General features: G+C 43.4%; 1 protein-coding gene across 1 annotated transcript; it reads left to right on the forward strand.

Moving 5' to 3' along the window:
• The first annotated feature begins 11,200 nt into the window (after positions 1-11,200).
• Positions 11,201-60,168, forward strand: SLC7A14 (solute carrier family 7 member 14). The gene is made up of 7 exons (XM_045863684.1): positions 11,201-11,504; positions 31,206-31,442; positions 33,116-33,333; positions 41,892-42,038; positions 44,603-44,811; positions 46,886-47,763; positions 59,846-60,168. The coding sequence occupies exons 1-7, from the start codon at positions 11,201-11,203 to the stop codon at positions 60,166-60,168; spliced, it is 2,316 nt and encodes a 771-aa protein (XP_045719640.1).
• The last annotated feature ends 11,921 nt before the right edge of the window (positions 60,169-72,089 follow it).

The following is a 72,089-nucleotide window of genomic DNA, read 5'->3' on the forward strand; positions in this document are numbered from 1 at the left end:
TCTACAAATATTTCTTGATTACCCGCTATGTGGCAGTCCCAGGTGTGGTCACTAGGGACTCACCAAAGAACAAGATGGACAAAATCCCTACCTTCAAGGAGTTTACAGTCTAGAGGGAGAATACAGACAATGAAAACAGAAACAAATAAATATCAAATAGGGATAAATTACTCAAAAATAGGTAGATAAAAGGACAGATGGATGGATAGATAGACAGAACGAACATGAGGGAAAGAGTACAAAAGACAGGGCTGCTTTTAGCATAGGTAGTTCAGGAGGGCCTCTGCCTGCAGGGCGACAACCCAGCTGAGACTGGAATCATGAGGACAGAGCCATGCAAAGACTTGGGGTAAGAGATCCCAGGTAGAGGAAGAAGTGTAACCCTTGAAATAATGGGCAGTTTGCTATGTTTCAAGAACAGAAAGGAGGACAGCATGGCTGCACCAAGGAGAAGGCTGGCAGGGATGAATTCAGGGGTGAGGTAGACACCAGACTGTGTAGGGCCCTGGAGGCCATTGTAAGGAATTTAGATTTCATTTTCTTTCAAAAATTGGAGGGTTTTAAGGAGACCCTAGTCCTCAAGTATATAACAATCTGTGCAAGGCATTGAAAAATACACGCTGACTTGGGGGCTCCATAGGAAATCAGAGAAGAGGAGTCCCAAGTGGTTAACACACATTTAATGGCAGATCGAGTATGAGCTGGGTTCCAAATGAACATGAAAATGTGGATGGCTGCGGGGGGAAAGGTGAGGAAAAACAGCAAAAAGAAAGGCTAAGAAGGGGCGCCTGGGTGGCTCAGTCATTAAGCGTCTGCCTTCGGCTCAGGTCATGATCCCAGGGTCCTGGGATCGAGCCCTGCATCAGGCTCCCTGCTCAGTGGGAAGCCTGTTTCTCCCTCTCCCACTCCCCCTGCTTGTGATCCCTCTCTTGCTGTGTCTCTCTCTGTCAAATAAATAAATAAAATCTTAAAAAAAAAAAAGGCTAAGAAGTAAAATCATTGTAATCAGTGAGGAGACATACTGTATCACACTAGATGGTCACTTACTTGGCAAGCCCACCCTCCTGGCCAACTCAGGAACTCTTGGAGGAATAGGGCCATCTTCTTCCTCCTTCTGTCCCTGCATCTTGCACACATGGTGCCAGACATTTACTACATGCTCTGAGCCCATTAAAGCAGATGGTGTGTATTGAGAACAGCACAAACAAAGAGTAGAGTGGGGCTGGGTGTGCAGAGTCAGGCTTTGTTAAGAGCTGGAAGTTCATGGAGCATGGAAAATGACCTACATTGATTAAAATTAAGATTCTGTCCACTTGACTGTTTATGGCTGTGTCACATAAAAATGGCCATTATCAAAACTTGAAGGGTCCACTTGAAATTATCTGACTTAAAATGCAGACTCTTTAGAAGAGTAGAAATTTCCTTTGGGAGCAGTGGAGGGAATCTCAAAGAGAGAGGTGACTGGCATCCAGAATAATGAATCCACAGTACAAAAGAGTCCTGGGTATCGGTTTAGACAAAGTGAATAGAGAAAACAAAACAGTTTCAAATATGAGCTCCACCCCCAAAGGCACAAAGTCAGTTTTATCCAGTTATTGATTTGTGTTTAGCTTCGCTGGTGAGAGTAACTGAAGGGATGTACCTACTGAACAATTTTCCTGAGCAACGCTGGGGAAGCCAGCTGGTTAATCATGTGAAGAACAGCATTTGGAAGACTCCTACAAGAGCCATGCTTCTCCAAACTGGGGTGAGGAAATGCCCACTGAGGTCAAGCCACCAGGAAGAGTTCTGAGGTACATTAAACACCCCTGTCCATTCCTTTAGCTCCTAGGAAAGAAAAATATATTTTAAAGGAACATTACCACATTAAAAAAATGGGCAAATGCCTTATTTTCCTTTGGGGATCATTCCAAGCCTGGCATGGGAGTGATATCATACAAAGAAAATGTAGGTAGCTCCATTCACTTTCTTTTTTTTTTTTTAATTTAAACTTAATTTTACTTAAATTCAATTAATTAACATATAGTGTATTATTAGTTTCTTAAATACAGAGCAGTAGGGAGGGCCCGGGGTAGAGGAAGGGAGACCCACATTACCACATTACCCCAGTGTGTGAGCTTGGATATGTCCCTTCAGTGCTCAGGCCCCGGAGCTGCTCATCTGAAAGTAGCTGAGTGAATTACTCTACCAAGGGTATTCTTGAAGAACAGTGGGCAAATGTAGTTCTGGTTAAGTTTTTGTTGGTAGTTAGGGATGGAACTTTGGAGGGAGGGTATGGAGAAAGGCTGAGCCAAGTATTTTCAGAAAAAGAAAGAGGTAGAAGTATGCCATAGTGTGGGACTATGAAGAGATATGTCTAAAGAGTATGAAAAAGGTTTGTGGGCTGAAGAATAACCCCTCCAAGGGTGCCCACATCCTAATCTCTAAAACCTGTGACTACGTTCCTTTACATTATAAAGGGGATCCTGTGGAGGTGATCAAATTAAGGATCTTGAGATGGGGATATTACCCCTGGATTAAATGAATGGGCTGATGTAATCACATGGGTCCTTATTAGAGGGGGTCAGGAGGACAGAGAGGAGAGATGATGGTGTGCGGCTGGCTTGGAAGATGGAGGCCGGGGGCCCAATTCCTGATATTCTCTGCCTTGTAGTAATTTCTCTTATGGCCACAACAGCTACCATTGAGTTAAGCACATAGTAGAAACTCATTAAATACTTTTGGCAATGATTAATTTAACGCAATTTCTTAAACCTTTTCTAATTGCATGGAAAAATTAACTGACTTTCTTGTGTAATTTGCCCCTTCCGAAAGAATTGTTCCCCCAATAAAATCTGATCAGTGCAGAGTTTTGCATTTCCCTGGGCTCTGGTTTTGTTCATATTGCCATATGTACAATGAATAACACAGGACCCCGCACAGAGACCAGAGCCCCTGGACCTGGGATCAGGGGGAGGAAAGAGTGGAAAGCGACATCAGGCTGTGATATCATCTATCACTGTGGTGTTGGAGGAGAGATGTGGTATCTCAGCGCTGAATAATCAGATCTCCGAACAAGCTTCTCCTCAATTCTCCCAATAAGTAGATGCCAGGCATTCCCCTGAGAGTGTTTTCACAACAGTTTCTGCCAAATATGTACACAGATAATATTCTCAACCCCTGAAGTGTTGACAAACAGAGAAGCAGAGTGGGAAACTTTTTTAAGCAGAAATGTCCCAGACCAGGTAAAAAAAAACTCAATTATCTTCATAAGGTTAAATATATGTATATATTTGTTTATTTCTAGCAAATGAGGTTAGAATGACTTTTTATTGTTTTGTTGTGCTTGGTGTCAAAAGCAGATGAATTTTGGATTTATACTAGTCATTAAAAGAAATCAATATTCATAACTTTACAGAATTAATTGTAGAAGTACAGGAATGAGCACATCAGAGTCTCTAAGTTTATATATCAGATGCACAGACTTCTGCCCATTCCAGAAAAAACAGCCTCAAAAGAAAATTATAATACAATTGCTTCGCCTAGTACATAGTAGTACATAGTGAGAGAAGTTATATTATTGTCACAGCTTTTCATATCCTCCTTTATATGCAACCTCACCCTTTGCCATGTGACTTACCTGTCTTCAATGAAAGGAATATACATCCCACTCCATTAACTTTGAGCTTGGTCATGTGCCTCACCAATAGAAAATCCGTGGAATTCCAGTTCCAACCAGAAGCAGAAGAAGCATCGTACATTTCCACCAGCCCCCTATTCCTAGCCTGTGCCACAAAAGAACAGCCTGTGTCAGGTAGGGATTGCTCCTTTAGCCTGAATCTCATGTCTGAGAAGACATGTGGAGACTCACCGTCCACACTGAGGAAAAACTTTGAAGCAAATCCACAGCCTGGAGTAGAGTCATAGCAGGAGATTAAATGTCATTGTTATAACATATTGAAACTTGATGTCATTTGTTACTGCAGCAAGAGCTGATTAATGCACTCGATAACATTTTAGAGACAGAAAAAGAAACAAGATTTGAAAAGGAAGCTGAATTGGAACAACCTTTTTGCTTAGCTACTCAATTGTAATAGATCTAGACTCCCCTTTAAAAACATTCCAAGCAAAACAAAACCAGCTGTGCCTCAGATTCTGCATACAATATAAATGAGGTAGCGTTGTTAAGTAATATGGTAGGTGGTCACAAGATACTTGAAGTGGGTTCGATCAACCTGACATTGCACGAAGACTAACTAGGAAGATTAGCAATCTAAAAGTCAGGAGCCCTACTTTTGAGGTCGACAATATCTCTGAGTCAATTTGTCAGGAACCAGCATTGTATGATTTAGGACACACACACACACAGAGCCTAGACTGATCAAAAACATCTTCCTTACTGCTTTGTCATGGTCCCAAAATGTCAACAATGATAAACTGCAGCCTGCCCAAGAAGTATAAATCAAAATGTGATTGATCTAGAAGCTGTACCATGTGAGACGCTGCTGATCACTGAAGAAATTGAAGATGTATAGTCCGGGGATGCTAAAACTCCCAAGAGTTATGTCAGTTGTCTTCGAAAGCCTGAAGACTTTTCCTGTAAGCAGATTAACCCTAATCTGTATAGATACAGAAAACAAAACTGGGGATGACAGGAGGAAGCTACCAGGACATAGCTCTCAATTCCATTTACTAGGATGTTCTGTTAGGGTGGGGCAGACCCTGGGACTCAGACACCCAGCATACAGTTATAGTGACTGGCAGGCAAGCCTATGCACAGTCAGGACACAAACACAGAGCCATATCTGGCAAGCTTGGAAGGAAAAGAAGAGCAACAGAAGCAAGGACCTCAGCAGAAATTCCACCATCGAAGACTCTGGCTGAGAGAGCCGCAGTAAAGCGACGGGTATAAAGGTCAGAAGTGGAGCATGTTTTCAGGGATAGGGTGATGACTGCAGATGAACGCACCATGTCCTAGCGACCTCATGGTGTGTGTGCATCTTGTGGAGAAAGTCAATGGCATAAAAGAATGAGAAGAGGTGAAACACCCAAAGGCCCAAGCAAATCTGTTAAGAAGCCCGTTTAGATAATGAAACATAGGAAAGGAGGAAGCCATTCTCTACAAGCATGAGAAAGGTAAGCACAAATCCTTGGAAGGAAAGTACCAGGACACACAGTTGGCAGCCAGAAGAAACCCAAGGGAGTTTCAGCAGAGAAAAGCTATGGGTGAGGACTGGGCAGCAGGCCAAGGGTCCTCTGAAAACTGCCTAGGGAGGCGGAAGCGGTGGGAGGGGGTGTCAGCAGTGGGGAACAAGAAGACCTGGTCAGGGAGCAGGGTGATGCCAGCTAGCGTTCCCATGGCCCTCACACTGTGCCAGGCACTGTGCTAAAAGTTTCACACTTGTTAACTCCTCTGCTCCTCGCCACAACCCTATGAGGTGGTACCATTATTATTCCATTTTATAGATGGCAAAACTGAAGCACAGAAAGGCTCCACCCAATGTCACTTAGTTAGTAAAGGCAGAGCCAGAATTTGAACCCAGAGAACTCAACTCCTGAATTACGTTCTTAACCAGGAGCCAGAAGCTCAGCCAAGAGGAGAAGTAGGAGGCTAGTGGGGAGGAGGGTTGGCACTGGACCCCAGGATACTGGAGTGGGGCAGGCCTCAGAAGGCTCCTCCAGATCCTGCAGTCACCAGGTGGGGCTCATCAAGCCAGGCACCTTTTAGTCGAACTATAACCTCATTTTGCCAGGGGACATTGATTAGAAGAATCTTGTAGCAGTCCTAACTGTCCACCTCTGTGAAGGGGCTGCTTCTATCAGCCCATGTTCCCTTCTGCTCCAGATGTTCCAGCTATTCTCGGGGGATGTCAAAGAGGGATTTTTGTAATCCCTTGGTATATTTGCAAAATCAAGCCGGAATGATTTTTGCTGTTTACTGTTCTGTTAGCCTTAATTTCCTTCCTCTCCTCACCTCCAAAGGCAGGCTCCAACCTAATTCGATAATCCTACCTATTCAGTGAACTTCTAAGCCATGATTATTTTCATCCTGACACAAACCTGCTTTTACCATCATACTTGGAGTCTGCTGAACCCTCAAGCACACTGGCAACCACCACATGATGACTCTTCCCTCCCAGAGGCCCTGTAAGCCTTTCTTAGTTATAGCTGTGAAGTATTTTGAGAAACTTGAATTAAAGTGCTAGAGAAAGCACAACACACATTTATTGCTCATCTTGGAAAGACAACAGCAAAGAGCATCCAAAACTATCTTTGATTAACATAATCCGAGGGTAATGAATATGGATATTGTCAATAGTCACTTAGAAGCATGTTTTCTCGTACATTTTGTTCTCTCCAGTAAATTTCCAATCAAGAAAGAAAATGCCCCAAGTCCCTGTTTGCATCAATAAAGCAAACACTCAGAGGAATTACACAGAGGGAATAGAGCCAGGAAGGAGCGCTCACCGCCCTCAACCTGTGTTCCAATTGGTTCTCTATGTTTTCACCACGCTTCTGATTACCTATCAAATAAAGCCATCACCCCCCCTAACAAGCCTGATTCATTTCTCAGCATCCTTGTGACAGTTTCTGATGAAGGCTGATCAGACAAGTATCCCAGAGGGTGTTTCCAGACCACACAGCATCTGTAGTCACTGTTTGGAAGAGACAGCTGCCTTGACGCCCAGCTACCTGTCCAAAAAGAGAAATAGGAGGTACCTGTCAAACTTGTGGCCCCATGTGGGAAATGACAATGTATTAGGGTTCTCCAGAGAAACAGAACTAATAGGACATCTACAGATACATATGAAGATCCGGATTAATTATAGGAATTGGCTCCCATGTTCTGGAGGCCAAGAAGTCCCATAGGCTGTCTTCTAGTTGGAGACCCAGGTGTAATGAAATCTGAGTCTGAAGGCCCAAGAGTCAGGGTGGAGGGGCCAATTGTATAAATCCCAGTCTGTGTCCAAAAGCTCAAGAACCAGGCGCACCAATGTGCGAGAATCGAAGATGGGTGTCAGCTCCAGCAAAGACAGTGAATTCACCGTTGCTCTCCCTTTCTGTTCTATTCGGGCCCTCCAGGGATCAGAAGACACCCACCCACGTAAGGGAGGATGATCTTCTTTCCTCTACAGATTCAAATGCTAATCTCCTCCAGAAACACCCTCACAGACACACCCAGAAATAATGCTTCACCAGCTCTCTGGGCATCCCTTAGCCCAGTCAAGTTAACACATAAAATTAATTATCACAGGAAATTATCACAGCGTTTTTCCACACCCAGCACTTTAGTCTTCCCTGGTGGCATGTGGACCCAACTGCGCCTTGCTAGAACTATCATTAAAGAATCCCTATCTCTAGGCCACACCTCAAGCCAATTAAACTGGAATTTCTGGGGTGGGGGCCAGGCAGCAGTGTTTCTGGAAGAACCCTGGGCAATTTTAGTGTGCGGTCAAGATGGAGAACCACTGCAAACGGGTCAGGAGATCAGAAAACCCTGTGATCTTCCCTCAGAAAGCCGACATTAAGGCCGCTTGCATTTACCACTGCCCTGCCCTGACACGGGCCCACTCTCCTCATTTCTGACACAGGTGACCTGTGAGGCTCTCCCTGGCCCTCCTGACAGTTGTCCCCCTCCCCCCTGTGTCCCCTATCCTCGTGCACAGGCTGCTGTGTAACTGCTCTGGCAATGGTTCTCTGTTGGTTTGTCGTCTCCTCAGCGGCGGGGCCACACCTCATGCACCTTTCTACTCCATCCTGGAACTAACTCATCATTAGGACATGATTCTGCGGTTAACTTCATGGCAGCTAAAATGAGCTTTTTAAAACGTGAATCATACCATGTCACTCACTGTAATAAAACCCTCCAATGGCTTCTCACTGTGCTCAGAGAGACTCAAGCCCTGTCTTGGCTTGCAAGCCTTCTCAGGCTGACCCCGAGCACTTCAGGCAGGAGGGTCAGGAGGAAGGACATGAGCTCGCAAGCAGGTGTCCCAGAGCCAAGCGCTGGCGCTGTGGGCTCCTTGACTCTGGAGCAGTTACTGGACCTCTCCTGGCCTCATCTCTAAAGGCTGATCTGTTGTGAGGATTAGATTAGCTGGCACACGTAAAGCTCTGACAGGCACTGGAGTCCTCCTCCTCACCCCTTCCCAGCTTCATTCAGTCCCAGGAACCGGTCGCACCCGCTCTCCCATTGGGACCTCTGTGCAGGAACGCTCTCTCCTGACACCTGGCATGACTGACTCCCGGTCACTCGGGGCCAATGCCAATGCCATGGCCTCACAGACCCTCTCTCACCCTTCAGCACCCCATTCTGTAGCCTTCGTGACCGGTGTTAGTTTGCTAAGGCTGCTATAACAAAGCAGTATTGTCTCCCAGTGCCAGAGGCTGGAAGTCTGTGATGAAGGTGCAGCACGGTTGGTTCCATCTGTGAGGAAGATGTGTGCTCCGTGGCTCTCTCCCAGTTTCTGGTGGTTTGCCGGCAATCCTTGGTGTTCCTTGGCCTTTAGATGCATCACCCTGGCCTCTGCTTTCATCTTCACACTTCATTCTATCTGTGTCCAAATGTCCTCTTTTTATAAGGACACCGGTCGTATTAGATTAAGTGCCCACCTTATTCCAGAAGACCTCATCTTAACTAATTACATCTGTAACAACTATTTCCAAATGAGGGCACATTCTGAGACACTGGGGATTAAGACTTCAACATACGAATTTGGGGGGTGGACAAAATTCAACATCTAACATACCCCTCATCCCTCCCTGGAATGATCAGGTTTTATTTATCATCCTGTGTATTGTATTATATTCTTTCTTCACTGAACATCATTGTTTATGTTGTCTGATTTTTCTGCAGTAGACACAGTATGGCTTTATAATAAGAAAAACAATAAAAGATAAGCTTTTTTAAAGATTTTATTTATTTATTTGACAGAGAGAGAGAGTACAAGCAGGGGGAGCGGCAGGTAAAGGCAGAGGGAGAGGGAGAAGGAGGCTCCCCCTGAGCAGGGAGCCCGATGTGGGGCTCGATCCCAGGACCCTGGGATCATGACCTGAGCCAAAGGCAGACATTTAACTGACTGAGCCACCCAGTCAGTGGTGGCTTTTAAGGAAAAAAGCAAAACCAAACCTTATTCCTTGCATTGTGATTTAGGTGTTCATCATCTCCCATTCTAGACTGAAACCTCCATGCAAGCAGGTAACATGTCCTTGCACCCCCAAGCCTAAGACCATGCCTGGTACATAACAGATGCTCAGTATATGCTGGCTGAGTTGAAATTAAATAGATATGTACATTAATTTCTCACAAGAGCTCAAGAGCTCAAGCAAAGCAATTGTTCTTGCAGCCTCCCTGGTATATATGTGACACATTTTCTCAATCTAGAAATCTTTAAAAAAAAGAAAAGGAAAAAGACTGCTGACACTCTAGGCTTTTCAATAACTCTGCCATATACAATGGCACTATCCACCTGTACTGATATTTAAGGTGTTGTCGAGAAATAAAACACAGCATGAAGCAACACTGTCAAATCTAGGAGGAAATTAAACCAGTAGGTCCATCACCCAACCCCTGTGAACCAAACTGCCTCATTTCGCCTGATTCTTCTAATTAGGTTGTGTTTGCAAAGCCTTTAGAAGCACCCAAGTGTTATATTAAGTGCTAAGTAGTATTAATTAATAATATTTGTAGATTACATGGGCTGGTACTTCTTGTAAATGTAAACGTCCTAGGCTTGTCAGCACAGTAGTTTGAATCAACGTTCAGCTGTACTTTAGAAGGTCTTTATAGAATTGTATAAAGCTTCTGGTTTCCAAAGAAAGTAGCTTCATATAATCTTGGCATTCTCTAACTTGTCAAAACTTTGGAAATCGTCTAATATAATAGTTCTCAGCTCTATTAAGCCCAACGCCTCTTTTCTGTAATAAAGGTTTTATTAGATCCTGAAGCAAAATGCATGAATAACCTACCTGTATATAACATACTTGAGTATGTAAACACTCAGGTGAGCACACAGGGAGCTGTCAGATGCTTTCACTGTATAAAGAATCACCGTCAGTGTGCTGGTTCCAAATGGCAGGCGCTCGTAGGTGTGCTGCATGGGAGATGCTGTACCATGGGTGGCGTTGAAAGGGGACCTTGAGTTTCTGAAGCAGTGAAAAATTCCTTTTTGGTTCCAAACTAAAGAATTTACAGTCATCCTTCCATTTACTCTATAGTTGCATTCCTGGAAAAGTCGATGTACTTGTATATTAAAACCATCCCTGAAAATCCCATGTGTTTATACATAAAACAATTAGGTTTTAGGTTTAGATCATCATAAGAAGAATTTTCATCTACAGGAATGCCTGTGAGATCACTGAAAAATGGATGACACCATCCCACCCAGTTAGCATCTCTGGGGCTCACCCACCAAATGCCAGGAACACTTCCTCTTAATCTTTGAGAGCAAAAAAACACTCAAGACACTTTTCATTTTATTTAAGATCAAAGGTCCAAAACAACTCCATGGGGTGGGATTGTTCTTCTTAAAAGTCATAAATCTAATTTTGCATCTTTGTATTTAAAAAATGAGGGTGTTGTGTCCCCAAAGAATATGCCCAAAAGCCACAGACAAAGTCTTCCAAGAAGAAGAAGAAACCAGGTAAGTCTTGGCAGACCCAGGCCAGGTGAGCATTTTCCATGTGCCAGGCATTGCCTTAAGCTCTTTTTAGACACTAATCTAATCTTCACATCAACACCAGGCAAAAGACTTTATTAACCCCATTATGCAGTTGAAACTGAAGCACAGAGAAGTGGGATAACTTACCCAAGGTCCCACAGCAGTAAGTGGCAGAGCCCTGACTCAGACCATCTTCTTCAGAATGACTCAGGGACACAGTGCAAACAACAGATTGTTATTTAAGACTGGAGGTGACACAAAGGGGGAAATGCAACCCTCCTGCATTGTGAGTACACAAGATAGACCTGTTCAACCAGTTCATTATATTGACCTCCCACCATGCCTCCAAGTGATCGTTTGTTCCTGCTTGGTCTCATCGTCTTCTTTCTTGTGTTTTTCCTGCAGACATTCATGCCCAGGAGAAGGCTGCTTTGGGTCCCTTTGGACCTTTCCTAAAAAAGGAGATCCCTATTCACTAGATGAGTTCCAGAAGCATCCACTAAGGCTCCCATAGAACCTCTTCCATCAGTTGACCTTCACCGTAACCCCTATCACGCAGGATGAGTGGCTTTCTTGCCTCCCTGGACCCCCGGCGGGTGCAGTGGGGGGCCGCCTGGTATGCCATGCACTCCAGGATCTTGCGCACCAAACCAGTGGAGTCCATGCTGGAGGGAACTGGGGCCACCACAGCCCATGGCACCAAGCTAGCTCAGGTGCTCACCACCATGGACCTCATCTCACTTGGCGTTGGCAGCTGTGTGGGCACAGGGATGTACGTGGTGTCTGGTCTGGTGGCCAAGGAAATGGCAGGACCTGGTGTCATTGTGTCCTTCATCATTGCAGCCGTTGCGTCCATATTATCAGGTAAGTGTCTCAATACAGTCGAAGGCCTGTGGAAAGTCTGTTACTGCTCACCCGCTCCTCTAGAATATTTAGTGATGAAATATATGAAGTGTCAACAAAGGAGTCATCACACTCTTTTCTTGCCTTGACTGCCAGGGAGTTCAAGACTCAACTGTAGTAGCTTCCTTTTTCTTTTTTCTTTGGTTTTTCGATACAAATAATTATTCTGGTGTCTGACCACCTCCCACCTTCTCATTCCCTGTCATGTCTTAATGGCTCCATTTTTATCATAACTCTCCCTTTTAAATGGAAGATAGGTTAATCCCTTTGTGGGAATACATATAATACATATGTATAATATATAATATTATATTATATATATAATATAATACATAAAGGCTAGGCAGAGTAGCAAAATGACAAGTCACTAAATCTGATATAATTGGGATTTGATGAGCCAAAAACTGGCATTGTGACCCCCAAGCAGAAGGAAACCAAGCTAGGAAATGTAAAGCCATCGTGAGAATCACAAAGCACCATCTGCCATAAGCACTTCAACAGATTGTATTCTACAGGGGTAGTTCAACCAGTGCCGTCTCTCTCCTTGGGAAAGAAGCATAAAACTCATTTTATGAGTTTTCTATATATTATTATTGTATATATATATATTGATAATTTGTGAAACAACTCTCCTATTTTCCCTTTCCTCTTCCCTCGTTTTCTCTTGAGATGGGATCCACAGTATCTTCCCAGGAATAGGTCAATAGATAATAACTTGAAAAAGAAGGAAAAAGAACACATCCTGCTTCTTGAGCATTGTATTGCAAAAGGATGACATTTTGCTGGGTTTTTGGTGGCAGATCATGTGGGTCAGCTCGTGTCCTGACAGGGAACGTGATGGCTTCATCCAGTGCCTCAGAAGCAAGAATGCTAGCATATATCATATATCAGGATTCCTGTGTACGAATGCACACTATCACAAGAAGAGTCCTACATGAATATTGTCTATCCAGACTAGCCTTCTTCCACGGGGGATGCACAGCCTAGGAACACACAACCAGAAAGTGCACCAGTTTATATTTGACATCTTTTTAACTTAATGAGGGAAGTAATTCCAGACTGATTTTATTTATCTCTTGTCAAAGTTTACTTCCCTGTTGGTTGTACAACTATCCATTTTCCTGAAGTCATCTCTAAGATGCATGAATAGCCTAATAATTGAGGTTCCTTCAGAAAAGAGGACTCTTTTCTTACAGATGAAAATACATTATTCACATGGATGAATTCTGTGGATACTTCAAAAGCTGTTAACCCGATTGCAATCATTTTCATGCTTATTGGCAAAGAAACTATTTGGAGGGAAGTGCCAGATTCTTACTCACTATAAATTTATAGATCGAGAAGTGTTAGCATATAGAACAAATTAGTGATAGTAGGACAAAAGACAGACATATAACCAGGGGTCCCACCGAAGGTACAGGGCAGACGGCTGAGTCCTGCACAGTTAATGCAGATGGCCCAGTCTCCTCTGGATCCATTCTGTTATGGCCCTGTCCCCCTCTCCACAGTGAGTACTGCAAACAAATCACCCACATCTTATCCTTCACATTGCTACATTGTATCTAGAAAGCAGAACAAGGCTCAGTTGCATTCTGGGAAGCTGTCCCCCTGCCAAGGTGCTCATGGCACTATATAACCCAGACTTTTCTGCTGCTTATATGGAGGACCCAAGACTGACCCAGCCAGTGCTGTGCTGGGACCAGCTTGCACCAGCTGCCAAGAGCCCTAATTGTGCACACCTTTCCCCAACTTTCCTTTGTTACCTTGAAATTGGCTATGGTAAGAGTATTTACACCACAAAAAACGGCAAATGCTCCAAACAGAGTTTGGTGTGTTGGTTGGTTGGTTTCAGAGAGTCCGTCGTTAAGCATTTACCAGGACACCACTGGCCCAGCTCTACTTGAAGGTCCTGGAACTGCCCAGTAACTGGTGCTTTCACCACTGCGCCAGGCACCAAAAGAAAACCCTACCTCTCTCTCAGTCAGGGACACCCCCCTTCCACATGTGGCTTCATCCGTACACTTCTCTACACTCTGTGACTGAGGCCAGCCAGCATTCTCTGATAGCCCCCAGCCAGAGCCCAGGCCAAAGGTAGAGTATTTATAACAGAAGACTCCAACCAGGCCTCTCATTCTATGATCCTTTGTCACTGAATGAAGGGAAGGCCCCTCTGCTGTCTTTTTTCCACTCCCATATCATCATCCCTGTAATTGCATCTCCTCTGACCAAATTCCCTCCACTTCTCCATTTCTCCATATCACGATAATCGAACTCTCTTGTATCTTCAGACTTTTTAATACATGTTCCTCTCTCCTTCTGGCCTTACCAAAACCTGGCTCAACCCTGAAGACACCATTGAAAATACCAAGAAAGTGCACTAGGGGGATAGATGTGAAGCCAAAAAGCGGGATGTTTGAAATTAATGGAGATTTCAGAAGGGGTACTGTAATCAGCGATGTTAAGGTTAGACTTGGAACCTGGCTCTGCCACTCAACCTGTGGCTGTGAGACCTTGAGCAAATTCCATAACTTCTCTAAGCCTCAGTTTCTCCACCTTGAAAGTGGTCATAATGATATCTCCTTCACAGAGTTGCTGTGAAGATCAGAGATGCCTGGGAGTGCTGCTGTAATGCCCGGCACATAGCGCTACATAAGCGGTTATGATTACTGTGCGCCAAACCCTGTATTTGGAGCTTGTACGTTAGCACATTTAAGACTCGTAACATCTCTGCGCCACGCCTGGGTGGTGCAGTCGGTTGAGCATCAGACTCTTGGCTTTGGCTCAGGTCATGATCTCAGGGTCGTGAGATCAAGTCCCACGTCATGTCGGGCTCCACCCTCAATGCGGAGTCTGCCTGAGAGTCTCTCCCTCTCCCTCTGCCCTTCCCACTGGTCCACTCTCTCTCTAAAATAAATAGATAAATCTTTAAAACAAAAAAAAGATTCATAATATCTCTTCAAGGTAGGTTTTATTATCTCCAGTTGTACATATAAGAAAACTGAAGTTTTAATACCAGAACCTAGATTCAAATTTGTTATACCAACATCTGTCAACGCTGACTATGAATTTAAATTACTTGGGGAAGTTTTTTTTTCTAAAGAATGGTTTGGGGGAGAGAAGTCAGCTTTACTGAGTTATAATTACATACAGTAAAATGTATTCTTTTAAATATACAACTTTATGAGCTTGACCAACACATACAATTTATGTAACCTCCACCACAATCAAGATACAGAAGAGTCCCAACAGCCCCAAATAATTCCTTCATGATACCTTTTGCAATTCTCCTCACCTCCACCCCCACCCCCTGGCAACCACTAATCTGTGTTCTGTCCCTCTACTTTTGCCCTTTCCAGAATGTTATATACATGGAATCATTCAGTATATAATCTTTTGAGTTTGGTTTCTTTCACTTAGTATGATGCATTTAAGATTCATTCATATTGTATATATCAGTGGGTCGTTCCATTTTATTTTTGAGTAGTATCCCATTGCGTGGATATACTACAGTTTATTTATCCATTTAGTAGTTGAATGTTGAATTGAGTTGGTTCCAGCTTGGGGTCGTTATAAATAAAGCCATTACAAATATTTATATACAGGTTTTTGTGTGAACACAAGTTGTCAGTTCTCTTGAGCAAATACCTAGGAGTGGAATTGTCAGACTGTGTGGTAAGTGTAGGTTTAACTTTATAATAAACTGCTAAACTCTTTTCCAAAGTGACTGTATTATTTTTCATTCCCATCAGCCATACCTGAGAATTCCAGTTGTTCTGTTCCTTGCTAGCCCTCAGAATTGTCAGGTGTTGCTTTTTGTTGTTGCTTTGTTTGTTTGCCACTTTAAAAGGTGTACAATAATATTTCAATGTGGTTTTCACTGTCATTTCCCTAATTGCTAATATTTTGAGCATCTTTTTATGTGTTTATTTGCCATCATTTTCTTCGGTGAAGTGTTCAAATCTTTGCCCATTCTTTAATTGGGTTCTTCATTTTCTTATTATTAACTTTTAAGATTTTCTTATATATTCTGGATATAGTTCCATTATACATATGTGATTTTGTAAATATTTTCTCCCCTTTTGTGGCTCATCTTTTAGTTTTCTTTTAATTCCTGTATATTTCCTTTTTAAAATGTTGATGCCCAGGCCCTACCCCCAGAGATTCTCAGTTGGACTGGGGTCAAACCCAGGGAATGATATTTTTTTAAGAGCCTCAGAGGATTTGAGTGTGCAGCCAGGGTTAAGAACTACTCTATCATTGGGACCAAAACTTAACTCCTGCTTCAGCTATGACCTACAAAAAGAGAAAGCATATGTTAGGATATAAATTATTTGGCCAACAGATTCTTAAGAGATTTTCTTGGCCCTGTGGCATCATCCCCTATGCCAGGCAAACTCGCTTATACCATGAAACAAATCTAAGAGAGAGAGCCACTTCCTCTACAATTTGACAAGAGCCAAATTTACAGGAACCTCCCAAGCTCCTCCTACCAGTCATGTCCCAACACCATACCACCCACAGCCCTATTGCAGGTGGAGGGAAACTTATTAGAGGAAGCAGTTTGTGCTATAAGCTTTACCCTCTGGCCATAAGGTTTTATCTACTCTTTAATAGTTCAGCAGGCCACAACCAGACCCCATGCCCATACCAAACCTAAAAAACTCTTTGAATACACCAGATTAAATAAACGAGATAGGGGAAATTGTTTTCCTTCCTGGTTCCCACCTACCACCATGTTGAGAGACTGAGGAACGGAAGCAGAATGGCTTCCAGAGGTTGTCTAATTCTGTTGACTCAGGAAGAAACACAGAGCAAAGCCACCATGCCAGTGACATCTGGCCACTCAAAGCCCTAAGAGCCTCCTAGGAACTTGAGTGAGGATGCCTGCTTTGACTTTTTACCCTAAGTGTATTTCCAGTTCTCTTTTAATATTACCAAATTTGAACCTTAAATAGAATGTAGGTCTGAATGACTCCTAAGTTCATGCACACCCTACAATAACTCTTTAGGCCTGTATCTCAAATGGTTTTGGTAGGGATGAAGTGACAGTGTGCTTACAGGGCATCAGTCCCCAGTCTGATGCACAATACCAGTGAGTTTTATCATCTACTTACAAGAAATAGTTGACAAAAATCTAGTAAGAATCGGTTCAGTAAAGATGTATTGTATACCCACCATCTGCCAGTTCTGGGGCAGTACCAAAAACAAATAAGAAATTCTACTCTAAAGGACCCATTGCTTATGGATGGAGATGAATACCCAATCTGATGGGTAAGTGGGGCAACAATAGTAGTAATAACAGTAATAATAGCAGCAGCAGCTACCATTTATTGAGCACTTACTGTGTACCAAAAGTGTTCTAAGTGCTAACACATTGTTACTTAATCCTCACATCAACTCTATGCGATAAGTGGTGTCATTATCCTCACATTACAGATGAGAAAACAGAGGCTCGTGAAAAGTTTGGTAACTTGCTTAAGGTACCTGATTAAGAGGTGACAGAGCAGGGAATGGAGTGAAAGCAGTCTGACTCCAGAGTTCACATGGTAATCACTTCGCTCATCTGCTACTGTATTAACAGATTATGGTCAGATTCAATCCCACACAACAGAAAACCAAAAACAAGAGACAATTTCACTTCTTTCTTGTGTAGAAAGAATCTGGAGGGGGTTGCTATTGTGATTCTGCAGTTCTGGGGACTCAGCCCTTAGTCTTTGTGCTTGACCATGGAGGTTGCTCGGCTTCCCTCCTTAAGGTGACTTCAAGATCCAAGATGGCTGCTGGAGCTCCAGTCAGTGCATCTGAGTTCCAGAAGGCAAGAAAGAGAACAGAAAGTTGAGACAGGTCATTTCCCATATTTCTGTCCCCTTTTTAAGAAACTTTTTCATAAGTCCTTCTCTATAACTTACATGTAAGTTATCTCCGTAGGTCCTTCTCTATAACTTACACTGGTTGAAACTGGAACACTTGGCCACAGCAAGTGAGGCTGTGAAGTGTAGTCTTCTGACTGGGTACATTGTCAACCCCAGTATTACAGAAGCTCTGCTAATGGGAAAGAAAAGGAAAACTGCCTGTCACTGCCACATCTATAGTGGGTGTACAACCCCTAAGCCCTCCAGCTTGCTGAGATCAAGTTGTTCTGACATATTTAATAAAATTGGTTCTGATTCCCCATAATGTATAATTGGAAAATCTAGAGTCCCCCTCAATAACAATAGGGAATTGTGAGGCTTACCTTTTCCTAGTTCTGCCAACTCTGAGTCTCTGCTCCCATGGAGTCTCTGTCTCTATCTCTCTACAATGTCATCCCAGGCATTCTCCAAAGATATTGTCCCCTAACTAAAATGGTCCAACATGATCATTCACTAAACAAAGTGGGTTCTTAGAGGAGGGACTTGGGGACTAAACAGAAAGTCCTGCCCAAGAGGACAGGCCAAGAGATCAAGAGACACAGTCAGATCCGTACTGTAGTAACACGGTGGGAAGAAAGTAGAGGTGGAGATACTGGTGTTGCACATACTGTACAGAACAGACAAGAGATTATGAGCGGAGATCAGAAGGAAGCTTAGGATGGAGAGGGTGTGGGCAAGGGCGAGGGAGGATGTGGCAGAGGGATAAATGCCCTCTCTAACTGAGAAAAGACAGAACAAATGAAAGTGTTTTTGAAATAATGTCATTAGAATAACGGATTTACAACACAGTTCTGGTGACAGAAAGTGAAAGTAGAAGCAGAAAACCCTAGAAAAGTGGACCGCCACAGAACACCACCATGGACAATAAACAAATCCACGTGTGCAGAACACCACAGGGAGGCTCCCACATAGCCCCTCTTTCCTATCCTCACCCACACGGTGGAGAGAAGAGTGACTTGATTTCTTCCCTCAAAAGATAGTCAGTGGTTAAAGTAACTTCCTGGGAGGGAGGCAGACAGTGGCAGGGCCACAATTCTCACCTCAGAATGCAGGACTCCAAAGCTCACACTCTTCCATTTAAGCAAGCTGCCTCTGAGATCTTTGAAGCCAAGCATCTAAAAGGCAATATGGGCCATCAGGCCGAGTAGCATTTTTCTTGGCATTCTTAGTTTATGGTTTGGCACTAGGGTTTCTAATTTGTATTTCCTTCCATCTTCATTTGCCCTTTGGCATCTTCTAATCCATCATCAGGTGAGACCATGGGAGCTGAAACCCTGGGGATGTGGTGAGGGGAGCAGCACTCTGTCAAGCAGATGCCTTTCCCACAGGCGGGGCTCCCAAACCTCCTCCCTGGGCTGGATCTTCACAAAGCCTAAGCAGAATCTCCCCATTGCAGTATTCATCTCGGGTTGGATTTTCACGACCAAGGAAGATTTCTAAAGATTCTGTCTATTTAGAGAATCTGCTGAGTTCCCTTGTTTTGTTTTTCAGAACAGACCATTTTCCCCTCCTCAAACTGAAGCCAGACTAGAGAGATGGACACAGGAGGGTTGGCCTTTTTGCATCGCTGGTCATTCTCAGTGATCTAGGATCACTCATTCATTCCACAAGCTTGCATCTCTTTGTTGGCCCAAAGGTATCTGAGTGCTGCTCTTAACCATAATGGTGGTGGGAGAGGCAAAACACTGAAAGAGTACAGAGGAAATGCAAAGATGAACAGATGCATGCCAGTCTTCAAGCCTCTGGAAAACTGGCTCTCCAAAATATTGTCCAAGCTCACAGCTCTTTGTCGAAATATTAATAATGATAGCAGCTACCCTCGATGTTTGTAAAGTCTCTAAGACATAACTTAATAAGCACTTGGTAAATGTTAGTCATTATTATTATTGTTGTTTTTATTATTATTCATCCAATACTGTGCCTCAGGCACTGTGCATTTAATGCTCTCAACCTCCCTACTGGGTGACTATTAGTGTCCGCATTTCATTAATCATAACAGCTAAACCACTGGGGACTTCTGATGTGCCTGGCACTAGCTACACACAGCTGCATAATACTCCCAGCAAATCCTACAAAATAAGTGCCATTGTGTATTTATTTTGCAGATGACAAAACTCAGGGTCAGAGAAGTAAGGTGACTTATCCAGGCCCTTAAGGCAAGCAGTGGCCAAGGTTGAATCTAACGTTGATTCTGCCTGGCTCCAGAGGCTATTACCCCCAAACTGCCTCATGCAGACACATGCCTCCAAACTTAAGAACTTACCAAAGAGAATCACGCATATCAAGAAACGCTTCACTCTTATTGGGGTTTCAAAAGAGCAGGTAGCTCACCCTATTCTATTGATAAGTTGAGCACTTTTCTAGATCGTAACTTCTGTAACCCAGGTCATGAAAATGCTTTCTAAGCTCAGCGTCTTTCTGTCACCTGTCAGCAGTGAGAAGGGTGTTGTGAAGTTCATGTAAGTCTTCTATATAGAGCTGGATTGACAGCCCTGTAGGAAGGATGTCAGTTACCAGTTCGGAGAAGGTGAGCTCATTTTAATAAAACTTTACAAGTCACTTAAATTGCTGATTCTGAAATGAGCTTCCTCCAGCAAACCAAGGAGAACCTGGGCTCCTTTGACATCTTCTACAGCACCTGGTAGAGTGGACGGTTCATGCCAAGAGCAGCTAGTGTGGTGTGGGAGGGACCGGCTACCTGCTCTGGGCTCAGCATCATGGCAGATGTGCTGCAGAATGCAGGAAAGAACTCTGAACATCCGTGCAAAGAAACCAGACAGGCACATGTTGAAATCACCTTGAGCAGTGCAAGAGACCACAGGGCCTGGGACAGAAGTCAGGACACCTGAACCCTCGTTCCAGTTCTGTTCTTCAGCAGCTCAGGACACTTAGGCAAGTCACTCACCTCTTGACTTCAGTTTCCTTCTCTGCAAAATGAACAGTTCAGATTCGATTGCCTGTAGGAGGGTAAGAAAAGAACCCAGGGAGGGGAAAGATTTGTATAGAAAGGTCCAATGTCTCAACATTACACACGCGTGCGCACACACACACACACACACTTTCCAACCCCAGGTAGCATCCTGGCGCCAGATGGGGTTAGCCCTCTTGGAATGCATCCACCTCACTGCAAGCCCTGCTCTGCTATTTACAATGGTTATTGAGGGTATTGAGCCCTCGGCACAGCTGGGAGGTGGCAGAGGCCCCAGGCTATCACTGCCACCTGTGAGCAGCCTCGCCCCTGTGCATATTGCTCTCCTTCTCATAGCCATACAAACATGACCATTCTCTGGGTGTGTTCTGTCAAGTGGGAAAGATTGGGAAGTCCCAATAGCCTGTCTAGATCTTGGATTCATCGTCTGTAAATGGAAATAATAATAGTTTTGCATCATAAGCATCTCATGAAGAGTGTGTATGTCAAGTGCTTAGGATAGCCAGTGCACATGGCAAATGCTCAGTATCTTTTCCTCGTGTTCTTATCACCACTGCCATACAATTGGCCAGGTCTCCAACCTAAGGAGGCTCTATTTGTTCTTAATGCAAATGAGCTTCCATGTCTCAGATTCTAAAGCCCCTTGGTGCATACCTAGCGAAAGACCCAGCAGGCCTGCCTCCTATCCACCCTTTTGCCAGGTGAACTTTGCACAAAGAACATTCTTTTAGATCTGAAGGTATTTTCCCCAGGAGGAATTCTCATCTCTGCCAGGATAGCCCCCTTCAAAACGATTGTGCTTCAAAACGTGCAAGGAGGCTACACCTCAGAAAACAAGTAAATGAACACATATAACTACAAATATTGGTAAGTGCTGTAAGGAAATTAAACAGGCTCCCATGACAAAGTACTCCTTCTGAAGAAGTGATATTTAAGCAGCCTCAACTCTGTACACTGAAAAAAGTACTACTCAAAATGAGTAAGGCATGACCACCACGAGATAAAAGCCCTGAAGAGGAGTGACGCCAGGCATCAACCCTCGCCCTAGGGGAGCCTGGTATGAAGCCGACTTTGTGCGTGGAGGCTCAGGAGCTTTGCATGTGCCCAGCATCCGCTCTGAACACTCAGTGCCCCTCCTCATGGTGTCCTCCCTGCACATTGGCCCTGTTTGGGAAAAAGTTGAGATGGCACCCCTCTTTTATGAGGGGTGTCTCATGTCTCTAGGAAGGTCCTCCACCGAGAACAGATCCAGGCCCATGAGAGAGTCGCTGTGTCTCACGGTCCCGGGCATCTGCTGGGAAGGCAGCCCATCCCAGTGGAAACCAGACCCACCTGCTCATCAGATGGGCTGAGGAGCCACGTAAGGGCTGGAATGTGCTCTCTTAGCACTCACCTTTAACCCCAGCCACAAAATCCTCAGGGCAGGGAGGGATGGCTTGGTCCCCTCACAGAAGCTTCTTAGGTCTGTCCTTGTTGGCACCCCTTTCGTCGGCTTTAGAAATGGGGGCACTGCCTCCTCCTAGAGAGGGGTGAGCTGAAAAATATATGGGTGCACGAGAATGGCCAGCTGTCACTTTACTCCTGTTCTGTCCACTCTGCACAAAGCCTTCCTAGGCCAATTGTCAGAGTCATCTGAACGAGGGGCTGGAGGCCCCCTGAAGAAAGGTTGAGCAAGAAAATGGGAAATTTCTCTCCATCCTCACAATTTCTAACTGGACCTGCAGAAGAGAACATATGTTTCCAGATTAAAGATTTAAAACCTAAGAAGGAACTTTTCCAGGTTCTGATTTAGAAGTGAATTGGGCACACATAGGGTTTGGTCTAGACTCCAGATGATTTCTGATATCCCTGCCAATGCTGAGCATCTAAAACCATCTGCCAACAATTCTTGCTTCCAACCCCTTTGGTCCCACCCGCAAGGCAGAGGCTCCTGCATAAACACTCGGGAGGCTACTGCTAAGAAAATCTGTGGGATTCCCTTTCTTCCTCTGTACTAATCACCATGGCTCCCGCTGGAGGAGTGCCCACTGCATGCCAGAACATGCGTTCCTTTACAGACCCGTAGCAACCTCCCTGTAGGGATCACTATCGCCACTTTCCAGATGGGGAAACTAACACTCAGTTAACTGGATGCCTTACTCAAGGCCATAGTTAGTACTAATTGTAGTTGTCATTTAGTAAATACTTGCTGTGTGCCAGGCACTGGGCAAAGTGATCTGTGTGCAATATCTCAGTTAGTTGTCACGACCACACTCTAGACCTCTCTCCAGAGGCTGGGTGGCTCCTATAACACTCACTGCTTCTCCTAAAGCAGAGACGGGCTGCTGATGGTGGCCTCAGCATCTGCAAACAGCTGACCTGAGCATGAGATGAGAAACCACGTACAATGGGCCTAGCATAGGTGGATGCCAAAAAAAAGGCGCTTTTCTCTTTTGTAACATCTTTGTCCTTCCGAGACTGTCTTTGACATTGACCTGAGGTCGCCTACATACAAATGTTAGGAGCAGAGAAAAGGGCAGCCCCCGCCCACCTGCCACCACAGCAATGAAGAGGGACCAATCCAGGTCAAATAGGCTCCGGGAACAACTAACCCTGTGGGTCATTTAGTTGAAAGCAACCGCATGAGCATTATTATTATTGCCATCTTCATCCTCTGATAAAGCAATAAAATAAACTAGCGTACACTATTGATGATATTAACGATAGCATGACCAAATGACATAATACTCTAATTCATCATGCTGTGGACATTGTACCTCCGACAAGCTCTAAACTATTTTCACAGAAGGAGATCTAGAGAAGAAAGTAAACAGATAGTCTGGTCACGTTTAATCAGTAAATTATTAAACTTCCTTGACCTGTCTCAAGGTCAGTTCTCTGACTATAAGAACATCTTCCTTCCTTCCCATGTATGTGTTGATAAATCAGTGTTCTGGTTTGGGGACCTTGCAAGCTCTCTGTTCCCTACTCAAATTTAATTGGAGTCCCGTCAGGTTTAGTAACGAATAGTGTCACACACACACCCTGATTGTTGATGCTGCCCATCCCCTAAACACAGGCTCTTACTCTCCACCTGGGGCCTGCTTTGGCAGAAAAATTATAAGTCTCTTCTTAGATGCAAAGAAACGGGCGTTGTCAGACAAATTGCTTTTCTTCCAGACGCATTTATTAAAACTGCCTAGGCTTCACTGACATGTGATGGAGTGACAAAGGTTACTCAGGTAGATGAGACAGGAGCAGGGAAGGGAGAGGGAGAGAGAGCCTGATGGATTCCTCCTGGGGAAAGAAATGCACAATTTTCTTGGCTAATCAAGAACATTGGGAAGGGCGCCTGGGTGGCTCAGTTGGTTAAGCGACTGCCTTCGGCTCAGGTCATGATCCTGGAGTCCCGGGATCGAGTCCCGCATCGGGCTCCCTGCTCGGCGGGAGTCTGCTTCTCCCTCTGACCCTCCCCCCTCTCATGTGCTCGCTCTCATTCTCTCTCTCTCAAATAAATAAATAAAATCTTTAAAAAAAAAAAAAAAGAACATTGGGAAGAGGACATGGGTGCAAGATGGCAGGTTCCCACATGCCAGGGGGCTGAATAGAGGTTTCTGAGCAGTTATTTTGAACATACTGTATCTATCAGTGATTCTCAGTCATGAAGTCAGTTAGTCCTGAGAGCCAATTACCTGCCATCTCCCAGATACAGGATGGAATCAGCCATTGGACTGAACCAGTGTCCCACCAAACAAGTCTCTAAGAAAGTCCTCACCAAACAGCATTTTGTTGAGATGGTTGTTACTATTTCCTTCTCATTTTGTTAGTTTTCTTTTTTTTTTTTTAAGATTTTATTTATTTATATGACAGAGAGAGACAGCGAGAACAGGAACACAAGCAGGGGGAGTGGGTGAGGGAGAAGCAGGCTTCCCACTGAGCAGGGAGCCCGATGTGGGACCCGATCCCAGGACCCTGGGATCATGACCTGAGCTGAAGGCAGACGCTTAATGACTGAGCCACCCAGGCGCCCTTTGTTAGTTTTCTTAAAACATCTTTTTTCTGTTTATAAATTAAAATTAAAAGTGATTCTGCATTCCTTGGCTAACCATCAAGTGACTGGAGAGGGAGAGATATATTGATTCCAAAAGTATAACTGCATAGCTGGAGAAAATCAATATGAAGTGCAATGTTGGGGTACAGATGGCCATCATGAGTGACTGCCTGCTGCAGACCATCGGGTGGAAGCTTCCCAATGTAGTTGTTCAGAGATGGCAAGTCCAGATCTGAGAAGGATTTCTCCACTCAAGAAGTATATTCCCCGGGCACCTGGGTGGCTCAGTCGTTAAGCGTCTGCCTTCAGCTCAGGTCATGATACAAGGGTCTTCAGATTGAACCCCGCATCAGGCTCCTGTTCAGCAGGAAGCCTGCTTCTCCCTCTCCCACTCCCACCACACTTGCATTCTCTCTCTCTCTAAAATAAAATAAAATCTTAAAAAAAAAAAAAACTGGTGTCACTTAAAAGAAATTAGGAAGTCAGGAGTTATTGTAGAAAGTTGGTATGTTAGTTGATAGATAGATTAGGAAATTAGTCAGTAAGTTAAACTACATGTTAATGGAAAAACCTCTATTTAAGTAGAGTAATTGGCATTCAAGTGTGAATAACCTCTAGATTTACTCTTTCCAGGTGAAAGTACACTTTTAAAAAGTACTTGTATATCTAATGGCTTTCTTTAGTGGAATGTGAAGGGAAATATTTTGCTTTTGCTTTTTCTTTAAAGATTTTATTTATTTATTTGACAGAGAGAGACACAGAGAGAGAGGGAACACAAGCAAGGGGAATGGGAGAGGGAGAAGCAGGCTTCCCGTGGAGCAAAGAGCCCGATGCGGGCTCAATCCGAAGACCCTTGTATCATGCCCTGAGCTGAAGGCAGACGCTTAACAACTGAGTCACCCAGGTGCCCGGGAAATATATTTCTTGAGTGGAGAAATCCTTCTCTTTCACCTACTTCCAGGTGGATCTTTCTCTTTTACATCTCTTAGGATGGAGGAGATGGTTCTAAGAGAGTAAAAGAGAGCCAGAGCAGGCTGTGAGTGGTGGTACGCACAAATAGTGATTATTTTGACTATCAGAGGAACCATACTGGGCACAGTTTGGAAAGTTCAACATCATATATGGGCTCTCTGCGAGTAGTTAATGTAAGGCTGGCTGATTATACCTATTTGTGATAGAACCACAGACTCTCTGAGTTCAGGAAAGAAATTCACAGTGAAAAGGACCAAATTTCTCTGAACTCCAAATCATACTTCATTTAGGGTATGCAAGAGGAGATCATTAGGGAATATTTCAAATATGGAATCCCCTTGGTATCTTATCCCAACCCGCTTTTCAATGTGTAAATCCTAAGTTTGACTGCTCTTTAGGCTGGCAGTTTGTCAATTTAACCAAAAACAGTCCTGGGTATAAAATAAAACAAAACACTAGGGATGTGACAAAATGAAAAGAAAGGTATGTTTACAATATACTTAAAGAGTGGAAAATTTGAAAAGGATATCTGACTTGCAGGCTATGAGAAATCACTCTATTCCCTCTTGTTCTGCTCAAATGAATCCTCTGTATTTGCCGAGGATCTGGACTTGCCATCTCTGAACAGCTACATTGGGAAACTTCCACCCGATGGTCTGCAGCAGGCAGTCACTCATGATGGCCATCTGTACCCCAACATTGCACTTCATATTGATTTTCTCCAGCTATGCAGTTATACTTTTGGAATCAATATATCTCTCCCTCTCCAGTCACTTGATGGTTAGCCAAGGAATGCAGAATCACTTTGATAATAGCATAAGGCAAATATGAGTAGAAAGATAACCCCAGGGGAAGAAATTTTTTAATGCATTACTAACTTGAATAGAGAACATTTATAAATTTTTCTCTCATTTAGAATAGTGATTCTCCACCCTAGTACACCGAATCAACTTTAGGTAATAAATACTTTGAAATTCTTCCTTTGCTACCCTAAAATGCAAACTAGAGATAATGCTATCTTCCTACACAGTTAATTTTCTTTTTTTTATAGTTATTAAAATTATATTTTATTTTTTTAAGTTTTTATTTAAATTCCAGTTAGTTAACATACAGTGTAGGGGCACCTGGGTGGCTCAGTCAGTTAAGCATCTGCCTTAGGCTCAGGTCATGATCCTGGGGTCCTGGGATCGAGGCCCACATCAGGCTCCCTGCTCAGCAGGGAGTCTGCTTCTCCCTCTCCCACTTGCCTGCCTCTCCCCCAGCTTGTTCATTCTCTCTCTCTCTCTGTCAAATAAATAAATAAAATCCTTAAAAAAAAAAACATACAGTGTAATATTAGTTTCACGTATACAACATAGTAATTCAACACTTCCATAAAACACCCAGTGCTCATCACAGCAAGTGTACTCCTTAATACCCATCACCTATTTAACCCAACCCTCCATCCAACTCCCCTCTGCTAACCCTCAGTTTATTTTCTATAGAAAATATGGTTTGCCTCTCTTTTTTTTTTCCCTTTGCTGATTTGTTTTGTTTCTTGAATTCCACATGTGAGTGAAATCATATGGTATTTGTCTTTCTCTAACTGACTTATTTTGCTTAGCATCATACTCTCTAGCTCCATCTATGTCATTGCAAAAGGTAAGATTTCATTCTTTTTTATGACTGAGAAATATTCTTCCTTGTCCATTCATCAGTCAGTGGACTCTTGGACTGTTTCCACAATGTGGCTATTGTAGATAATGCTGCTATAAACATTAGGTTGCATGTATCCCTTTGAATTAGTATTCTTGCATTCTTTGAGTAAATACCTAGCAGTGCAATTGCTGGATCATAGGGTAGTTCTATTTTTAACTTTTTGAGGAAACCTCTACTGTCTTCCAGAGCTACACACTTAATTTTTTAAAAGTCAATATGCCCTGAGTATGGAAGATAAAAAGAAAAGTCACTTCTAGTAAAAATAATATTTCAATGTGTGGAAGCCGGGGCATAAGAACAATAAGAGAGGTAATGAAGTCCTCAGAAGTCTGCTGTCATTTACAGAATCACTATAAATGCAAACTCACACAGGTGTGCTGTTTGATGTTCAGAGACCATGAGTCATGTTGCTCTTGATGATATGGTTTTCCAAAATAATGGTCAAATCTTGGTAAATTCCAAACAAAACAAATTACAACTGTCCCTCAATTTACCCAGTTGTTGCAGCCCTAGAAAATTCAATGTATATGAAATCATGAAAAAAATGTGTTAATATATAAAATGGGGATAGATTCAGGATCAGAAATTATAAACAGGTTTTTATAATTTATAAACCTGTTTTTATAAACACGTCCATTTTGACCCATAGGAGTTATGGAACACACAGGACAATGCCTCATTCTGTGGGCCAGTCCCACACTGTAGAATGTCTAACAGCTCACAGGTTCCTACCCACTTAATGCTTCAGGTGCCCACAATCCTCATGAGAACAATGGACACCCTCACAGATTTCCGAAATTCCCCCTAGGCAGCAGTACCACTTTTGCTGAGAACTACTGGTTTGCAGTATTTTCTCCAGGGCTGCCCCCACTGACTCAAATGACTGAAAGTTGATTCTGTGAAACCAAAGAATGATAGCACTAGAAGGGACCCTAAAGTTTATCTATCTGGCCCCCTCCCTTTACCCATGTTAGGAAAGTAACTTGCCCTTAGACACTCAATTATTACATGACCTAGAATAAAAACCATGGTTTCCCTTTCTTTGGTTTTTATTTCTTTTTTTTTTTAAAGATTTTATTTATTTATTTGAGAGAGAGAATGAGCGAGAGAGAGAGCATGAGGGGGGGAGGGTCAGAGGGAGAAGCAGGCTCCCTGCCGAGCAGGGAGCCCGATGCGGGACTCGATCCTGGGACTCCAGAATCATGACCTGAGCCGAAGGCAGTCGCTTAACCAACTGAGCCACCCAGGCACCCTGGTTTTTATTTCTTATTGAAATTAGAAAGATACCTTTGAATATGTCTCTCTTACACACCAGATATTTGAAAAGTTGAGTGCTTGACAACATTTTCTGGTTTTTTTCAGGACATTTGGGGTTGAAATCACTCTTCACCACTGAGCTTCAGTGCCAGGGTGGATACTCTCTAGTGCCCACTAAAAGCCTGGATTCTTGCATGCAAATAAATCAGAAAGATGCAAAAATAAAATCCTTTACAAAGTGTCCAAAAGAATGGTCTCTAGGAGCAGAAATTGTCTTACCCGGTTAGTGTCTAATTGATTTTCCCACTATTCTTCCCAAACTCCAGCTATCAGCATCCAAGCAGGACCTTGGGAACTAAATGACTGACTTCATATGCTCCTGCACCGTGCCCAGCTCAGAGCCTCTGTCTCTGCCTCAGGACAGCAATGCACTTGTTCCTTCACAAGACCTAAGGAAGACTTGGCTATTTGCCAATTACCCTTGGCAAGTGGGTTCTGATGCTGAATTGGGTATTTTTATATCTAATTTGGCAGATCAAATATTAAGGAGAGAACCACTGATTGCCCAAACTTCATAATACTGGCTCTCCAAATTAAATTTACAATCAAATTTAATGTCAATTTCAAAAGCATTGGTAGAGAAACTTCAATTTACAAGACTTGTGCATTATTAGGAGTAAAGAAGGTGAAGAGAAGAAACTCATAGGATATAAGAATTATTGGGTAAAGCTGTGGATCCTACACCAAAGAGTAGAATTAGGATTGCCTCCTAATCCCTTCCTCACACCATACTAAAAGGGCAGCTTAATGTGTATCTGCAAACCCAACTCTCTTCAGGAGATGAGAGCACAAAAGTCCTTCAAGCATTCAAGAAAACACTATCAGGTCCTCATACTCAGTGCTTATACACTCTATACTCTACTCATGGAAAAATTCTCCAGCCCTTCCTTCAAGAACAATTCCTCTTAATTTTAGATTCACTCTAACAATTTAAACATCACAGGTGGTCTGCCTGCTCAAAGTCACCGCTGTATCAGCATCAAAAAAAAAAAAAAAAAACAACTGACAGTCTGACCCCCAGGAAGAAGGTGGAAAACTGTTTTACAAAGGGGTAGGGGGTGCCGACATAAGAACTCAAAATAAACGGTAGCCTAGGTTATTCAGTGCAGAGACTGATGGCTTTGCTAGCCCTGAGAATGTCTCCATATATAGAACAATATAGTAACTGATGTAAAAGAAAAGGAAACTATGCCCAATATATTTAACAGTAAAATCCGTAAAATTCAATGAAACAGGTAGAATCCTAGAGTGTCAGAAGAGGAAGACCCTTAAAAGAGCATCCCTGTCTAATTCCTTTATTTTACAAAGAAGGAAACTGAATATAAAGGAATGAACAGGGTCAAGGCAGATTTGAGACAAGAGCACAGCCCCACTTGTCCAGTGCTCCTTCCACATGGATGGACTGAGAACTGACAGCACTAAGGGGTAGGAAAAGAGATATTGCATCACCTTTAATCATTCATTGTGTCCTGGCTTCTGACAACTGTTTTTGCTTCCTTGCATTGATTTTATTCCCTGATTTGTGATGAAAGAAACTTAGGGTTGGCCCTTAAAATTGTGACTGAAGGAAAAGTTTACTTTGAAATCCTTCCTACATCCCATTCCTGATGTGTTTCCTCCAAGCTGTCCTATGTTTGTCATCCAACTTGGCACCCCACCCACTGGCCTCACACCCAGAGTCCCCAGCATGACATAGGAAATGCTCCCAACTCCCAGAAGTTTGGCGTATTCCTAGTCTCTTTCTAATTTGATCTATAATTCCATCAAAGAATGAGGGAATATACTAGCGTTTTTCAATTATAAGTGGAGAGCTTGTGAAAATGCAGATTCCTGGTCCTCATCCCTGAAATTATGATTTAATAGATGATTCTTGTGGAAGTGGGTTTTGACCCACTCTGGAAAATACATGGCTTCTACTTACCTCTCCAGGCTCTCTGCCCCCAGTCCCCTCATGCACACTTCCCTCCACCCAAATACTTCAGACTGCCTACTCACCATGTCTTTGCTTCATGTTCCATCTTCTTTGCCCAGTTAATTCCTCCATATACCTCAAAACCAGCTGATGCACATGTCTCTCCCCTCTGTTTTCTCTGTTCCTATATATCTCTGCATTATTGAGTTTATGCAGCCTATGATGGACACTGATCTTTTGGTATATCTCCCCTTGAGGTCAGGGTCATGTCTCACTTGCCTTTTTTATTCCCAGCACTTAGCACCCTGCCAAGCACATAGCGGGCACTCTATAAGTGTTCATTAAATTATCTTTTCCACATATTAAATTTCCTTGTTAAAAACTTAGTCACTTATTTACATTTGCATGTTTTATCAACCCCACCTCCCATATATAGTACAAAATCTTCACAGATCGCTTAAACTCTCATTCTCAAATGAGGATCTCCATCCACAATATGTAAAAATGAAAGAGAAGAATGTTAATGTAATGTAGCCATTAAGTGTGGGGTTCATAATAACCTAGGCCCATGTTCATTCAGGATCTCTGACACCTAAGGAACATCACAGAGACATACACAACAAACAGGAATTTTTCTAAATAAAGAGCAGTTTCCAATAGTTTGTTAGAATCCATTTTGATTGCCTTCGCAGGAATTCAGGTTAAAAATTTTTCAGAACTGACATTGCAAGACGTTAGAATTGGCCTTGAATTTACTCATATATATAAAATTTTATGTGTTTGTTCTAAGATTGCAGAGATTCCCAGTATTTTGTACCCAAGACGGTTAAACATCTTAGTGAAGAGGTTCCTCTCCTGAAGTCCACCACCCATGTGTGCTTGTCCCATGCAGGTGTCTGCTACGCAGAGTTCGGAGTCCGCGTCCCCAAGACCACGGGGTCAGCCTACACCTACAGCTATGTCACTGTCGGGGAATTTGTGGCGTTTTTCATTGGCTGGAACCTGATCCTGGAGTACCTGATTGGCACTGCAGCTGGTGCCAGTGCTCTGAGCAGCATGTTCGACTCCTTAGCAAACCACACCATCAGCCACTGGATGGTGGACAGCGTGGGAACCCTCAATGGCCTGGGTGAGACTGCCATATCCTCTTACCCCAACAAATAAATGGGCTCCCCCTTCAGGATTCAATTTGACAAAATGTTATCAAAAGCCTTAAATATGTCTCTTTTTTTTTTGCAAAGTAGTTATCCTGTGAATCTATCCTAAAGAAATCATCCTAATTTCCATAAAAGCTTTATATGAAAAAATATTCATCACAGCCTTATTTATAAAAAAACAAAATTAGAAGCAGCCTAAGTATTCTACAGTGGAGCAAATGATTACGTAAATTGTGGAAGCATATTATGTAGCTTTAAAGCTTTAAAAGGATGATTGGGAAGACTGTTGTAATAACATGGAATTTGTTTTTGATGTAATGTCATGTGACAAAGGATACAAATTGTATATGCATCATGTTTATAACTATATAAAAATAAAACCAATGCAGGAAAAATAACTGTTATGAACTTCTCCAGTGGTTTCATCAGATTTTTTTAAATTTCCATAAATAAGCACGTGTTAATTTTTAAATGACAAAATATACTTTTAAAAGGGACAAAATGGATTCCAGTCTAGCAGAAGTCAAGGAGGGGTAATATAACTGGGTAAGTACTAAATAATCAGAACTTCGCGTCACAGATACCAGGAGCTCCATCCATCGCTTGCTCCTGCTTTCCATCCTGATGTCTGACTTTACCCTCTCATATTTATGGGCAGCCACACAATAGTTGAGGAAGCTTGGGGGTCTTGCGACAGAACTTCCAAGGACAGCTGCCATGGCTTTGTGCTACTCATGTGACTTTGGTGTCCCTATCTCAGAAGAATTAATAAAAATTGCTGAGCATCCAGATACCACGAGAAGATTAAAAAGTACGAAGACCACATCTCCACAGTATACTGATTTCACAAAGATTTTAGGTCCGAAAAGGCCTCCGAAATCGGGGAGTGCAAACCCTTCACTTTACAGATGAGGTCCAGGGACCTGAGGCATTTGCCCAAGGCCACACAGCTGATCATGGGCGAAAGTGCAGCTGAAATTCAGGAGCCTGACAGCTGAGGCAGTGCCTTTTCCCCTCTATAGAGGGCAGGAGTCCACTGGCCAACAGAACAGGCATTAACAGGTGGGGTGTGTTCACTGCTTCTTTTCTCTGCAACCACATACACATAAACGCAAAGAACATCCTTCTGCCAATAGCTTTCAGAGATACACATTTTAAAACTTTCTAAAAATGAAAAGACTGCTGGAATGGAATGGAAAATTTATGGACTATAAAGTGAACAACAGTGAAGATAAACCAGTTTTCAAATAACATGTTAAACCCATATATACACCAAGAATGTCTCAGGACAGATCTGACTTCAAGTGTTCTATGCCACAGTTCCATAGGCCGTGTTGTCATTGTCATGTCATGTCGCCCAATTTTGGGTCCAGGATATCAGGTCTTCTTACCTATATACCAAAACCTTCCCATTTGCAAATAGACACCTGTGGACCACAGTGTGGGCACACGTGCACACACATACACACACTTGCACACAAGCGCACATGTGGACACGCATGCCCGCACACACTTGCTTCTCCTCCCTCCATGACAAACTGATCACCCTTGCCAGAGCTGAGTGCAAATGCCTGACAGGATGCTAGGAGTTTGCATGGCCCTTTTTTCCCTCTAGACAATATTAACTCATATCTTTGCCCTCTAGGGAAAGGTGAAGAATCATACCCTGACCTTCTGGCTCTAGTAATTGCCATCATCGTCACCATTATTGTTGCGGTGGGGGTAAAGAATTCCGTGGGCTTCAACAACATCCTCAACGTGCTGAACCTGGCAGTATGGGTGTTCATCATGATCGCAGGCCTCTTCTTCATCAATGGGAAATACTGGGCCGAGGGCCAGTTCTTGCCCCATGGCTGGTCAGGGGTGAGTTCATCTCTAAAGCCTCGTAAGGCTATTGCACATTCTGCCTTCCACCCTGTGGCTAGTGTGAGACATACTTTCAAAAAATGCTGCTCTGTCCCATAATCTTCATGGCATCTTTTTCATCACTTTTTATCTGAATTTAATTGGAATGCTCTGAAAAAGAGGTTCCTATATCATTTTTTTTACTTGTTTCACAAACTTTTATTGAGACCCTATTTTATACAAGTAACCATAATAGATTTGATGTTTTGGTCATCTGAAATATGCCTAATCCTATGCGAAGTACTCTGCATGTAATACTTAAGTGACCTAATAACCTTGAAACGAAGATATTTTACATTCTGGTCTTACAGATGAAAAACTCACACTCAGAGAGGTCAGGGGACTCCCTATTAAGTGCACACTCTAAGTGGCAGAGTCAAGACCCAAAGCCAGGACTGTCTGACTCCAAAGCCTGTATTTGAAGAGCTTGGTCCTAGAGAATCCCTCTAGAGTATTTTCAGAAAGACAGATCACCTTAAACAGACAAGGCAGTAAAGGAGTCAGAAGAGAGGGTAGGTAGGTTAAGGGATGAGTGTTGCCTGGGTATAAAACTAGGGAAACAACAGTTTTTAAATTTAATCCCAATGTTTGACCCAATGTAGAGAGCCCCACTGAGGCTAGGTGCAGCTGAGAGGGCACAGTGAAGGCTGGCCATAAATCCCATTCTAGTGGCATGGTTCATGGCATCGAAGTCCACCTGGTGTGGTACCTGGGAGTTGGCCAAAGAGTAGGCTGGACTAAAAGAACATTTTCAGATCTCATCCCCCTGATCTGAGTGGTGAGGTTTACACTAAAAAAAAAATGGGAAGATCAGAGGGCAAAGTCTTTATACTGACAAGGAATTCTAAATTATGCCTGGATCCTTTTTCTGGTATGATGAAAAATACCTACTTGATGAATTCATTGGTAAAAGTCAACTACCTATTCCTTTCTTGAAAATAGTAGAACATAGATCAGAGAATTTTGAGCTGGAAGAGATCTTAGAAATCACCTGCTTCTACCCCTCATCTAGCAGGTGAAGAAACTGAGGTCAAGGGAGGCACGCCTGCCTAGCCCTGGTAGAGAGCAAGTCCGGGACACCACCAGATTTGCTTTTGTAAAAAGCTCTTGCTTAGACTGGTTTTCCTCCAAGATGTCCAGGGACCAGAAATCTCTCTTGGAGAACACTCAAAATAACTCCCGTCTATTCTGAGCCGTGCCATACTGTTCAATGCAAAGAAATAAGCAAGAGAGCAATTTAAGCCAAGATTTCTAGTCTTCTGCTTATCTGTAAGAATTCCACAGTACCGCAAAGTTCATCCCTCCTCCATCCCCCTTGAAATGCAAAAATCCTGAAACTGGTCAAAACCAGAAGAGACAAAGAAACACTGTTGACCCCATTCTGGGTCCCCAAGTCGACATTTTCTTACAATACAAATCGTTCCTTCCCTATCAAATAAAAGAAACAACAAATTACAAGAGTGGCAAAGAAAGAAGTGTTTTTCCGGAATTCAACTGCATTTTCATCCTAGCACACGAAAACGTTCTCACCATTTTTTTCACAGTCTAAGAAATTTTGGGGTCATGGACTTAGTGTTAAGACTTTGGCCAATAGCTAACTTCTGTGCTTTCAGATTTTCTCATTCTTCAACTGGGAAAATTAATTGCACCTAATGTTTGCCAAAAAGAATAACATCTTGGATGGTTTTTTGGTACGCATTGTGTGGTTAGCAATAGTGATACTTACAGGAGGGAGGAGTTAGAGTTTATCGACTGCCTGTTAGGTGCCTGGCATTGTGATCGACGAATATTATTTCACTCTTATAACAAAACCTTAAAGCAGGTGCGGCTGTGCCCAACTTAACAGATGGAGAATCCAAGGCTCAGAGAGGCTGGATTCATTTAGCTGGTCAGTGCCAGGACTGAAATTCCTAGTCGGGTCTATGTGACTCCAAAGCGTTTTCTATTGCATGGTCTACCTTGTGCATGATTGCCCCTTGTTTCTGAGCTTTCCTTAAAAATGTAATAAGATAACTAATCTAACATATTACATTCTCATTTCCTTTAAGCTTTCACAAAGTCGTAAGAGTCTTAGGGCTAGGAGGAGCATTAGGACATGGTCTAGCCTCTTTTCTTACCTTCAGATGGCCCTGTAAACCAGCCCAGGCCAAAGTACATTGTTTACTAAGACATCATAGCAAAACAATTTGAAAACATTTTGTAATTACTCAGTTCATGCCTAATTTTCAAAAATCTAAGAGCTCACCCACATGGCACACATTACAGTCTAGGCCCCATGTAAAGACTGGAAGCAGTTAATCTCTTCTGTGCAAATACCCTTTGCCCATGCTGAAGAAGATAAACCAATCTTTGAACCTGTCCTTCTGTCTTTGTTCTGGGGTCTTTATTCTCTCTGGGGGTCTCCTCTTCCCACTCAAGGGCCTCATATCCCTTTTCGAGATAGTCAGAAATCCACCCCATGGAGGAAGGAACTAATCAAGCCAGCCTCAGGGGTTCCCATTTATACACCCAAGTTCTCACTAGCTTTTGTAGCAAGAAAAGAAGATCAGAAGTCAGGCATAAAAAAAAGAAAGGAATGATTCCATTCTTAACTTACCATTTTCTTTGTGACACACTCTTTCATATGCACTTTTCATGTAATCTTCACAACAGGCCTGATCTCTACATCTACATCAAAATATCTTAAGTTGAGAAAATTTAAAGTTACAGATCTAGATTGTAATAGAGCTGAAATTCAATCCTAGTCCTGGTTGAGTCAAAGTCCTTATTTACTCCACTACCCCACCCCGACCTGGTTTTGGACATATGGGACCAAATGTCTCTTTTTGCACCTTTGGCCTCACCAACCCAACCTCACTCCAACCCAACCCTATGTCTTGAGTAGGTTTGTCACTGGCCGCCAGAAAGCTTTGGCTGGGATTTTGCATTTTTCACTGCAAATTCATTATCCCTGTAGGAAATTCAAATATGTGGTCTAGTGGCTGTGACTAAAAGCATCAGCTGAGCACAAAGGACAGCCCAGTTTGAGGATGGTGCTGATTCATCCTCTTTCCTATCTGCCTGGCCTTGGGTTTCTGCATAGTACATATCCTCCCTAGCAAACTGGCCTGGACCTGTTCTTTCCCAACTTTGTTTTCTGGTCACTTTTCCAGTCCAAAAGAACCTCTTTGTTTTTGGTTTGGTTTGGTTTGGTTTGGTTTGGTTTGGTTTGGTTTGGTTTGATTTTTAAGTAAGCTCTATGCCCAACATGGGGCTTGAACTCATGATCCCAAGATCAAGAGTTTCATGCTCTACCAACTGAGCCACCCAGGCACCCCTAGCAAGGCCACTTTGAATATGGATCCTAATTTTTAAGGTCTGACACCCTCTCATGAACATGTCATCCACCAAGTTAATAAACACACTCCCTACTCTCTTACCTAACAATTGTCAACAAAAGTGATTTGCCTACTTGGCAGCTGTATGGTCTTCTCCTTAGGGAAAACCTGATCCCTACCCCTGACAAGGGGCCTAGTTCAGAGTTCTAATCCACTTCAGGTAGGATGGGATGGAAAAGATCATTGTGTAGGAGATGGTTTATAAGGATACCATTACATGACTTGAAACACAATTCTCAAGTACTTTGAAGGGGTTAATAATGAACAATCTGTCCTCTGGCCATGGACCCTTCATAAACTTACTCTTTCCCTGCTCCAACCACATTGTTCCAAAGAAAATAGCTTAAGGAATGGTTTACTCACTTACAGGTTCTGGGTCAAATGCTTCTTTGGTCTTGAAGAGCTTAAGAACAACAAATATTTTTCTCTAGATCAAGTAACTGCTGGCCTTCAGCTGAACCCCTGCTTCCCTCTACAGTTCCTCGGCCCCTAAACATTGTTGGATGTGTATTCCCTGTATGTTATTTGTTCCTGATGCTATCTTATGGTTTTTCTTTAACCAAATAAGATACTCTACCTGCACAAATAGCTCCCAGGAAAATGGTCCATAACAAGGATTTGTGGGGAATGCTGACTGCCTCCAAACAAAGGGAAAGTTGTTTTTCATCTTCTCTATATTTTAATTCATTTGCTGGAACCTATTAGCACATTCTACTGTCACTGTGGACAGGCTGCTAATAGCTGTGGAGCATGAGGGTGGTAGAAAATGCTATTAAATTTGGAGTTTTGTCTTGTTACCTTGGGAGTGAATTATATAAAGTTGCCTAATTAGCTCCTAGGCATCTGGCAGACTGGCCAAGGAAGAATACGGAGAGCTGCCTCACGAATACCAATAAAACATAGGGGGCCACCTTTTAGGGACTCCACACTCTGAATAGCATGCCACTCATGACCTTGCTTTTGACAACTAAATAAGCTGCAGCCAGCCCTCCAGCAACTGAGGCACGTGCTGCTTCCCCACTAAAGCTCTATAGAGGGATGGGCTGATCTGGATCACCCACATGAGCAGCTACCCCAGGATTACTTTGCGAAACCATTTCTGCTTATGTCATCAAATTAAAAAGTCAATTTTTAAAGTTATGATAAAGTACCAATGAACCTAGAGACACACATATACACACACTTCACCCACCGATTTCATTTACCAATGCTCACTCCTAAGTACATACACATTCTTTCATACATGGAAGGGAATCCTAATCACAAATCCCTGTGGCCAAATCTGAGGTCTGGATAGAGCAAAGTGGAAAGTAGTTTTAGTGGTCATTAGGGCAGAGACACATGCATACACAGGTTCATTTCCTGGCTCTTTTGTGTTCATCAATCAGGTCCCTCATCAATCCTTGCTTGCAAGGAAGAAAAACTCATTCAAACTAACTTAAGTAAAAAGGTGACCTTATTTGCTAATTTTATTATCTTCTCTTCGATAATCTGTTTATTTGATCTATATCTTGTTAGATCAGGATCTGTTTGATCTTGGCAGGTATGCTGAGGTTTTTTTATTTGCCCCTACCCCCCAGATCCATTATCCACTCTCTGTTCTATGCTCCAGAAAGCCCCTCGCTGGTTGCTCCCTGTTGGATTTAGCTAGTAGGCTTCACTGAAATCATTTCATTTAAACCATCTGAGTTAAATTCTGTTTCCTACCTAATGCAGTGGAAACTCTAAATGTCCTACCTTTGATCTGTCCAGTCGTCCTTCAACCATAATGGCTTTCTAGTTCTACATAGCAAATTCAGGTTAACAGACATTCTCTTTGCAAACTTTTTGTCTCTATTCCCAACTTGACCATAGTCAATATTTTGATATCACATAATTATCAGTAATTGCCATCTATTTTTTAAGTTGTTTGGAAAATAGTAGCATTTGTGCCTTACAAATAATACAGACACCTATTAATCTTGTTCAGTTTATTACTACAGTCAAGGTTGTATTTTGGATCTTGCAATGTCCTTTAGACTCCAAGCCCCAGGGGGTTAAGCTCAGAATACTTTTGCTCATGACTGTATCCATATCACAAAGCACAGTGCCTGGCAGAAGGGAGCAGGTAATAAAATCTGTGTCTAGTTCTAAAAAAAGAAACAAGGAGGAGGAGGAACTTGTTTATGCCTTTGGGTTTCATCTGTTCTAGAAAACTTAAAATAGTAATAAAAAATACCACTGGTAAGAGCTAATATATATTAAGCACCTACTGTAGTCTATGACTGCAGTTCACTATATTATCTCATTTAATCCTTGTAATCACACTATGAATTAAATATTATTTTCATCTCCATTTAAGAAAATGAGTTTCCAAGAGGTTAGGAACTTGTTCTAGGTCACCAAGCCTGTATGTGACAAAACCACCCTAAGTTTGACAGTCTACAGAATCTGCTCTCCCAATCAAATCCAATGCTTGCCCCTCTTACCCCTGCCCTATGTATGGCTTTGCCATTCCCTCTGGAGCTCACAGTATACTTCTCCTCCAACTGCTTCATGGTCAGTACATCAAAATTGTGGAAGGTGTCTTCCATGTCTTCCGCTGAGTCTTCTTTTCTTCAAGTTACACATCCTTGGTCCCCAGTGATTCCTCACACAGCGTGACTTACAGACCTCTCATCTTGTTCTAGTGTAGATGTGCCCCAAAGTTCTTATTTAAGACACTTCCACCCCTCCCCCCTTCCTCAGCAGTGAGGGTTGGCTATATCTATGAACTTTCCATCCAGAACTCACCACACCAAACAGGCATAACACTGTCTTCCTGGGACACCCTAACTGGGAGTGATACATCATCAGACTGATTGTCGTAACAGATCCGTATGATTCACAGGAGTTGTGTGTGCATGCATGTGCGTGTATGTGTAAGGGAAGAAGGATGTTATAGGAAGAGAAAGCAGAACCTGTTTTCTGGAAGCTGTCTTAAAGCAAGGCTTTCCTTAATGGGGGAAGTTTAGGGAGTCTGCAATCCCAGCATCTATTCACCCTTAAAGACCAAAAACATGTTCTAGGCAACTGAAAACAAGCACGTTTCCAAACCTGTGAACCTCCATGCACAATGAAGTGAGATCTGTTTTCTCTCCTTGACTGGAGGCCCAAATATTTTCCATTCCCTGAAATGAAAGGACTTCACTGAAGTGAAATTGGGAGTTAACGCCCCTCCCAGAAAGTAGCCCTCCAACAACTGCTTGTTTGAGAAGTTCTTTCTCCCTGAGTTATTAAAATAGACCAGGAGTTCTTCTATTGTTTTGTGCTATGTGCTCCTTGGCAGTCTGGTGAAGACTCTGAAGCCCTTCTAAGAATCGTGTTTATAAATGAATAACCTAATTACATAGGAATTCAAAAGAAATCAAATATATTAAAATATAGTTATAAAATATTTTTAAATTGTGATACAATAATAATGTGTTTCTTTAATAGTGTTTTAAATATTGATATCTATGTCTAATAACTATTGTAATTTGGAAGTAGCAACAAGCACAAGTGATATTTCAACAACTCTGCAACAATCTATTATGGAAAAAATATCTGATCGCTATTGGTGACAGAGTCACAGGCACTGTTCATTACTTGCATTCGTTATTAAAAGAAATGCTAATGTTCAGTCAGAGGTTAGGAAAGATAAAGATGTAATCTCTTCCCAGCAAAATTCATAGACCCCCTGAGTTAAATGGACCCCAGGATGAGCTCCCTTAGGGAACTGAAACTTTAGAATCTTAATGGGAGAGACTGTAGAAATGACCAAGTCATCTTACAAGTGAGCAAAACTTGATTTGAGGTGTGAGATCTTCAGTTTTTAATGTACCTCATACATTCCAGTACTTAGTATTTTGTCTTTTACTTATTGAGAAACTAGTGGGAAAGTTTAGGAGTGAAAATTTGAGCACAGGTTATCTGCTTGGTACATGTATTGAATTTCATCATGTATAAGCTGTATGTGGAGAAAAGAGGGAAAATGGTCCATTCTACAATGGAGCTCATTCCTGGACCCCTGGCTAGAGCTTGCATACTGCCAAGGCCCCTCACCCTCTACATACAAGTCTAGAAAAAGTTCTCTCACCCTCTCCTAAAAGGACATTCCCCAAGCATTCGAAGAGGCACACTTTTTACTTTCAGCTGACACTGAAATGCTAAGGTGGGGAAACTTCAGTGGATTCTTTGGAAGAAAGTAACGCACTCCGCAAGGGAAGATTCTCACTGACATCTTGACTTACCACGTCCCAACCACTCTTGGAGCCATAGAAGCTCCTGTCCGACAGACATCCAGCAGGTGTCACTGGATACCACCTCCACAGCCCTACACTGCCTTGTACCACACATCTTCTCCTGCCTTGTAGCCCAACGAGGTCACTCAAGCCTCCAAAGGAGCAGAAAAATCCAACTGTCTCTACCTGTCTTCCCATGAAAGACAAGAGGATAATAGACAACTGAAAACAAGCATGTTTCCAAACCTGTGAACCTCCATTCCCTGAAATGAAGGACTTCACTGACGTGAAATTGGGAGTTCTGAAGATCTGAACATCTTTTATATCGTTTCAGATCTAGAAGTTACCACAGAGATGATCTATTAGGGGTACTAACGGTAATTTGGGCAGGACAACTTTTTGTGCAGAAGTATTTGAGCCCTGTACACTAAATGCTGAAAGCGCATGCCCCATGTCTCCGTGACCATCACAAGTAGCTCCTCAGATTTCCAAACAACCCCTAAGGGAGGTCAGACAGCCCCTGGTTGTGGATGAGAACCATTGAATGAAAATGAAGCACAGAAATGTTAATGAGTTCCCCCAAGACATAGAGATAGCCAACTTATTGATTTGCTTATAACCCCACTTATTTCCAAAAATGATTTGAATGTGTTGAACAACCCAGTTTTCATTTGGCCGAAATTCTCCTTATCTCCATTTTACACATGTGGGAATTGCCCAGCGTCACACAGCTAGAAAGTACTGGAGATCAGAACCAAACATTGAGCACAAGTTCCGCCATGTTCCTCCCTCTGCTGCTCAGGAATGTCGCCAGGCACTGGGCAGTTGTGGGTACCACATGTTAGGCCCTGGTGCTGCTCGGACACTCTGAGTCTGAGAAATGCCATTGTCCCACCAGGTGCTGCAAGGAGCAGCCACGTGTTTCTATGCTTTCATTGGCTTTGACATCATTGCCACCACTGGAGAGGAAGCCAAGAATCCAAACACGTCCATCCCTTATGCTATCACCGCCTCCCTGGTCATCTGCCTGACAGCATATGTATCTGTAAGTACTACATCCTTTCAGGACTGTCCTGATGGTCTTTTCGTATTTGGCCATAAAATGTAGCTCCGGTACTGGGTTACCTTCTGTCAGGAAGTGGTCCCTTCCTTGTGCTATCTTGGTGTCTGTATGCATGTGTCCATGCACCCTCTATCCCACCCACCCACGACAAGAAGAAAATCAGGACTTCAAACTGGAGATGGGAGCACCCCTCACTGCCTTCAGCCTTGGCCTCCGAGTCTCCATCCCCGTTCCTCCCCACACACAGACTCTGGGTGTCCACTGCTGCCCAGGGGATGGTGTACAGGGAGTGGGCTGCTGTCCAAGGAGCTCAGATCATAGGCTGGCAGTAACGGGTGGGTGTGCAAGCAGAGGCATTGTGGACCTCTGTGCACCCTCCTCAATGCTCTTCTGTCTTCTGGGAGCTTCCCGGCAGCGAGAGGCAAGGCTCTCCCAGAGTGGGGAAAGAGAGTACATCATCCTCTAGAGACACTCTTCCCCTTAAATCTCGGGGGAAATTTCTTTCTGTTGTTGCTCCCTCTTTTTATACCAGTCCAAGCATCTTTTTAAGGTTTTCCTACTGAAGGGAATCCTCAGAAGGAAGCCTTCAGGCTTGTCTGCTCAGGATCACCTCCCTGAGATGATCTTCACACTTACGATGTGTCATTTCTCAGGTCCCATCCCAGAATTTCTATCACAGAAATAGTTCACTCACAGCCAACATGCCCCCCCCCCGCCCCCACCGCCGCCGCCACTGCCCCAACCCAGCCCCTGGCAATGGAGAGAACCAGGTAACAAGCCAGTAGGTATGTTGTTACACAAATGCCCCAGGCCCTGAGAGTCCCACTCACTTCAGTTACCACAAATAGGAAAGAGCCAGCAGCTGGAGACATGCCCTATCAGCCCTGCCACCCTGGCTGCATAGCATAGGAAAAGAACCTCCTTCCCAAAAACTAAAACAAAACAAAAACATATTTAGCAACTAAGGAAGCCAGATCAGTGGCTGGCTTGATCATTAAGGCAAGCTGCAAAATAAGAGTGTCCTGGACACCAAAGGGAAACACAAGAGCAGCCTTGGATGTGGTTCATAGGAATTCAGCTGCTCCTCGAAATTGTTTTAGAAGTAGGTCAATTATCACCTTCCCCTATGCACACACAGGCAAGCAGTTTCATCTTATCCATACCCTGGTTATCCCTGCAGACAGGGTGTTCAGGGAGTAGGGGTGGTGTCAGGGGAGCAGGAGAGACACCCTGCTCTGCGTTTCCCCTCTATTCCTCCCTTACATACCTCCCCCTCCTTCAGGGGCCAACCCCTGCAGCACACACAATGAAGTTAATAATCACAATTCCTTCCTTAGAACAGCACTTTATAGACTGCAGAGTACTTCTATGCATCTATCAACTTTTTGCCCATCCTGACCTAACTTGAGCAGTAGACTCAATGCAAATTGCTGTAGGAATCAATCCCATTCTCCTCCAGCCTACCCCGAAAGGGGATGTTGCAAGGGGTGAAGTTGCTGGGAAAGATTCTCTTATAGAACACATGACACTTACCCATGCCTCCGGGGTTGTTTGGTGTTGTGCTGGTCAGCAGGCTGCCATTCCATGATCAGAAGAGCCAAATTGCTGGCCTGTGGTGGTCCATCCTCCTGTCTTCCCTAGCAGCCCATGGCTTCGCAGGAGGATTTTGGCTCCTGACGAATATGTGAAGGAGTGGTCTAGAAGTGCACCACCCTCTCCCTTTCAGGCTCTGAACTCCCTTCTTGATGCCAGCATTGGCCTCTGCAGGCCAGGGGAAGCCTGGCCTTATGACCAGTGGCTTCATTGCCCAGGGCCATGAGGAAGGGATGTTATGGCAGATTTATGACATACGAAGGAAGGTAGGTCCTGGGAGCCACGTGATTCCTGGCTAAGCAAAGCCACAATAGTCTTACAACCCCAGAGTAGAACTGGGTTCCATCCTGATGCCATAATTTGTTTGTTGGTCTGCCTGGCTCCTGGCACTGAACTACGGAGAAGAAATGGAAATATGAGTCCTTCCTTGGGTCCCATCTGTTAACTGGCTATGGCCCTCTGATCACTTATCTTCAGAGTTTCTATCTCTGGTCTTCAGGGTGAAAAGGAACATATAGTTAAGAGTGTATAAGACCCTGAAAGTATAAAAGAAATGAGAGTCTGGCTCATGTGGGCAGGGTGCCCATGGTCACTGCTAGGCCCTGGCTCCAGTGTCTTCGGCTGTCGTTCCTTCTACCTGATAGTATCTGCCTTTCATTGAACTGTCAATGTAGTTCTGCTGTTGTTGTGCTTAAATACCTGCATACTTATTCCTCAGCTATGAAAGGGCCAGAGAGAGATATTTAGGATCATCTGGCCAAGTCCACTAAATTCTAACGAGAAGAGAAAATACTGAGACCAAGAGCTCTGGAGCCCAAATGAGAGGTCTAAATTAAGGGCACATGCCAGGAAGTGGCAAATTCAACATCCAGGCTTCTTTGCTCTCCTGTGGGACATCCGTCCATGCTGACCGTCCTCTCTACCTCCAGCCATGTTTTCTCTTGTTTTAACAGGTGAGCATGATCTTAACTCTGATGGTGCCATACAATGCCATTGACACAGAATCCCCGCTCATGGAGATGTTTGTGGCTCATGGGTTCTATGCTGCAAAATTCATAGTGGCCATTGGGTCGGTTGCAGGACTGACGGTCAGCTTGCTGGGCTCCCTCTTCCCAATGCCAAGGGTCATTTATGCCATGGCTGGTGATGGGCTCCTTTTCAGGTAAGGGCTATGCTCCATGAAATGTATTCTATTCTGCCATGCCTGCCCAGGGAGAATGTCAGCCTGACTATAATTTTGATGTGAGTGTATGTCACATAGACAATGGAACTTGTCATATATCCTGACAAAGAGTTCGAGTGAAAGTAATGTAAGCCCTGAAATAGTCCCTCAGTTTGACTCTAGGTCCCCCCAGTCTAGCACAAACTGATATGTTCCCCTAACTGCCCCCACCCGTCCTGTTCAGCACTGTGTGTTCCTTTCTAAAGATTGTGGGTGTCCAACTGTCATGCTGGGTGGCTTCCAGAAGGAAAGACCCATCCCAGGAACATCTTAGGCCTGCCCTCATGTTGAGGCCTGGTACTGCCCATCTCTCCACAGTCCCTCTGAAGCTGAAAACATTCAAAGCTACCATTGCAGGGAGGATAAGACCATCTGAACAGAGCCTAATAACAGTAGCAACAATGGCTACCATTTATTGAACATTTGTGTATCCTGGGTGCTTTGTATACAGTATCCCAGTTAGTTGTCACAATAACCCTGTTCTGCAGATGAATATAGTAGATGAGTATACTCAGGTGAGAAAACTTGCCCCAACCCCCCAGCTGCTAAGTGGGGGGCCAGGATTTGTACTCATGACTGTCTGACTCCCAAGACCAGATTTTTAACCACACCAATGTATGGACTTTGAGCCCCCTACATTGGCCATAAAGCGGTCAATCTGCCCATGGGCACAAAGGGAACATGGCCCACCTCTTGGTTCCCAGTGCCCACCATATGAGGGCCTTGCAGCGAAGGCATTCTTCAAGTTCACAAAGCAAGGAGTAAAGCATAGAGGCCAAGGAGCTCTCAGGGGTATGGAGGGATCCCCTCAGGGACTTTCTCTCTGCCATGAGCTGTCATCTTCTGCTTCATTTCCTCCGCATAACCTCAAAGTCATCACCAGGTCAGAGCTGCCATGTTTGGGAGCTAGACAGTTGGAGAAGAGGCTGATTATCATGGAGATGAGACGCTTCACACATCCAAAAGATTTTTCTGCTGTCAAAGAAAACTAAGAGGAAAAAAACCCAAGCACAGCTGATAGTCATGTGTAAAACACAAAAATAAGGGAAGGGGACCTAGGTGGCTCAGTCAGTTAAACGGCTGACTCTCAATTTCAGCTCAGGTCATGATCTCAGGGTCGTGGGATTGAGCCCCACATCAGGCTCTGGGCATGGAATCTGCTTAAGATTCTCCCTCTCTCTCTCTCCCGCTGCCCCTGCCCCCACCTCTGCATATGCTCTCTCTTTCTCTCTCTCTCTAATAAAAAAAGAAAGAAAGAAAAAGAAAAGAAGGAAGAAATGGAAGAGCGGGAAAGAGGGAGGATTAGGAGGAGAGTGAGGTGGAGAGCAGGAACCTATTTAAGGCCCACAGGAACTGCTAAAGAAGCACCTGTCATTCATTCACCTTGGTAATTGGACAGACTTAGCCTGCATCTATGAACACATGTTCTGAATTATTGTGCTATTTTGCCAATTAAACCCCTGCACTTTCATTGTAGAGCAGTGTTTCTCAAGTTTTGGCATAAATCAGAATCCTCTGGAGTTTTTCTGAAGTATAATTTGCTAGGGTCCATGCCCAGAGATTCTGACAGAGTAAGTCTCTGGTGAAACCTGAAAATATGTATTTCTAATAAGCTCCAAGGTGATACTGATGCTGCTGATCCATGGATTGACCACGCTTTGGGTAACACAGGTATATACGCAAGTATATGAATTCTCCACCCATCACTTCTTCCCAGCAAAGCTTGCAATTCAATTCAGGTTTCTGACATACTTCCCAAATCCAATCAACCCTTCACATCACATAATGAAGTAGGAACTTTAATAAAGAAGTTTGCCTCAAAACCAAGGCATTAAAGTAAATTCTTTTTAAATTATATTCCAGAAACCAAATCCTGTGGTAGGAATAGCAGCTGTATTGAAAGCAGTGAATCCAGAAGTAAATTGGAGGAGCAGGACAAAGAGGAGTTAAACCATGTTAGAGTCAGTCACCATCTGTAGCTCACTGCTAAGCTTCTGCTTGCCCCTCCCTCCAGGTTCCTGGCTCATGTGAGCTCCTACACAGAGACACCAGTGGTGGCCTGCATTGTGTCGGGGTTCCTGGCAGCTCTCCTCTCGCTATTAGTCAGCCTGAGAGACCTAATAGAGATGATGTCCATTGGCACACTCCTTGCCTACACCTTGGTTTCTGTCTGCGTCTTGCTCCTTCGATACCAACCGGAGAGTGACATTGATGGTTTTGTCAAGTTCTTGTCCCAGGAGCACACAAAGAAGAAGGAGGGCATCCTGGCTGACTGTGAGAAGGAAGTTTGTTCTCCTGTGAGTGAAGGGGAAGAGTTTTCTGGCCCAGCCACCAACACATGTGGCGCCAAAAACCTACCATCTCTGGGAGACAATGAGATGCTTATAGGCAAATCAGACAAGTCAACCTACAACGTGAACCATCCCAACTATGGCACTGTGGACATGACCACAGGCATAGAAGCCGATGAATCTGAAAACATTTATCTCATCAAGTTAAAGAAGCTGATTGGGCCCCGTTACTACACCATGAGGATCCGGCTGGGCCTTCCAGGCAAAATGGACCGGCCCACAGCAGCTACAGGGCACACAGTGACCATCTGCGTGCTCCTGCTCTTCATCCTCATGTTCATCTTCTGCTCCTTCATCATCTTTGGCTCCGACTACATCTCAGAGCAGAGCTGGTGGGCCATCCTTCTGGTTGTTCTGATGGTGCTGCTGATCAGCGCCCTGGTGTTCGTGATCCTGCAGCAGCCAGAGAACCCCAAAAAGCTGCCCTATATGGCCCCCTGCCTTCCCTTCGTGCCTGCCTTTGCCATGCTGGTGAACATTTATCTCATGCTAAAGCTCTCCACCATCACATGGATCCGGTTTGCAGTCTGGTGCTTTGTGGGTAAGCAACTTCCTTTGGAGCCTTGAGAGTTCCCTCTCAAGGCCTTGAACAGGCTTATCCCAAAATTACCTCCTAGCTGGACTAGGCATCTCCATGCAAGAGGAATCTAGCTGGTTTTATGGACCCTTGCTTTCTGCATTAGAGTCCATAAAGCCAGTTGTGCCCTTTCTGCCTGTTATGGTCTTGGTCGTTGGTTCTGAAGAATGATGCTGATCAATCCATCACTTCATTGAATACTATTACTGGACATTCTTTTTATGGATAATTAATTCCATGAAAAATCCACTTCAAATGAATCCACATAATAAAGGAACAAAAATAGCACAGTAAAAGTGAGAGCAGAAAAGTTCAACTGGAATTCTATCTTAGAAACTAAAAATTATGAAACTAAAAGTTACGGAAAAAAGGATTTTTCTTACATTTGACAAAATTAAATTAAAATACCAATCATGCCCTAATTTTTTTAATCAGCAAAGTATAAATTAAGTGTGGATTTTTTGGCATAATTTTTCTGACTTAATTATACCATTTAACATCCCCACTTCATATTGACTTTTACAAAATATTAAAGACTTTTTCATTTTTTCCCAAGATTCTTTCTTCATCCTTCAATATTCCAATCATTCTCTTGGGAAGTACCCATCACGCCATCATTCTTACTGATTTTCTTTTCTTCTGTTGATAACTGAAATAACTCTGCCAGCTCCTCAACTGTCCACAGCTTTGGGTGTAAATCAGAGATGCTCTCTCTAAGTTCATGTTCATTGCCTTCAAAAAGTCTTGCACCTTTCCCAAGATTTTTAATTTTCCTTTGTGCTCGATTTGTATTATTATATGTTTCTCACACCCAACAAGCACTGATGTTCATGAGATGGCTGGGGATTGGTGCTCATGATCACTTGAGAGGGAGGTTTAAGTGAAGCCTAATTTTAAAGTTCCTCAGTCACTATCTTGATGGTCCCTATACAAATTGGTAGCCCCGAAGTCCCATCCACTCCTTGAGGTCAGGAATGTGGGCGTTCAACACAGCATCCTCTGTGCCTGGAACACAACTCATGCTTAATAAACACTTCTCTCTGACTACTGTTCAGATGAGAAAAAAGGAGTAGCTGGAAAGGAGCATGAGGAGGTGGAATTTAAATTGTAAGCCTATAAGATAAGATTTACATAGAGGGAAGTAGCGGAAAAACAGTGCTCAAGGGCGCATGGGTGGCTCAGTCAGTTAAGCGACTGCCTTCGGCTCAGGTCATGATCCCAGGGTCCTGGGATGGAACCCCACATGGGGCTCCCTGCTCTGTGGGGAGTCTGTTTCTCCCTCTGCCTCTCTCTCTCTGTCTCTCATGAACAAATAAATAAAATATTTAAAAAAAAAATAGTGCTCAAATGAAAGGGCCAGGGTCTTCCAGCAGATTCCTCACCACTGAAGGCTAGCCTGTGTCGTCTTATAAGCATCCCGTCTCAATTTTTCACGACTCTAGGTGTCATCCTTTGTTAGACTTTTGGGGGAGTTCTTGAGAGAACCCCAGTAACTCATCAAGGTTTTAACTACTTACCTGATTTATTCACAATCTCTCTTCTCCATTGAAACATGTTTCCCCTGGAACATGTAGCTAACCAACAGAAAGATTCGACTGAAGAAGGGAGAAATATTTCAGTCACATATTTGTCAAATGACTGAAGGCATAGATGCAAAGACACAGGCATTCATTCATTCATTCCTAGAGTAGTAAAGCTGGAAGGGACCTTCAATATCCAGTACAATGTTCCCCACAGAGTGGTGACCTTCCCATCGGTAGTATTTGGGCTGATTTTAGAGAGTCTAGGAATGAATTTTTTTTGAGCTTTTAAAAATATTGTATAGTTATTATACATTTTCACACATACTAGAAAAAATATATATACTCACATGAATCTGGTGATTATTTTGAAATTTAAAAAGTGAGTCAAATTAAAAGAAAAAACATCAGTCCTAGTGCTGGTGCCATGATTCATAGAAATAATTAACACTTAATATAGTTCTAGCACATACCAGCCATTATGCAAGTGCTTTCCTCACATTAACGTATGTAACCCTCACAATGACCTTCATTTTACAGATGAGGAAGCTGAGGCACTTGACTGAGATCTTGTAGTTAGAATTTGGTAGAGCCAAAATTAGAAGTCAAGTCGTGTGGGTCCAGGGATCGTGACCATAGCCACTATACATGGTATAGAAATAATGGAAGTCAGAGAAATACCGACATCGCCTACCCCTCCCCACTTCTCCCTCTCTCAGTTTTACAGATGACAAGACTGAGCCTCCGAAAGGTTCAATAACATGCTCTAGGTCAACAGGAATAATGGCAAGCTCTTCACAAGGCTATTATTAAAACCCAGTGTCTCCACGCTCAGCACTGCTGCTGGTACCTCCCCACCACGCTGTCCCTGAGCATCCTTCTCATTGGATCAGAATGTTTGCTATCTGTAGTTTGTGCAAATCAATGCCTGACATCAGGCCAGGCTCCACGGTGCAGAACCTCTGCAGTCACACAGGGCCCCACATTTGGTCTAATGCTCTGCTGCTGCTTCCTTGAATTCTTAACAACTTTTTTTTTCTTAACGACTTTTTAACAAGAGGCTCTACAGTTTCATTTTGCACTGGGGCCCACAAATTACACCACCAGTTCTGCATCACATCTGTGGTTTCTGGAGCACCAGAGGCATTTTACAAAAGCGGTAAGGTGGCGGGGATCCTTGCCTTTGAAGTCAAACAGCCCAGGTTCAAATCACAGCTCTGCCACCCCTGGGTCTTGTGACCTTGGGAAGTTCAATTACCTCCTTTGCATTTCAGTTTACTCATCTGTAAAAACGCAAATAATTCTACTAGTCTTGATCTGGTTGCCCTTTGGGGCTTAAATAAGAAAAAGGGCACCTGGGTGGCTCAGTTGGTTAAGCATCTGACTCTTGATTTCAGCTGAGGTCATGATCTCAAGGTTGTGAGATCAAGCCCAGCGCCAGGCTCCATGCTGGGCATGGAACCTGCTTGGGATTCTCTCCCTCGCCCTCTGCCCCTCCCCGCCAAAATTAATGAATTAATTAAAATTTAAAAAGAAAATATTGGGGAAAGTAATATGAATTCTTTCTCTCCTGCCTTTCTTTTTAAAATCTAAAATGACTCATTATTCCCCAGACTAGCTATCACATGCCAAAGTACAGCATGAACCTGTTCTGACTCAGGCTGCCCTCCCAGTTATCAGGCAGAAGAAAACTCCCAGAGAGCCTTTTGTAATCTTAGCGATAGCATAAACTTCAAACTCATTCCAGAAACGGATACTCCCTGACATGGGAGGATGTCACCCTGCAGCCTGGGGCTGGCCAGACAGAGGGCACAGGAGCTTGCTCCACAAGCACCCAGCTGCTAGCCACTACCTGCTTTAGCATCATGGTCTTTGAAGACCAGTACATGAGTAAGCTTTGCCTAGAACAGAAATTCTCTATCTTGACTACACAGCAGAATCACCTGACAGCTTCTGAAATATTCTATGCCCAGGATCCCCCCCCCCAGGGGGGGGGGGATCCTGGGCATAGAATATTTCAGAGCTCCCCAAGTAATTTTAATGAGTGGTCGGGTTTACAGTGATCTAGAACCGTGGTTCTCAAAGTGTGGTCCCAGACCAGCAGCATCAATATTACATGGGAACTAGTTAGAAATGCGATTTTGAACCCCACCCCAGACTTACCAAGTCAGAATCTCTGAGAGCAAGTTAGGTTTTAACAAACCCTACGGATTATTCTGATGCATGCTCAAATGTGAGAACCACAGACCTAGAGAGAAAAATAAGAAATTAGTAAGCCAGGTAGATAATTTAATTACAAAAACTCCCTGTTTTCCAAAAACAAATTTTTGCCCATGTAAGATATATCTATCCCACAACCCCAAATTGGCTTATAAAATTTTCAGTGCTCTCATAGAACAAAGATCCCACCTCTAAACTTCTGAGTCTCCAAAATGTCAGATTTTTCTTCCTAATTTCTCTATTCATAGTATAACTTTCCTGGAGAGAACAGTAGAGATATTTTTAAATGGAACTTCTTATGAAACATCAGCTACTTTTAAAAAGATTTACATGGTTAAGCTGAGTCATAACTTGATAATCTTCTTGGGCACATTTTTGTAACCAGCCTTCTCTAAATGAATCTTAATTACAGCATTTTTCTAACAATGTTTTGCTAAGCTTTTGACCTTCAGATGAGCACGACTCATAGAGTAAAATAAGGCACAAGTCCCAATAAGATTACTCAGCGCTTGTTTCTTTTCCTTCAGACAAGAGAAATAACACACATAGCAAATGTTTGATAATCCCAACAAAATGAGCACAGAGAAGCCTGAGTTTTCCTTTCCTCTTAGCTGATGTGGTTTTGTAAAAGAACACCTCAAGGGGTTGGGCAGTCTCAGGGAGTCTGAAACTAGCAGTGACCAATGATGACACTACTCAGTGGCACTTTCCAGAGTCTACTGTTCCCTGTGGGCCTTTATTAGAAAGTAATCATCTGGTAGACCAGCTCCTGGGCCCCCTCACCCCAAGGGCTGCCAAGTTCTCGCCTGGAATTTTTTCAGCCCCTCTGAGAAAGCAAATTCTTGTCTATAGATTTAAAGAACAGACAGTGATTTGGCAATGAACTTCGTAAATCCTGTACTAAGACATAATTTCCAAAGAGAAGACACACCTATGGTCTTTACCTGCCCTATCATTCAGAAGTCCTTTTGGAAATGGACTCAAAGCAGCCATTGTCATGAAGGGAAGAGGAGGGAAGGAAGAGAGCTGTGAACTGGGGACAGAGATGGCATCAAGATAAATCAACTCCTGAGGATATGTCCATAATAAGCTTGAAATTCTCCTTGTAGGCAGAAGAGAAAACAATTGGCAATTTCATCAAATAAATCATGCTCAAATGGGCAAAAAAAAAAAGTCATGAAGGCCAGGATGAGGATGGCAACAGGGCCAGGGCAATTCCAAGAGAGAGTGTGGAGGGGATCCCACTACAGTCAAGGCTGCGTGCTGGGTCGGGGGCTGAGCATGGGGAAGAGGGCTGGGAGATCCCAAGGTTCTACGCCCAGCGGCAGCTGCAGTGTCAGCTCTCCTTTGAGACAAAAGAATGAAGGGAGAGGGGGCCGTGGCAGAGACAAAGGCCCTGGAGCAGGCGTGTGCAGGGTGCCTGGAACACAGAGCCCTGACAGAGTGAGCACTGGGCATCTTTCCCTCAACATTACATTTGTAAGATTCATCCATGCTGTTGCTTGTGGTTTTAGGTTGTTCATTCTCCTTGCCCGGCTAGCCTTCCACCGTGATAATAATATAATAATATAATAATAATATAATATTATATTATAATATAATAATAATAATAATATGCCCATGGACATTTAGCTGGCTTCTAGTCTGGGGCTGTTACAAATATGGCTGCTGTGAACATTCTTGTACATAGTTTTTGGTGGACACATGGACACATTTCCCTGGGGTTTCTGTGGAGTTAGAAGTAGAATTGCTGGCTTGGATTATTGGATTTTTTAATATTCCTTTACAAGATTGCATTCTGTCTCCTGGCCATTATACCCCTCCAATAAAATAAGGGTCCCCAGTTCCATTTTGCAGATGGGAAACTGAGGCATAAAGTAATGTGACTTTATATTTGACCAGTGGCAGAGCCAGGGAGAGACTCTCCACCACCCCCCAACCCCCCCCCCCATTCAGTTCAATCGGAGACCGCTCTTCCTGGCCACACCATATTAAACAAACCTTATTGTTATTATAATCAACAGGGCTTGTGAAGGTATGTTAAAAACTAACCAGCAAAGTGGGAGTTGGTAGGGATTGCAGTGGGTGGGGAGGACACCCTCTCATGACCATCCAGTCTTCCTTTCTGCATTGGCAAATGTCTGTTTTGGAAAGCTGATCCCAGGGTAGTAAAAATAAAAAAGGCTCTGGGCATAACAAAGTGCCTCAGTTATCTGCAGAGGGCAGGGCTTCCTGCTGGAAAGTGAGCCCCAGGAAGAGGTAGCTCCACCCAGCCTGAGGTCAGCCCACCTCCTCTGGCCCTGAGCCTGTGACTGCCTACAGAGGACAGGAAGCTCCCATGGGACTCTAGAGATCTGGCAGCTTCTCCTCAGCCAGAGTTGGGGCCAGTGGGGTTAGAAACCTGCAGTTACTGTCTCTCTCCAGGTCACCCGGGCTCTTTACAGAGTTGAGTTTTTGTTCGTTTTCCCCCCATATGATCCAGAGACACGCCCCGCAACCCTCTACTTGGTAGGTTTGGGGTCATTTACTTAATTTGCGCAGATGGATTCACACAAGGAGAGTAAATGGGTGTATTGCCCACTGATGCTCAGGTGTCCCAGCATCTGAAAGCAAGCCTGGCATTTCTAAACCTTCCCTGGAGACGCCTGGGTGGGCTGGGAACAGCCTTCAGTTTAGACTCAAGAGATGTGAGTTCCAGCACCATTTCAACCACTGATTTATTAAACAGGTTTTAACCTCTCTGGGATGATGGATGAGAAAGTACTTTTTTACAAAGGGTTTTACGATCACAAAGTGTTCTACTACATAAAGAAAGCCCATTAAATCGCCAAAGGCATGATTCTTCATCTTTTCTAGCCTGAACCTCTCTTGGGCACATTCTCCATCAGGGAATTTCTGTCTGGAAGAAAAGCCGATGCCTCCTTTCAAATATTTCCCTTCGCTGCAAACAGCCCTTCTCAGGACTCATTGCCATTACCTTTGAGCAGGGCTGGCATTCAGCCCCTGTGCCCGGGTACAGCCATGTCTGTTTTTAAAATACTGAAACACTTGTCCCACATCGGGCTCCCTGCTCAGCGGGGAGTCTGCTTCTCCCTCTGATCCTCCCCCTCTCCTGCTCTCTGTCTCCCATTCTCTCTCATATAAATAAATAAAATCTTTAAAAATAAATAAATAAATAAATAAATAAATAAATAAATAAATAAATAAATAAATAAAATAAAATACTGAAACACTTCTGTGCCTACTGCTAACTAGTTGCTGCCCTGAGTGTCTCCTCTCCCTAAGATCCAACAACTCAAAATAATAATAATAATAATAATAATAATAATAATAATAATAATAACTCCAGCCCAGCAGGAGGGTCTCCAAGACCCTGCTGCAACACAAAAGCTAATTCCCTTCTGATTTTTAACACCACCCCTGCCTTTCATGTATTACAGCTTGAAGATGTATAACTACAATGCAATGGATCTAAGTTTTTAAGGAACAGCAGGATTAAATATGCAAATATCAATTAGCCATCTCATTGTTGAGGCTTGGTTCCAGATGACTTCTGGCTTATGCTGAAAGCAAATCCTCTCTCAAAAGATAAAACTTTGCCATCTGTAAGGGTTTACAAAAGAATACGATGCCAGTCCCAGTGACAAATAACAGCGCCCAAAACTATATCAAGCAGTAATAGCATCATTGGAGTGAGTCTATAGTCTCATAAGGTGTAGAGTTTTTCCCCACATGCTTAATCATTCAGGGCAATTTTAATACTTCTGGATATCAGATGATATTAAGGAATTATCATTTTTTAGATGTGATAATGACACTAAGTTTTTTTAAGTCTATTTGAAAGATACACAATTATTTACAGATAAAGCATAGGATGGAAGGGATTTGTTTCAAAATAATCTAAAGAGAAGGGCTCAGGAGGGTGGGTGTCAGGAGGGAGCTAGTGATGAGTATACGGGGTTCTTTATACTATTCTCTCTGCTTTGGTATATGTTCGGAATTCTTCAAACTAAAAAGCTAAGCAAATTTGTTTTCTATCGGTCTATACCCCCTGGCCACCCCTGGTAGGGGAGATACACCCTGGATCAGGACATGGAGAGCCCCTGAGGATTCACAGTCCCACCACTAACCGTGTTGCTGTAGAAAATCTCTTATTTTGTCCTGTGCCCCAGTTCCCTGTCTGTGAGATACATATAATCCTAACCTTCCCACTCCCTGGCCCTCCACACACACGCGCACTCTCTCACACACACATTCCCAAACAGGCTACCAGGAATCTAAACAATCACATGTATAACATTTTGAACTCCTTGGGAAAAAGGTACAACATAAATAATGCATCATTAAGACCTCAGTACCCAAAAGTGTTATGTGAAGTTCAGTTTAGATGATTCAGAATTCCCAGAATCTCCACAGATCTTTCAGAAACTACCTCATGCTTAGTTTTCTAAGCCAGCTGAAAAAAAAGGAGCAGAAACAAAAAACACCCTGCTCCTACACAGGAGGCTTTTAGCAGCTCTGTTTACTCCCTGACACAAAGCCTTTGTCTATGTGTGACAGATGGTACTACATGCTTCTCTGCTCTCTCTACCTCCCTTCTCCCCTCCCTCCCTCACTTCATTTGATCCCCTCTGTTTCTTTGTCCCCATCTTTTTTTCCTTTTCTCCAATCCTTGGTGCCTTACACCACTCTCCTTGAACTTAAGGGCCAGCAAGAAGGGTCAGACAGAACGCCAGACCTTTGCCTGGGCTGACCGCTTATTCCATTAGGCTGCATGCACACAGTCGCTTCTTGGTTCAGAGCACTTATATTCGAAATATATAGTTTTTTAAATTTATTTATTTGAGAGAGAGAGAGAGCATGGCGGAGAGGGGCAGAGGGAGAGAGAGTTTCAAGCGGATCTGGGCTGAACACGGAGCCCACCGTGGGGCTCCATCCTACGACCCTGAGATCATGACCTGAGCCGAAACCAAGAGCCGGACGCTCAACAGACTGCGCCTTCCAGGCGCCCCGAAATATATTTTTGAAGACAAAATAACACACCTTTGAAATGATAAGGGGCTCAGAGCAAATATTAAAAGGCCCATAAATATTTACATAGCAGATTTCCATGGGTTGCTTTCTCAAAGTAATCGTAGTCAATGCATTCATGCGCACACATGTTCCTTCAGACACAGTCATTCCCAAAGAACAAATAACCTCTTACTCAATACATACTGTGATAAGCATAGTCTCTAAACCAGCCTGCGGGGGGGCAGCTGTGAAGGACTGGGCATACAAGAGTCCTCTCTCTATCCACATGGAATGCTGTTTCTGCCCTCAGCCCGTTTCCCAATCTGTTTCTTTTTTTGTAAAATGAAGGTACTCAAACAGATCTATAGACTCTTTCCAGTTCTAAATATTTGGATTCTATGAGGCTGTTAGAGAATGTCCATAAATCAGTCTACCTGACGCCACCACACCGGGTGGAGGCAGGGGAAGGTCTGTCAGAACGGATGTCAAACCAGTGCTTGAATGATGAGCAGTGTGATGGCAGAACATAGAGCTTAGGAGCAAAGGGAAAAGGAAAATAAATGGTATTAAGTTCAGTAGGGAAATAACTCATTTTTAAATAGGGTCTGAGAAGGGGATCAGATGGAAAGAATTGATAATAATAGAGACCAAGCAGGAATAGGAGGCAAGATTTGACACCTGCCTCAATGTCTAAGAAAAGATAGCAAAAAAGCAAAAATGGGCAAAAAGAGCTACATGCCTGTTGATCTCACCTGGTCTCCTGAAATTTATTCTCAGGTCTCAAACTTGCTTCCAACGGAGGCCTTCTCCAAGAAGTAGCATGCTGGCCCTTTTAGAAGGGGCCTTAACTTGGTGCCTTGTCCTACACAAGGGTAATTAACTATCCCCCCATGGCTACTCCCCCTCACCCCCACCCCCAACAAGAAAGAGTGAAGATCTGTGTTCAGAAAACTGAAGTCGCTATTTGAGAGTAGCTACATCTGCAAATGATTAACTCCAGGATTTATTACCAATTAGGACTATAAATCTCTGCTTACTTTGGCTCCTGGCAAGTTGATTTCACTGGGGGATTGGGCAGGGGGTGAGGAGAAAGTCATTGAAAACAAAGAGGGAGAAATCCAAGTTTAAAAAAGACCCACTTCAAATTCAAAAGGAGCAGGATTTCTCAAGCACCAAAGAGGAAAGCAGAACTTGACCTTGTGGTTCTAAGCAAACAGCTGTGCAGATGCCTGCAGGGTTAGCAAAGTCAAACGGACTAGTGCCACTCAGAAGGGGGGTGTCTGGGGTCTGGAAGGGGGTTGCATAACTGAGTGGCATCCGGTGGCCAAGCCCTAATATGGCTGGTGTTGGCAATGGAGTACGTGCTCAGAATCTAAGGGATTCCGGGTCTTGGCTGACCATTGGACTCACCTGTGAAGCTTTAAAACATACTTATGCTTCGATCACACTGCAGACCAATTAAAGCAGAATCTCTAGGGGTGGGGCTTGGGTTTAAGGGCAGTTCAGAAACTCCCCAAGAGACCTTCCAGCTGAAGCCAGGGTTGAAAGCCACTGCTTATCTCATTTCATCTTAATGGCAACCCCATGTTATAGGTACAGTGACTATCATGAAGAGAAAACTGAGGCACAAAGAAACTAAATAACTGGTGCAGGGTTACATGGCTAATAGTGATGGAGGCAGGATTTGAACCCAGTGTTCACACTCTTAATCACCGTGCCCTATGACCCCCCAAGGCAATGGTTCTCAGCTATTCCAAACCCTGAGCCTTCATGAGCTTTTCAAGATAGAAAATGGGGGTTCTCAAACTATTTTTTAATATTTATTTATTTGTTTTGAGAGAGAGAGAAAGAGCATGAGCAGGGGGACAGAGGGAGAGAGAATCCCAAGCCAACTCCGTGCTGAGCAGACCTTGAGATCACAGCCTGAGCCGAAACCAAGAGTTGGATGCTTAACCGACTGCACAACCCAAGAGCCCCTCAAACTATTTCCATATGTAATTTCAAAAAAATTATAATAGAAATGAAACATTAGCCCTTGTTAATGCTCCATATTAACTAGGAAAGAAGTTTCTTCCCTTTGCTTGGAATGACATCAACTAAGGAGGTTGCACTGGAAATTTCATGCTCATCAGAGTTCTCATTCATTCGTTCAACAAACATTAAGTGCCAGTTTTCCGCAGTCTCTAAAATAGAACCACCCTGGGGCGCCTGGGTGGCTCAGTCGTTAGGCGTCTGCCTTCGGCTCAGGTCATGATCCCAGGGTCCTGGGATCGAGCCCCACATCGGGCTCCCTGCTCAGCGGGAAGCCTGCTTCTCCCTCTCCCACTCCCCCTGCTTGTGTTCCCTCTCTCGCTGTATCTCTCTCTGTCAAATAAATAAAACCTTTTTAATAAATAAATAAATAAAAATTAAAAAAAATAAAATAGAACCACCCTGTGCAGATAATCACACAGAAAACGTTCTAAGGGCCGGAACAGCGGCAGGCACCAGACACTCTGAGAGCCCACAGAAGAAAGTGAACAGCTCTGAGTAGCAGTAATATAATACTCCTTCGGTGAGTGAAAAATGGCAAAGTAAACAATAGGGCAATATATACGCATTGCTCAGTGGTGAAATAAAAGATGGCATCCCTAATTGGGGGTGTGGGATAATAAAATGCTACAAGAAGGTTGGGGACCCACTGTGGGTGATCCGCAGATATTTAAGCCAGGGCGGAAAATGCAAATTCCTGGTTGGCACCTACATGAGTGTAGTGAACAGGGAGGTGGGGACAGAGGTGACTAGGGAGCCCATATTCTATCTAAAGAGGCAGCCAGGGCTCACCTCCAGCCAAAACTGCCATATAGGAATGTGGGAGTAGTGTCATGAGACCTGACGTTTTTAGGGGAAGCTGTAAATATGGGTTGCTTAATGCAAGATATCCCAAATTTTTTTAAAGACTTTATTTATTTGAGAGAGAGAAAGTGAGCAAGCGAGCGAGAGAGCACAAGAGAATTAGGGTCAGAGGGAGAAGCATGTTCCCTGCTGAGCAGGGAGCCAGACATGGGACTCGATCCTGGAAGCCCAGGATCATGACCTGAGCTGAAGGCAGTCACTTAACCAACTGAGCCACCCAGGCGCCCCAGATATCCCAATTTTTAAATGACATCTAATTCGAGTCTTTTCCGGACACGATGTAGACCAAAGAAAACATATCTACCGCCAGCCCTGCTTTCACCATTGAGTATCTCCCGGCTAGTCCCATGGATCCCAGAGCAACTGTTTATTCGCCTGTGCCTTTCTCCCCGCTGCAGGTATGCTCATTTATTTCGGGTACGGCATCTGGAACAGCACCCTGGAAATCAGCGCTCGAGAAGAAGCCCTGCACCAAAGCACGTACCAGCGCTACGACGTGGATGACCCTTTCTCGGTGGAGGAGGGTTTCTCCTACGCCACGGAAGGCGAGAGCCAGGAGAACTGGGGCGGGCCCACCGAGGACAAAGGCTTCTATTACCAGCAGATGTCAGATGCTAAGGCCAACACCCGGACAAGTAGCAAAGCGAAGAGCAAAAGCAAACACAAACAGAACTCAGAGGCCCTGATCGCAAATGATGAGTTAGATTACTCTCCCGAGTAGGAGTAAACACACAAATGTGGCGATTTCTTTTCAGGCACTTAACCTGTGGGCTAGAGGGTGAAAACATTTTTGGCTCTCATTTCAAAAGTCCAGCCTTCCCCCAGAGTCAGTCCCCAGTCATAGCCTGTCATTTGCTACTTTTGTTCTTCAGGATAGTTCTGTTGAAGGGTTTCACCTGGGTTTCATCACTGATCCCCTTGTAAAATAAATAAATAAATAAATAAACCAGAGGCTGCAAGAAATTCTATCGTAGGTGCAACCATCAGAGCTGATGGCAGCAAATGTTTCCTAGGCCTTTGCTTTGCTGGTTGAATCTTTTTGCTTCTTACGGAGGCAAGGGGCCTCACTTCTTGAGCCACACTGAGGCCACAGCTCCTCCTGGAGATGTGCCAAAGCAGGTGGGTGTGGGCACCAGGCAGCATTTCCACCACCGGGATCACCCGGGGAAAGATCCTCCGAGCACGCCCTGCTGAGAGCTGCTCCCCGAGGATGTGTGCAGGTGGACGCTGCACTTCCTCAGCAAGCAACACTTGGTCCTGAAATCTCACAAAAACGAATTCATGGAGAAGACGCATGCTTCTTCTTAGTCACCAAGGTTCTCACAGTCTTCAAACTCTAACTTTAGGATCCAGCAAAGGTTAGGGACTCTGAGACCATTTCCCCAGAGGTTTCAGAGTTACCATAAAGCAGTCTTGCTTATTGCTACTTCAATGACCAGAAAAAAAAAATTAGCCATCTCTTGCCGTGAAGGCCAGAAGGGCGTTGGCAGAAATTAACTCTCGGTCATACCTTTTCTTCGACCAGCCTCTAAGCTCCTGCTAATATAATGAAAGGGGGCATAGTTGGAGCATGATTTCATGGCGTTAATATGCCTTGAAGAAGGAGGCCGCTTGTTTTCGAATCAGATAAAAATCTTTACAAGGAGATGTGACCCAGCCACTGAGATCACATTGCAAATTCTATTTCAGATTTCCAAAATTACAAATTGTGTTGTTTGTTGAGATTTGCCACCACTTGAGCGGTGGGGGCCCCTCTGAAAACAAAACTGTTGAAGCTCAGCTACTTAGGTAATGGCATTCCTAGAGATCACATTTCACTTCTGAACCTTACTCCTCCCGAGTAGCTCACTTTTAGATACATATTTTGTCTGTTATTTCCCAGAGCAGGTTTACTGAAGCCCAGAGAGATACCTACCTGGTAAGGTCTACATCGGGCCCTAATGGGGACTCTTAAAGGAATTTTCTCAGAAATAACCTAGAGGAGAGAATGTGCGGCAGGAAAAAACACATGGTCTATCAGTTTTACTCTTGGGTCCCCAGGATTCCCTCGGCTGCCCTGAGATGTGCATGTGTGAACGTGAAGGCCTAGTTTCGATCAAGCTACAGTCTTTGTGGGGCTTCCTGAAAGGGGGGCAAAATAGCAAATTTCTCTCTCCCAGATCTAGCATTATGCCAAAAGTTTTCCAAAATACATCAACTAATGTAAAGCTATTCTTTGTTAAAAGGTTGAGGTTCGTACCATCTTGGTATGCCTTAGGATTACAGAGAAGAGGCAAAAGTCCATTTTTTCACTCAGTGAACACTGAGACTGTATCAAGTGCTAAGCAATGGGAATAGAACGAAGTGTAACATTATGCCCTTGGGAGCTCCCAGGACAGGGAATGAGCAGCACTGGCCCCTGACAAACGCAGATAAAACCACCAAGCCTGACAAGTCTTCCTGGTTGATGCCCTGGGCTTTAATATAGAATAAAATAAAAGGTTAATTGAAGATAGTTTTTTTTTTTAAACATGATTTTAGGTAAATTGCATATCTCACCCAGGGCCAATGAATGCCAGTAAATTCAAGCAACTCCTATTTTCTAGAACTTCTTTTCCATTCCTCTGTATTAATTCTTTAGAATTCTGGTTTCCTCGGGTAATGTTGTCATTTTAATGTAATGCATGGCAATGCCATGTTTTCTCTTCCCTAAATTTAACCCTAAAGATACAGTGCCTGGTCTGTGAAATATATCCTTAGGGATGAACTGTGGACTAATTATCAGTAATTTTTTGTGAATACAAAGTTTTGAACTAGTTTCGAGACTCAACAAATCTGCCTAAACTAAATACAACGTGTGAGACCTGAAATATCCAGATAGATGGGGTGGGGCTATATTCATTAAAAATGTCCAAAAAGAAATATGAGTGTAAAATAACAAAATCTTAACATGGGTGAAAGAGCTCCCCTTTAGCAGTGAGGGTTGGTAACGATAGTTCGGTGGTGGATGTATGAAATTTCTGTAGCATGAGGAGAGAGAACGCAGAGTAAACACCGTTGGTATTGATTTTGTGAAGATCCTATGAACCACTCTGGTTCTGGAGACATTTCTCCCAAGTAGTATCTCCTTCTTTTTATAATCTTGGTCTCTATTTCTCTAAAGTTAGTCATCTCCCTAACAATCTTGGTTTAAAAAAAAAAAATAGTAAGATAGAAAAAAGATTTTTAAGGTAAATTGACATGTTTTAGTTCATGTTTCCCAGCCTCTGTGAAATGGTCCCAGATTTCACAATGCAGTTTCAAATACCATCAATTACTAGAATGATTCTATTAGTGTTTCCTAGCAATTTTCTCAAGACCACGTTAGTGGAATCGCATTAAAAGTAAGATCATCTTATAATTACCATAGAAACTTAGCCTTGAATGGAGTCCAAGAAAGACCTACATCTTACTGAATTCTTCTCTCCTGCAAGAGCTTTTCCAGGGAGGTTTCATCGTGTGAATTAGTAGTGTGGAAACAATTACTTGATTTTTTTTTTTGTAATTGTATTCTATTTATTGGTACTCTGCTTCCTTTCAGAAGGATTTCAAGGTGGCTATTGAAATACATATAATGCAAAAAAATAAGTGAGGAGCTTGGGTAAATAAAAACAGAAATAGAAAGGATAAGACGAAGCTAGAAGTGTGTTTAGTGCACAAATGCAAAATCTTGATATGCATTGCTAAATTTGCCGATGGGGGGCAACTTGAAAAATAATGAAATCGTTGGTAATGACATGAAGAACTACTCCTGCATGATAAGAACAAATCTTTCCCCATGAGGGCAGAGAATAGCATAGATCATTGAAACCCACGTACAAGCTTCAGACTTAGATTTTACCAGCTACATGTGCCTGGCATAGAACGGATGTTCAATAAATACCTAATAATCGGATGAATGGCTGAATAGATGGGTGAAAGGAAAATGAAATATTATTTATTCAAGAATTTTTTGTGGAGTCCTTATCTGTGCTATGACCTAAGACATGGGGGAAATAGGATATATAAGATATATAAATAAAAACCATAGTGAAGGTGACATGTGAGATGAGGGACTTACAAGGTGCAACGAGAGTTCAAATACGGAAAAGACCGCCTTCCACTGGGAAAAATGATAGAGATTGCAGTCTTTGTGTTGAGCCCTGTGGAATGGGCAGAACATTTCCCCCAGCTAGAAATGGGGAAAAGGCTTGCCAAGTGGAGAATCAGCATGAGTAGGGAGGAGAGGGGCTGACAGCTATCTCTGACTAATAATGTGTACTGTGCCTCCTTCAGGGGAAAGCAAGAAGCTAGTCTGACAGGAGCTTAGGATGTATGCATGATTGATCTATGCAACAGTACGAAATAATGCTAAGAAGGTGGTGAGGGCTTATTCACAAATAGACTTAAACAGCGAACTAAGCTGGCTGGCTCTCCTTGGGTGGGGAGACACCGGGGAAATGATGAACCTATGAATCAGGGAGGGCTGGGCTTTAAGAAGCTGGGTCGGTGGCTTCATCCACCTGTGTATGGAGCTAACAGATCACATACACATTTCAAATTGACTTAATATGTTAAAGGGAAAAAAATATCCAAATTAAAGCAATGTATGATTGATTCTTCTTTTGAATCCTGTCTGATTTCATCATTAACCTAGAAGCATAGTCATTTAACATGTAGACAGACAACACAAAGTTATTCACAACCATTTTAAAGTTTTCAACAGTAATTTTAAACAACCAAACCTAATAATTTTTTCTATCTAACTAATCTAAAAAAGTAAAACCTCAGCTCCAGCTTTTACTCAGCTTGAGTGCAAGGCCACTTTGAACTGGTGAAAGGAATCAGATGATAGAATTGGGTGAAGAAACCAATTCTACTACTTAGTAACAAACTGACAGCTAATCAAATGTCTACATCGTGGTCATGATGTTAGATACACAGGGGGAAAAATGTTGAATTTAATGATGCATTTCTGTAGATATAAACCCAGCAATTATTGGGAAACAAAACACGAGCCCCTTCAAAAAAAAATGTCTTTCCCCTATTCTCCTGAAAAGGACTGATAAACTTGACCTCCTTCACATCACATTTGTTGGAAGTCTACAAGGGAATACCTTTTCTCTGCATGATAAATAGAAGTTACAGGAGTTTGAGAATCAGCTCATGAGACTAGAAGAAATGGCGTCCCCTCTCCCCAGCTTTTACCGGGGACTGAGATGTCCGTGGAAGTCCATGGAGGGTCAGCCACAGGTTCACCTAATTTTGCATCTCAGAGTGGAGAAGTCAGAAGTTGGGGAGCATGTCCAAAGCCAGGGCTGGGACCAACTCACTGAATCCAGGCAGAGTTAATGGCCCTCTCTTAGATGTAAGCTTTCAGGCTAGCGAACAATCCAGAGATGGCCTTAGTTTCTGATGCTGGCAGGGGGAGGGGGAGTGAAGAAAACACACATTAGGGCTGCATGACAAACCCATGTTTATGCCATGTGGAACAAGACTAGTCAAAGAGGGTGTTTCTAACCAAAATTTTCATGGAGCCTCGGTTTCTTCTGCATGCTTGTATCTCCCTGACACCGAGGATCCGTTTGTCTTCAAGGGCCCTTTGGAGGCCCTAAGAGAGAGAGAGGCACCAGCTGATAACCACTGATGGCCTGGCCGTGAAAGAGCCAATATTTGTAAATAAACCGCAGGCAAAGCCAGAAACCGCATCCCAAACCGCAGGCCCCACAGCTAGCAGGAACCCGCACGTTGTTCGGTGAGTGGACTTTGTATTTCTCAATTGAAATGGTGATGGGGAGCAAAAAGCCCCTCCCATGTACATAACTGTTAGTCCTGTGTCCATTTTTTTCTCTAAGACTCCAGAAGAGAAGCTATTGTAATTTCTTTTCCTCCTCAGGAGCTACCGCTTTCTAAAACGCTTTCCTCTTCCTGCTCGGCTTGAGTAACACACGCATCATTCTGAAAGACCTAGGCAGCTGCCTTTTGTCAAAATTATCTAAGAAGATGTTCTTTTTTTCTCTTAGGACTTAAAGCCCAAAAGGGATTAGTGGAAGTTTTGCAGCCCATCAAAAGTGAACATAATTCTGGAGTATCAACTAAAATAGTGTTAGAAACCATTAAACAGTATTCTACATGCATGGAATTACGAAATTCATAGAGGACTTTCACAAAATCAGCTTTGGGCTTGAAGCCTTCTGAAAGCAGGGAGCTGTAATTTCTTACCCCCGGAGAACATTATTAGTACATTCTGGTACGATACAGGGAGAAAACGGCTTTGTATAAGAATTAGGAAACAGAGGCAGCCTGGATTTTTTCAGCAGGGACTCCCTCTTGTGCTTTATTTTTTATGCCGCTTTCCTAACACTTGGCACCGGTGACATTGGCTAAAGAGAATTGTGGGTCATGTAAATTTCCCGGGAAGCGCAGACTTTGAAGGACTTGTGTTCCTTCAGAGAGCGAGGTGAGGGGAGTGCTTCTTGCACATCCCCTCGTGATGGGTATTAGCAGTTGCCAGTTCACGCGTCTCACTCACTCGTGCTCCTGAAGACAAGAATCTACACCAGAAATCAACTCCCCAAAGCAAAGACTTGCTATGTTAATGCTACAATAGCACATAAATACCTCAACTGTCTGGGCTGATAGAGGGGCTGCAGGTTTTAAGAGAGCAGATACTGTCCTCCTACATGTAGTTACACCATCTAACAACAGGACTCGACATTCTAGCTTTTCTCACTGTGGAAAAGAAACATTACTGTTTAATCCATATCCAAAGTTATAAATATAGCTTGTAAATTTTACTGACTTGTTTCCTTTTTGTTGGGTCCTTGAGAAGTACAATTTGCTTTTTGCAGATGGTAATTTCTAGTGTCTTTCTCTGCTGTTTTTTTTCTTTTTGGTATGAAATTGCTGTATTTGTTAAAGTTTGTTCGTTTTGTGGTCTTTAATTCCCATTGGTGCACTGTACAATGGGGTGTGGTAGTGTATCATCAAGAAAGAAATAATATGCCAGTGTGTTATGGAGTGTGTTTTATTTTCAAATGACTGTGGTGTTGACAATATATTGATTAATCAAGATACTAAGGGAAAATTCTAAATTTACCAAAATGTGTATATTTTAATAAACGCATAAAGCTTTATTGTGTGCCTTTAAATTTAAAAATGGGTTATAAGGAAAGTCAGAAACAAAAGTGTCTTACTATAAAATATCCATAGTAATGTAAAGCTTTTACACAGAAGACTACCAACAGAAAAAAAAAAGAAAAAAAGGAGCTTTCCCGTATTTTGTTAACCTTAACCAGTACCTGAAGTCTGATACTTCCTTTCCATTCTAAAATGGAGATGAATAAGTGAATCTTGCCTTAAATATTTCAATTGTCCTTTGTAGAAAAGCCAGATAAATGAGTTCATTTCTTTTGGAACTAAATGCTTTATTGTGGAAAATTCGTTTTCAGAATAAAAATATTTTAAAATCATAGCTAATCGACTATTAAAATTTAAATTTGAAGAAAGTCAGTGACATCCTATCTTTTTAAATTCACTTTATTTCCATGAAGAGGACAGAAGTTCTTCTGTAGTGGACTCTTGGGAGAACAGCAAGTGACACAATCTCCCTTTGACCATTTTCTTCTAACACAGTCCTGGACACTGTCTGGGACCCCCACTACACTGCCTCCGGAATTACCCCATTCCCAGTACCAGCTCCTACCCACAGCCACACCCCTGCCCTCCACCCTCAGCACCAACAAGCATTCCAATTCATTGCCCCCATTCATTTTAAGGACAAATCGGAGCAACATTATCAGCCTACAGATAGCATTTGTAGTGGTTTATTTTTACTTTTTGACAGTATAATAGTGACATCTGGAGAAAAGGTAAAGCGGTAGACAGGGTCACATAATGCAACACCCCATGAGTTACAAAGAACCTGCCATCTTTATTTTCTACAATGCATTGCTCGCCCTTGCGAAGGTCTACCTGCCTGAGTAGCAGAGTGAGAAAAACAAACTTTAAATGTATTAATTTGTGGAATCACAGTTGTCTTCGAGTTTAGTCTCTTGCTAGATGATTGAGTCTCTTTGGGATCAATGTTCAGTCTTTTGGATTTCCTCCCCTCCCCCTTGCTTCTCTCCAAAATGGCATCTGGGAAGAGAGCCTGTAGGATCTCAAAGAAGCTGGGGGGCGGAGGGGGGAGGCTGGGGGAGCAGATGAGAACTAGGGTGCTCTGAACCCTTGCTGCTGCAGAATGGCTATGTGGACTGCTGCCTGCACAGGGACCACTGAAGAAGAACTGACCCATCCAGCCATGTGGGTTTCATGACGACATTCACTTCCAAAATCCACAAGTCTGGCATTTAACCCCAGTTGTGAAGTTCCTTGCACACAGATGCTCCTTTGTATGATTCCAGGCCTCTGCTGGTCCACCAAGCCCTCAGCACTTCCGCTTTAGAACCCAGTGCATCCCCTCTGAGACCCAGGGAACCAGGAACACCACCTCGGGCAAAAGTATCCAGCTACTTCCTTCACTAATGATATACTATCATTTCTGGACTTTGCTCACTGATGCTTACAGCCCATGATTGCCGTTTATAGCCGGTGGTGTGTGGCAGCCTGCTCCCGAGAACAATTGTTAACTTTTCATAACTTTTGTGAGTTATACACCTTGTAATTCATTCTTACTGGTGGGAGAGTTACCCATTTACTTATTTACAAATAGTATCCAAGAAGTCACAGGACAACCTGGAACGGGGGATTACCAGGGTCAAAAGTAATTGGATTCATATTCCAAAATTCAACCTCACTACATGGGTCTTAATGTTGAAAGGTTACTTAATAACAAGTGTTAGTGAAGATGTGGAGAAATTGGAACCTTTACACACTCTGAGTGGGAATGTAAAATGATGCAGCCCCTGTGGAAAAGAGTGTGGCTATTCCTCAAAAAAAATAAAAATAGAATTGCCATATGATCCAACAATTCCACTTCTGGGTATATATCCAGAAGAATTACAAGCAGGATCTCAAAGACATTTGTTCACAGCAACATTACTCAACAATGGCTAAAACTTGAGAGCAACCAAGTGCCCATCAATGAATGAATAGATAAAGAAAGTGTGGTGTATATATACAATGGAATATTATTCAACCTTAAAAAGGAAGGAAATCCTGGGCACCTGGGTGGCTCAGTTGGTTAAGCATCTGACTTCAGCTCAGGTCATGATTTCAGGGTCATGAGATCGAGCCTGGCGTCAGGCTCTGTGGTCAGGGGGGGAGTCTGCTTGAGATTTTCTCTCTCTCCCTCTCCCTCTGCCCCTCCCCCTGTTCTCTCTCTCGCTCTCTCAAATAAACAAATCTTTTTAAAAAAAAGAGTTCACAAGAGGATGGAGTGATGGCTGTGCAACAATATGAATGTACTTAATACCACTGAACTATACACTTAAAAAACGGTTAAGGGGCACCTGGGTGGCTCAGTCGGTTAAGCGTCTGCCTTAAGCTCAGGTCATGATCCCAGGGTCCTGGGATCGGGCACCACATCGGGCTCCCTGCTCTGCAGGAAGCCTGCTTCCCCTTCTCCCACTCCCCTTGCTTATGTCCCCTCTCTTGCTGTGTCTCTCTCTGTCAAATAAATAAATAAAATCTTTTTAAAAAATTAAATAAATAAATAAATAATAAAAACGGTTAAGAAGATACATGTCATGTATATTTTACCACAATTTTTAAAATTGAAAAAAATTCAAAGGTTATTCAGAATATCAAAGCTACTTTACAGGAATTTTCTTTTTTTTAAGATTTTATTTATTTATTTGACAGACAGACAGACAGCGAGAGAAGGAACACAAGCGGGGGAGAGGGAGAGGGAGAAGCAAGCTTCCTGCAGAGCAGGGAGCCCGACGCGGGGCTCGATCCCAGGACCCTGGAATCATGACCTGAGCCAAAGGCAGGCACTTAACGACTGAGCCACCCAGGCGCCCCTAGTATTTTTATTTTTAAAGATTTGTTTATTTTATTTATTTTTTTAAGATTTTATTTATTTGAGAGAGAGAGACATAGTGAGAGAAGGAACACAAGCGCGGGAGTGGGAGAGGGAGAAGCAGGCTTCCCGCGGAGCAGGGAGCCTGATGCGGGGCTCCATCCCAGGACCCTGGGATCATGACCTGAGCTGAAGGCAGATGCCTAACGACTGAGCCACGCAGGTGCCCCAGGAATTTTCTCCTTGGGCCATAACTCGAAATCATTTTAAAAATTAAATACCCCATTGGAAAGGTAAGGGGGGCTGCTCAGGTGGCTCAGTCATCAGAGCGTCTGCCTTCGGCTCAGGTCATGATCCCAGGGTCCTGGAATCGAGTCCTGCATCAGACTCCCTGCTCAGCGGGGAGCCTGCTTCTCCCTCTCCACCCGGCTCGTGCTATCTGTCTCTCTCTCTCTCAAATAAATAAAAAAAAAAGGAAATGTAAGGGATCCCAATATCCCAAACGTTAAGCTGACAGCTCTCCTACATTTTATTTCTGGCTACTAGCAGTCCAGTGCCTGGCAATGAGAGACCTTTCTGTGTCCAGTTCCCTTCCTCTCTTTCACCCACAAGCATCTCTTCCCCTACATGAGGATAGGTGTTTTCCATTCTCACACTGGCCGCAATCAAATCAAGAAAAACTCTAAGCTATGAGGCTCAGAGAGAAAACCACACACACACACACACACACACACACCCCATTTCTATGACCTAGAAATTTGAATTCTCCAAGCTTTTATTACATCTATGTGTAAGCCTGATGCTTACCCATCAGAGCCATTTAGAGTGTTTTCAGAAAGGGATGAGCCCTCTGTAAGTCAATTAACCCGCTGAGATAAGTACAGTGGCAGGCTTTCCTTCAGAGAAGGGAAATACAAATGATTTGTGACTCTAATTAACTTCAAACACAGCAGCAGGAATACAATTTGGCACAGAATCCAAAGAGGAAATAGTCCATCTATATTCAGTTCTGGTGACCAGAAGACCGTAATTGAATTTCCTTCCTAGCAGAGACACTCCTCATAGGGCAGGGTAAGGCAGGGGTAGGGGGTTTCCTAGCAATGAGGTTTCCCTGTTCTACGAAGCTCTGTATCCAAAGCAGCCCTTTGAATGTCCTGGAAACCGTTCAAGGTATGGATACACTGTCCTCAACTTTCTCATCCAGCCTTGTCAATCTTGTACAAAAAGGCGGAGATTGGGCTGACCAACCCCGTGGAAAGGGCATGGGAAGGAGACAGGCTGTGAGCCTTGAGGACCAGCAGAGGGAGGGCACCTCTGCCCTATCTGCTCCCTGACGCCCAAATGCCTCCACTGGAAACAAAGTCTGGCATTCCTCAATGAAAAAGAGATCTTTAAATGTCTCCACAGTTGTTAACTCCCCTTGGAAGAAGGAACACAGTGTCTTAACTCAAGCAGGTTGAGATATGAATGACTGATACTGATATCAGAATGACTGATAGTGCCTTCTCAGAAAGCGGATTTTCACTAGTCATGAGGAAAGACTGTGGGGTCTCCGGGTGCCTGACCGGGAGTGGGGAGATGCCAAGAGGTGAAATGGCACAGAAGGGAGACACCAGGGTCCCAAAGCCACGCTTGGCCCCATCGCTTCACAGCCTTGCTAACAGCTAGATCTAAACACATCAAGGGCAGAAGATACCATAAACCTGCCCTGAACGGATGCCCCCAAGATCACTCAGAGGAGACAGATGGCAGGTGGGGTGCAAAGAGGCTTGGTCTGCCAGACAGAAACCTTATTCCAGTCCTAGCCCTCCGTGGCTGGCTCTGTACACTGTTTCCTCATCTGTAAACAAGAAATTGACCCGTGATTTCTAACTTTCCAGACCACTCCCATGAGGGCAGTGAACACCCCTTTCTTGCTTCCTGCTGCACCTTGGCACCTAGGGCAGAGCCTGGGACGCAGGAGGCATTCAAAGAATATTTGTTGAAGGACTGAATGAATAGAAGTTGAGTTTTCCGGGGTGCCTGGGTGGCTAAGTTGGTTAAGCGTCTGCCTTCGGCTCAGGTCCTGATCCCAGGGTCCCCCATGGGCTCCCTGCTCAACAGGGAGCCTGCTTTTCCTTCTGCCTGCCGTTCCCCCTGCTTGTGCTCACTCTCTCTCTCTCTGTCAAATAAATAAATAAATAAAATCTTTAAAAAAAGAAGAAGAAGTTGAGTTTTCCTTCACCCTCCGGAGGTCCTCCTTACACTTTTGCCAAAGTGGAGAACAATTTCAATTGCTCTATTTAAATATTTGATAGTTCATCTCTCTGACAGATTTGAGATCCTTTAACTCAATTTTTTAGAAATTGATCCTAAGAAAATAAATCATCAGAGATATGGTCAAAGGTTTATGTCAAAGAATAGCTCTATAATTACAGGGGGAAAATTCCTAAAAGTCAAAGTCAACCTAATGTCCCAAACAGGAGGTTTTGAAATAAATTAGGGTGTAACTGTAGAACGCAGTACTGTACAGCCAACTAAAAATGTCTTCAGAATGTTTCACGACATGAGAATCTTCATTAATTGTTAAATTTTAAAAGTAGGATGCAAAAGGGCGCCTGGGTGGCTCAGTTGGTTAAGCGACTGCCTTCGGCTCAGGTCATGATCCTGGAGTCCCTGGATCGAGTCCCGCATCGGGCTCC

This window comes from Mirounga angustirostris, unplaced genomic scaffold, assembly GCF_029215605.1.
Source record: "Mirounga angustirostris isolate CCGP_5_RB_7025 unplaced genomic scaffold, mMirAng1.0.hap1 SCAF_1, whole genome shotgun sequence".
Lineage (NCBI taxonomy): Eukaryota > Metazoa > Chordata > Mammalia > Carnivora > Phocidae > Mirounga > Mirounga angustirostris.

Coding starts and splice junctions, on each gene's coding strand:
- SLC7A14 (XM_045863684.1), top strand. CDS start 11,201: ATGAGTGGCTTTCTTGCCTCCCTGGACCCCCGGCGGGTGCAGTGGGGG. Junction 11,505..31,205: donor CGTTGCGTCCATATTATCAG/GTAAGTGTCTCA, acceptor TGTCCCATGCAG/GTGTCTGCTACGCAGAGTTC. Junction 33,334..41,891: donor TGCCCCATGGCTGGTCAGGG/GTGAGTTCATCT, acceptor TTGTCCCACCAG/GTGCTGCAAGGAGCAGCCAC.